The sequence below is a fragment of the Misgurnus anguillicaudatus genome, chromosome 12, assembly GCF_027580225.2.
Source record: "Misgurnus anguillicaudatus chromosome 12, ASM2758022v2, whole genome shotgun sequence".
Classification (NCBI taxonomy): domain Eukaryota; kingdom Metazoa; phylum Chordata; class Actinopteri; order Cypriniformes; family Cobitidae; genus Misgurnus; species Misgurnus anguillicaudatus.
Window position 1 is genome coordinate 38,091,550 of NC_073348.2, and position 61,330 is coordinate 38,152,879.

Below are 61,330 nucleotides of genomic sequence, written 5' to 3' on the forward strand. Positions count from 1 at the left end.
AAGGTATATCAAAACTCAAAGCAGTAATGTACTTCGTATTGTATATTGCACCATTTAGCTTATCGCATTGTTCTTCAATTTTTTACAAAACTATGTAAATAATAGGGAAGTCAAAAGATTAGTCGCGATTAATTGCATACAAAATAAACTTTTTTTTATGTGTGCACTCTGTGTAATTATTATGTGTATAATATATACTTGCATGTATAATTTTAAGAACCTTTTTATTTATGTATATCTATTTTTTATTTATGCATAATATAAAATATCAAAATATAAATAAATTAATAAAAAAAAATATTTAGATATTTTATATTATATATATAAGAAAAAATAGATATACATAAATACATTTTTTCTTAAAATTATGCATGCAAGTTTGTATTTATATATACACATAATAACTACTCACACAAATATATTATGCAAACACAAACCTTTATTTTGTATGCAATTAATCGCGATTAATCTGTTGACAGCCCTAGTAAATAAATAACAATTGCATTTTAAGCACTGATTTATTTATTTTTCCAAATAGTGTGGATGCTACTAAAGAGTCTGATCGTTTGGGAAGACTTATCAACCACAGTAAAAACGGCAACTGTCAGACCAAACTCCATGACATTAATGGAATACCTCACCTTATCCTCGTGGCCTCCAGAGATATCCAGGAAGGAGAGGAACTCCTTTACGATTATGGTGACAGAAGTAAAGCCTCAATAGAAGCTCACCCCTGGCTAAAACATTAATGGATTTCGGAGGAGGGAAAAACACCTTGTTTCTTAACTAGACCGTTTTTAATGTAATTATTGCCTTAGTAAACAGAGAATGTTATGGGGTAGGATGTTTGTGGGTTTGTTACACAGCGACTCGCAACGCATCAAACACGTTAGATTGCGGTACATATTCAACGTCTCTTTTAAGATATTTATCCTGCTCGATGACATGCTAGTTTCCAGGACATTTCTTTTTGTATATTTTATATATTGGTAGATCAGTGCTTCCAAAGCATGCAGTTATAGTCCAACTTTCTGCATTTTTATAAAGAGTTTTCTTAATCTAATGTGTGGTAGTTAGAGGCTTAGCAATAATTATTTATAATGCCCAAACGTTTATGTTTGAAGCAGAAAGCCAGTGACGCTAAAAGGAGCAAAATTTTAAAGGGTTCAGAAAACTGGAACGTAAAACCAAATTTTGATATTATTTGAAATGTTACCGTTGTACTATGCTGTGTGTTATGTAATAAACCTGAACAAAGCTGTGTCTGTTACACAACATCCAACTGGGTGTTGATGACCAAAAGCTCCAACCGAGAGTATCTCAATTAATTTGTCTGAGATGGTAGATGCATTGTTTGAATAAATGATTTTATGCAAGTGCTTCTGTTGTGGTTATACATGTCAATCTTTGAATATGGCAGACTATTCTGTGTGAAATGTGTTTTATTGCCAATAATGACAAGTATCTTTATTTTCTTTATCTTTTTTATTGATAGACCTACTAATCTAGATATATCTATATAGAGTATTGTGAGTAGAATGTTAATTTATGTATTTAAGGATTAATATACAAGCTGACAAAAATTTATTTTAAAGGTAATTTTAGGATAAAAGAGAATACACAAAATATGTTTTATAGTAGTAATAACTTTGAATGAAATTATTTTTTATTATTATTTCCACAGTTATTGGTTAATTGTTTAATTAAAGAAGAGATACGCAACAGGCTTGTTTGATATCATGCGGCGCTGAAAGATCTGACAGGCGGATGACGTCAAAGTACCGCGAGACGTATTCGAGAAATCATATAAAAAAGTCTAATTTCGACTCGCTCTCGCGGTACTCTGACGCCATCTGATCCACCTGTCAGTTCTTTCGGCGCTGCATGAAGTCGAACGCACCAAAAAGCTTGGGGAGGGAAATCTAATTCTGTACTTATGTAAATTGTATATACATAAATGCTAATTTTCTAACTGTAAACCTTTATTTTGTATTTTTACAAGAGATAAATCAGTATTTATTTTCTCTTAACAAGAAATCACTCAGAACATGTACAATTTGCAGGATTTATAATCTTTTCAATGCTTTTAATTTGTGATTTTATTTAATCAATGGCCTCTATTTATTATTCTGTACTTTTTGTTTTGTTTGATTTGAGCCATGATAATTCTATTTTTGTTTTTTTTCCCCTTAGTTTTTTTTCTTATGATGATACATATAATTGTTGTTATGTTTTGGTTGTAATAATACAACTAAATGTAAAAAAGACAAAAAACTTGGCGACTGGCGAGGAAAGCCTAGTGACGTCATTTCCGCTGGCACGGGCCGAATAACACACGACCAGTGTTTCCGCACGGAGCGTTTCAGACGCTGCGCAGGCAAGGTTTGTTTTGATTCTTTTATATTAAGTTTTTGAAATTATAAACAGTAAAATGCTTTTGTTATCATTGTAAATATTCTTAAATTCAATAAGACTTAAAACTAATAAATTAGTTAAACGTTATCTTGTGAACGCTTTATATTCTCACATGTGAATATTATCAGATTGTTTGGTACGCATGCATTTTAAAACCTCGTCAACTGTAGTAATAAAAAGCGTGACTCGACGCTGTTTGAACACTTGTATTTGTTTTATTACAGTGGATCCATTGCAATATGGTTTGTTTTCTATTATTAGCTATTTCCATTCATAATAGTCATCATGAGAAGTATACATTAAAGTATATAGTATCATACTTTTCGACCCTATTGTAAAATGAAATTGTGCAATGAACTTTGATAGATTTTTCTTTAATGTAATCTAGTTTTTGTAATCTAATAATGACTCAATTCTCCTCCATCAGATGATGAACGAGTGGAGTCCTGTGGCGAGGGTTTATGATGCCCTCAAAGCAGGCAGTATAGATGGGACAGATGTTGAACCCCATGACAAAGCTGTCTGGAGGGCCATGTTGGCCCGCTACAAGCCTAACAAGGGTGTTACCGGTGACCCTCATCTCACACTATTCGTCTCTCGCCTGAATCCACAGACATCCGAGGAAAAGCTCCAGGAAGTCTTCTCAAAGTTTGGAGACATCCGCAGGGTACGTCTGGTCCGAGACATCGTGACGGGTTTCTCCAAACGCTATGCTTTCGTAGAGTACAAGGAGGAACGTTCGGTGAAGAGAGCTTGGAGAGACGCCAACAAGCTGGTTGTGGATCAGTACGAGGTCTTTGTGGACTTCGAACAGGAGCGCACGCTGCAGGGATGGATCCCTCGACGACTCGGAGGGGGTCAAGGCGGCAAGAAGGAATCCGGTCAGCTGAGATTCGGAGGCAGGGACAGACCTTTTAGGAAGCCCATTCATTTGACTTCCATGACGCCTCAGAACAGATCAGCGGATCGGTGGGAAGGGGCCAGCGGGAGAGAGGAGAGGCAGAGGGATGCTGCCCAGGAACAGGACAGGGAACATGGACGGTGGCGGGACAGGAAAAATGAGTGGAACGATCGGAACGATAGAGGCAACTACAAAGAGAAAAGAGATTACAGACATCACAGGGACAGAAGCAGAGAGAGAGATTCCTACAGAAAGGAAGACAGACGACACAGAGACTCACACAGAGATTATGACTAAACCTGAACACGCTTTTATAACTTCATATGCATTCAAGAACTTTAGTTTGTATTTTGTTTCACAGTTTGTAACCTCTGTTCTGGGTTGAATTCAGATTACAGGAGTAGTTCATCCACGAGTGAAAGCTTTTTTTCCACTCTCATGGCATGCCTGTTATTTCTTTTAGCTGTGCAACAAAGTTTAAGGGATCTTCACACAACTTTTTTTTACAAAAACTAGTTCCCACAGACCACATCTGAGCCGCTCTGATAAAAATAAAACCCTTTTATGATGCGTTTATGACATTATCACAGTAAACTATTAAAAAAGGAAAGTTCACCTAAAAATTAAAATGACCATATTACTCTCACCCTCAAGCCATCCTAGATCTATTTGATTATCTTTTTTCAGACCAACACAATTGGAGTTATATTAGAAAATGTCCTGGCTGTATTTAAAACTTAAATAACTAGTTATTGATGCCCATTCATGAGAGACTGCCTTTCCAGCGTAGGACGTAGCGTACGAGACGTAGTGACGAGAAGTGCAGAGCGCCAATCAGGAAATAGAAATCTAAAATGGGGATTTAAAAGACAATGTAGGAGAATTTCAATATTAGACAAGAGGATATTGTTGTTTTTTTGCCTGCGCTTCTGCGTTTGTCACAATGCCACTACGTCTTGTACGATACGTCCAATGTCTCAAACTGGAAACGCACTCTCGTGAATGGCCGTCAGTCGTTGCCAGAAGCTAGTCATTTTAGTTTGTAAAGTTTTAAATATTGATTTTGTTACACTTAGACTTCTGTGAAAGATGGATGGACTTTTTGGGCTTCAAATCAAAAGCACCATTTACCAAATTATGCAGCTTGGAACCGCCAGGAAATTTTTTAATATAACTCAGATTGTGTTTGTCTGAAAAAAAAAGATAATCATATACATTGATGATGGCTTGACAGTAAGTAAATCATGGGATAATTGTCATTTTTTGGTGAACTATCCCTTTAAGGGTTTTTGTTCCACAGAAAATAAAATGTGTCCAATCCAAGTTACCTTTAAAATTTCAATAAATGTTTAATATAACATTTGTAAAGAATGACGTCTCATATGATCATTCAATTTCAAGGACTTGGCAATCCATGGTATAAAATATTTTAATACAGAATGAGATGAGTTAATGTGCATAATCCTTCAAAACAATCCATTCAATCCAGTTAAGATGTTTTTCTAACAGTAAAATAGTTCTGGCTGTGTGATTCTTAGTTAACTTTCTGAAGTTTGTCTTTATTTTTAAATGGTGTACTCATCGAAATACAAGCTCAACAATTGAAATAAGGACCACAGGCGTGAGTTTCTAGCTTACAAAGCTGCCTTAAAAACACACAGTTCTTCACACACAGTCAGCATTTTCATGCGCTGCTGAAAGGATCTATTATTGCTAATGAAAGCACCATTCAAGCAATGCATAACAGCTGGTGAATGACACGTCCTTCGCAGTAAACTATGGATTATTAATACAGTTCTGCATAAATTCAATGCAGACACAATGCAAATTAACTTTGTTTCTTGATTTCATTGTTCGAAGTAAAGTTCTGGCTTCAATACAAGTTAAGCAGATGTTGCTGTTGATGTCCTCATCGTTGCGTTTTTCAAACAGAAAGTTGAATTATGTGTTCTTATTAAACAGTTTACTTCTGAAACAATCCTTGAAATACTTTGTGTGCCAAAAATAAGTGCAATTTCAAGTTCTAAACATAATATTGCCGCCTTCTCCTTTATAAAATGGCTGGTTTGGGCATAATTATTAAAAATTAAAAACTGACTTTCAGCCACAAACGTCATTCACGTTCTCTATCCATTATTTCATTTATAATTCAATTTATATTCAAAATAGGTATTTATCTAATCTAATGAAGGCATCTTTAAACTTCACAACAGTCTGAAATCGATTTTCGCATCCTCTACTTACAGTAACTCAGTAAAAATAAAACATCTAACAAAATAGGCACATAAGCTCCCTTAAAGTATCTTTGGGTGTCTACAAGAGTCAAGATGGATCAATAACTTCTCTTCCGTCTCATTGGCTGACAAATGTGCTGTGAAGGTTGACCGTCGAAGGAAGTGTAACTGTGGCACATGATGCAGGTTAGACGTGAAGCGTGTGTGTTTGTTACATGTGCTGTAATGCTTCTTGGGCCTGTTCTGTGTAAACGTCTTCTTTCCCGGCCCACGAGCCGAAGCCGCCGTCCACCTGACCCGCCCTCCTCTGCAATCCTCCTCTGCTTTTATCCCGCGAGAAGAAGCTAAACCTGAATGCAAGACAGGATATTGTTTTCATTGTTTTTGCATGCTTGTGCGATTAATAAACTAAACTAAATGATCTACAATCAGCAGTTACTATAGTAAAGCCATACATAATAAACTACAAGAGTTTAGATGCAAAACCCTCTAAGTGCATCTGACATGCTATTTTTGTCAAATATGTTCCCTTATGTTTAGGTTCAGTGATTCCACTTTAATGAAAAGGTTATTAGTCAGTAATTAAAATGTCTTATTTTCACAAATATCACTTTAGTACTTTCATTGGTATTTAATATATTTAACAGTCTTTTGCTTCAAAACCCTCTAAGTGCATAGGTCAACATCCTACTGAATCGATAAACCTCCTGAAAGACTTAAAGGAACACTATGTAAGAAATGTATATCAATTAATAATAAAATGGCCCTGATATGTCACTAGACATTAAGAAATCATTTTCAGTTGGAGCTGATGGTGTAGTGGACGGTGTTCCGACACATGGTGCAGATGCACTTCTGGCGACCCAAGTTCGAATCCCGGCTCAAGGTCCTTTGCCAATCCCATACCCCTCTCTTCACCCTATACTTTCCTGTCGTCTTCTTAATTACTGTCTATCTAATAAAGGCAAAAATGGCACAAAAAAAACCGTAATAAATCATTTTCATTTCAAAAACTTATATCACTGACAACAGTGGTCTGGCCAGGATATTGTCATTTAAAAAGTGGAGTTACAGCCCTCAACTGATGTTTATGTTGTCATTTTGTGTATAGACCACCAGTTTTGTGATTGCAATACCAGTTTTGGCCACAATCCTACATACTGTTCCTTTAAGCATTCGGCTCATATCATTATCTCTTTTGTTGACGGAGGTTGAAGTTAGTGGCTTTTGCATCTAAGCACTTTATTTGTTTCATATGCTTTCTGTTGTAGTTATTGTTAGACTTTGTACACAGTATAGCAAACAACAATTATATACCCATTTTAATCTTATTATGTAAAGTTTCTGTAATATACAGTATGGTACAAAAGTTTTAGGCCACAATGCCACTTATATAATCTCAAATCTCTTTATTATAATGCAGTTAGATTTTCTGTTTTGTATAATAAAGAGAGTGAAAAGCATTAACTACAAGCTAATAAGAAATACCACAAAATGTTTTACCCCAAATCAAAAGATACGAATGAACAAAGAAAACGAAGAAAGACTTTTTGGATTTTTGGATCAAACACAACTGTTCGTTTTGCTTGCCAAGTGTTTGTCATTTCACTCTTTCTTAACACATTTCAGGTCATATAAGGGGGTCGTTCACATTTCACGTCGTCTGTGTGCGCAACTTCAAATAGGGAGCGACTTGGTCGCAACAATAGTTTAATGCCTTCCAGAAAATGTTCTTCTTAAAATATATAAAGATACAATATATCACAACAGACACTTTACTTTCAAAGAAAAAAAATTGTCATCCCATCTTGATTTGTTGTCTTTTATCACCTCTCAAATATTGGTAGGTTTTGTGGCAGGGAAAGGGTTAACTCAGCCAAAATAAGATTTAATATTAGGGCTGTCACAATTATTAAATAATCGTCTCATCGCAATCGTTTGACATCATCGTGATGATTTCAGATCACCGCAATGATTGCACATCTCTCTAAAAAACACAAGGGGGAGCTGCATCGCCTGTATATATGAGACAGTATCAGATTACTTTTAAATATGTGTTATGTGTATTAAAACTTACTGCCAGATAAAGTTTACAAAAGATTTAATTTAAATAATCACAACAATGTGTGAAAATTATTTCATGAACAAACAAAAAATGTATGAGAATTAAATGTCAAAGCAATAAAACAGGCAATAAATCGTCACAATTGTCGCAACTTATTAGACAAATAACCGTCAGCCAAAATTCTTATTTCTGTTAATGCACTCAAGTGTCCATACTTAATTATATCAAAATAAGTACATACTTTAAAGGCTCAGTAGGCGAATTGAGACGCATGGACTGTATAATTCTGCATCAATTCAATATGGAGGAAAATCTAAGCTTAGCTGTACAAGAATATCCAGAGCTGTACTATTATTTTGAGACAAAAAGAAAAAATAATGCATAGAGACGCATTATTGAATCTATTGAAGAGTGCGGCTTATGGTTGCTTAGCAACGGCAGACGCTACAGGAGCGCAATTTAGAAAGATGGAGGACATCGGTTTAGACGCGAAATGTAAACAACCCCTAAAAGCATTCTTCATCTATAAATCACTCATGTAGTCAAACGTGTTATGACACAATGTTATAAATAATCTGTTATCATACAGCACAAGCGTTAGAGTGAGTAAGTGTTTGATTCTGACTGGCTGATTCGAACAAGTCTCCAGTTGATTGGTCACACAGATAGCCCCACAATCAGCCAATCAGAATGAGCGTTTTACGATCAGTGGCTTAAAAGAGGAAGGTGAGATGTGGGGTCATGCAGCTCTATGACATGCGAGGTGTTAAAACAGCAAAGTTCACGGTGAACCACCAAAAGGTCGTACAAGGGAAATAAGTCGTCTGATTGGCTGTAAAGTGGGGTCATCTGGAATCAACCCAGCCGCCACCATCGGCATAATGGCTGTGAAGATCCTGTTACAAAGAGACACGGATACGGATGAGGAAAGAAGACAGAGGAACCAAGGAATATTCAATTACCTCCCGCTACCAGAAACAAACACATGATCTGGTCTGTCCTGTTTGCTGGTTTTAGATCAGAGCACTTCTCAGCGCGTCAAAATGAGATAGCAGCTTAAACCAGTTAAGACCAACAAGACTGGATTTGTCAGGTTTAATATGGTGATTGCTTATTGCAGTTGCATTTGGTCTCAATTGTACAGAATTAATGATGGTCATGCTTTGAGATTTTAGTAACACAAGAGAATAAGAGAATATGGAAGGCAACACATGTCATGTTGTGTCATTAAAAGATTATTCCACTTTCATAAAAAATCCTGATAATTTACTCACCCCCCTGTCATCCAAGATGTTTATATCTGTCTTTGCTCAGTTTTTTGAGGAAAACATTCCAAGATTTTTCTCCATATAGTGAACTGTAGAGGCAGAAGGGTCTTATCTACACTCTAAAAACAAACGGTGCTATATAGCACCAAAAGTGGTTCTTTGCTCGTAATCATAGAAGAACCGTTTTTAGTGCCATATAGCACCGGTGAAGCACCAGTGAAGCACCTGTGTAGAACCATATAGGGGCCATATAGCACCAAATATGGTTCTACATAGCACCATTTGGTTCTACACCGGTGCTTCACCGGCGCCCCACCAGTGCCACACGGCACCAAAAACGGCTCTTCCATGGTCACGAGCAAAGAACCACCTTTGGTGCCACATAGCACCGCTTGTTTTTAGAGTGTACCGAAACGATTGTCATTTTCAAAATAAATAAATAAATAAAATAAATATACACATACACTTTTAAACCACAAATTTTTCTTGCGCTAGGTGTGTGACGTGCCAGCGCGACCTTACGTATTACGTCATCACGTCGAAAGGTCACGTTACATGTGAAACACTTCCGGTTCATTTTAAACAATAAACTGACACAAAGACATTAATTCGTATTCTTCCACATGGGTGATTCTCACGAAACCATTGAAACACCACGGCACTGATTTTAGCTTTAAAATGTGTAATATAGTAACATTAAAAAGCATCATAATTAACACAATACTGTGTTCTACCTTGCACAATGTGTGATTTCAACATAAGAATTTATAATTGTAAATTTTATCTCATTTTCTGCTGAACATCTCATTACCGCAATGTGTCCGACTGTGTTTGAACATGCGTTATGTTGTAATTTAATCAAATTAACACAAAATATTAAGAAAAAAAATAAATGGATGTCTTGTTAGACTACTTTAGATGACAGAAAAAATATTTACTGTATATTCATGTATAATAATAATGAAGAAAAATTAGGAAAATGATGTGTCCATGCCTGATCCTCCGCAACACTTTTTGAGAACAGTTTAAGCACACATACAGAATTTTAATAAAGTTTGATTTTGAGTGACCAAGCACATGGACCAGTTACTTCAAGATGGCTACCAGGTAAGATCATTTTTTTACAGTTAATTTGAAATATTGTTTTGTCAGAATGCTTACACGACATTTGATTATCATTACCGCAACAATGCTTTTTAAATGTTAATTTTAATAATAGAAGCATAATTCTTTGATTTTAAATGCATGTGCAGAATCTCCAAATTATGTTCTTTCAGGTTTGTCATGTCATTTTGAAAATATGTCAGTGTTGATGTTTTCTGACTGTTGCGGTAATGAGATTTTTTAGGACTAATTTTTTAAATTATGTTACAAAAAGTGTTAAATGATAAGTAAAAGTTTTTAAATTAATGTTCCCATTTACTCCAGACTTTGTTTTTCAATGTCTGGTGGGAAAAAAAGTAAATTTAAGCAATTTTTACATTTTCATGCTTGACATTTTTAAAACCAAGTTTTCGAGAGAATCACCCACATACAACAACGTTACAACTCTCCTCTTTCTTCACACTTGTAAACACTTGAGCGGTAGTTTCACATATCATACTTTATATATGAGGTCACTCTGGCGCACCAGACGGCCAGTGCAAGACGAGAAGTTGTGGTTTAAAAGTCCTTTTTTTGTGAAAATACCAATCATTTCGCTAAATAAAACCCTAAATCCTTGGTTGGGATTGTTTAAAGCCCTTTGAAGCTTCATTGAAACTGTAAACTGTCCACTAAAGTCCACTATATGGAGAAAAATAATGGAATGTTCTCTTCAAAAAAACTTGATGTTTTCTCGACTGAACAAAGAAAGACATAAACATCTTGGATGACATGGGTCAAATTATGAAGTGTTCCTTTAAAGGTGTAGTTCGCCAAAAAATTTAATTTATTCCATAATTTACTCACCTTAAGCGTGACTTATATTATTAAATCATATCCTGGCCCTTCCTAGCCTTTACATGAACTCTCATGAACGCAAGTAAAAAACAAAAACAGTGCCCTACTAAAAGAAAACAAATGTGTATGTGTATTTCCCCCCATATTTCCATTTAAAAATATTTTAGTGGGTTTGGGAAGACCCGGTCTAAACACTACACATGATGTAAGACCCTTACCCCCTGTTTCACAGGCAAGGCTTAAAGGAAAAGTTTGGTATTTTACACTTAAAGCCCTGCTTTCAGATTGTTCACGATGAAACAGAACGGTCCTGACCGAAACCCGGACATATGATGCTGCCCCGAGAATTTTCCTCTATAATGGCTGCATAGGTGCACAGGAACAATCCTTCCTAAAATGCATTAAACTTTCGTTTACAAAGACGTGAAACTCACCGAGTGGTCAGGGGTGTTCACTGATATGCTCACACAAAAATGGCTGCAAAAGACGCATTCCAACAGGTTTTATCGTAGTTTTTGTCCAACTCTATTGACTTGTATTAGATGTGCTGTGAGGTACAGTATTACTCCACGCCGGGAACCTTGTTTGTATTCTTGCAATTGGCAAAGGCGGATTATCGCCACCAACTGGGCTGGAGTGTCTATTTTTCAAGCTCTCAGCGGAAGAATATACGGGTGTGAGGCATTTGGGAAAATAGGTCCACAAGTTTACAACGAATGCTAAAACAGCTGTTGGAAAGCATCTTTTGACGAGATTTTTGTGTGAGCATATCAGTGAACACCCCTGACCACTCGCTGAGTTTCACGTCTTTGTAAATGAAAGTTTAATGCATTTTAGGAAGGATTGTTCCAGTGCACCTATGAAGCCATTGTAGAGGTGGGAGGTGAGACAAGAAACAACCCGAAAATTCTCGGTCCAGCATCATATGTCCAAATTTCAGTCAAAATCGTTCTATTTCATAATAAACAATCTGAAAACAGAGCTTTAAGTGTAAAATCCCGAACTTGTCCTTTAAGGTTAGTCCTAGACTAAAACACACGTCTGTGGTGTCTCAACTGAAAATAACTTGCACTGACAGATCTTAAAATATGCAAGCATCATTAATTTATCTAAAGATACATACCAGTAACATCTTTTTCATGTTTATAAAAAAACTCATTTCCCGCCAGACATTTTTTGAAAAGTTGCCCGCCAGCATTTTTTTTTGTGATTTTCACAAAAGTTTCACAAAATGCCTTCCAGGAAAATTTTCTTTTAAAAATATATAAACATACAAATATATCAAATTAAAAAAACAGACCCTCTGCTTTCAAACAAACAAACAAAACGGGAAAAAAAGATTAATCCTATCTATATATTTTTTCTCTGCTTATAAAGTCTTTAATATGGGTTTTTGTCTTTAAAAATATATATTTTTAGCAAAAAGCTGAAATAATTGCATTTTTTGTGAAGGAATTTTGTTAGAGATCAGATTCAGAACGATTATCAAAACATACATAGAGTTTAAAATTTGTAAATAACTTTTTGGTCTCAGTTTTTTCATGAATTGGGTAAGTGGATAATCACGGTATTGCAGATTAACATAAAAGTTCATCAGAAACACCTTTTTTATGCAAATGTTTTCTCTTAATTGATGAGATCACTTGTCAGTGGCGGGGAAAGAGTTAATTTAACTAAGGCCTAGACCTGGCTTAAGCTAAGCTTTGTCTGTGAAACCAGGCTTTAGTCTGTTCCCAAACCAAATATACTGCCTAGTCAACATTTTTAGTCATATTTTTAGAGTTACTGGGCACACATCCAATATAAAACCATATCCAAACAGCAGGCAGTAAAATCTGCTTCCTTAAGTTCATAACAAACATCATAGTTTCATTCCAACTGAAATGAAAATAATGTGCAAAACAGCCAGATTGTAAATGCTTGAAAGAATGTAATTTGTTAGGACAGTGAACTAGACTTTATGAGATAGAGTAATGAAGACTCAGATGAGGTTTTAATGGCAGATTTCTCCCCTCAGTAGGTATTATGTGTTTGTGTGTGTGTGTGTAAATGTTTGTTTATTACTGCAGTATACGTACAGTCGTTTAATGCCAGACTCGGGCTGAATGCTGGAGCGAGAGCTCGGCCGAAGAGTCAGTGATGGGTCTGGCATGGGCGGACCCGATTCCTCTTCCTGTTCTTCACTATAAATCAGATCAGAATATGAATAACACTTAAATAAAAATGTTTTATACTAATGTAGGTACACTTGATTGAAGTGATTTTTCATGACATAAGAGACAGATTTACTAAAAAGGGCAAATTACGGTAAGAGCACAATTCCAAAAAAGAGTGAAAATTTACTGACAAGGCGCACGTTAAAGGGCACATGCGCAACATCTCATTTCCATAATGACTAATGCAATTTAAGAAATGCATTTTGAGTGCTAAATATTGGCAGTAAAGTGCCAAGTGCAAACTTATGTAAGATGACATTTCACAAGACTTTTGAAGAAGTCAAATAAATCTTTGGTGTCCCCTGAGTACAAATGTGAAGTTTTAGCTCAAAATATCAATTAGATAATTTATTATAGCATGATAAAATTGACACTTTGTAGGTGTGTGCAAAAAAATTGCCGTTTTGGGGTGTGTCCTTTAAAATGCAAATGAGATGATCTCTGCACTAAATGGCAGTGCCGTGGTTGGATAGTGCCGATTAAGGGGCGGTATTATCCCCTTCTGACATCGCAAAGGGAGCCAAATATCAATGTCCTATTTTTTTACATGTTTGCAGAGAATGGTTTACCAAAACTAAGTTACTGGGTTGTCATTTTTCACATTTTCACAATTTCTCAAAAACATGGAGAAATTCAGATTTTCATGATATGACCCCTTTAAATACTCTCATCTCACAACTTTTGTGTCTGAAAGGAAAACAAATGCATATGCAATAAGGTCAGTCGCAAAAACAACTCTGTCCACACATTTTTTACTGCGTGCTTTAAGTAAATCCTGGCTCAAGCTGTAAGCAAACTAGCCTAAAATATATAAATTAATTACAAAAGCACAAAATGAAGCTAGCAGACCTTTTGTAATACGCCATTTCTTCTTGCAGCATAAAGACTTTAGCTTTCAACTCATTTCTCTCATGCAGGACGTCCCGCAGCTCCTGTAGGGTGAATCGTGGCCGATTCGGATCTTTTGCATCGATCGTGGAGGCGTCGTCATCACATATCGCCTCCTGGTGGATGGGAGGAACATTAGTCAGTAACACTTCCGATAAAATTACACAATAAAATACATCAGGCTTGTGTGCGACAAAGACACAAAAACAACTCAAACATTATTTCAGTCTAAAAAGATTAACATGACATTTAATTGACATTACATGGCTCGTTGGAATACTTGATTCTGATTGGCCCGTTGCAACATTTGCACGTTTGTTACTAATGACACACGGTAAACCGGATGCTGCAAATCATTTTGACAGGTACAGTTTAATATTATACAAAAATTAAATATAAATACGTTTTTTCTATAAATATTACAAATGATTAAACCAAATAGCGTGTTTGTGACATTAGAACACGTCTTAAAACCAAAATAAACGGGGTTTCCTTGCGGAAGGTCTGCATTTGTTAAAAATGAGCTAATAAAATATTTCAAATCAATATTTAATGTTCCTTACCTTAAATGAGATACATAGCCGTGTAAAAAGTGGGATAATGTACAGCCTGTACATTATCCCTTACATAAAACCACCCACAACAAACACATATTTAGATGTACTTAAAAATCAAAGGATCATCAAACCAAACCATTTCATGGGGTCTATCAAACATTCACTTTAGCAATGTGAGGGCCATAATGTTTTAGTTATAGTGACTACAGTAAATATTTATAATGCTTGATGGTTTACAGTGTTTACAGCGTGTCTGAATCTCTTTATTACCATCTAAGATCATACAAAAGTTAACATTTAATTTAAATCACAAGGTTAGCATTACACTACAAACTGAATTAACAGTTAAGTTAATGAAACCATGCAAAACTGCACACTGGCCTGCGAAAGACATATCCTAAATGATGCATCTGACTTATATGTGTGGACCATTATATAGGCACAGATTCATCATTTCCTAAACAAGCACAGAGACGTGCAGATGCAGATACGGGTCACAATATTAGTTTACATTCCATGCTATCATTAGAAGCTTCCCCTGAAGGGTTACCCAAAGAAACATGGCATCTTCATCATCATCATCATCATCTTCACTTTCATCTGTTGGGGGCTGTCGGGCCCCTGTGACAGGGGTGATATTGATGGGACCTTCCTCCATCTCCATACCCCCAGCGAGGAGCTCAGAAGCTAAATCCTGAGCCCAGACGGGAGCCACTTTACTCGACTGCAGTTACAAAGATGTGAACCAAAGCTGGACCAAATCTTACTTCATCTCATCTCATTATATTTTTATATCAATCACTGTACACAACACAACTGACTTTTATAGTCTGGTGTCCTCATGTTCGTTTTCTCTATGACTCACAGACACCAACATGTGAACAATCTTGGAGTATCAGATCACATTTACTTCCCATATTCATTCAGAAAAAATAAAAATGACCTCACTGGATTCATATCCATCCACCAGCTCCTGAACAGCTTGAGATTTTCTAAATCAAACAACATGGATTTATATTCAGGTACCTGTGCAGGTGACGGTGGTGCTACAGGTTCTTCAGTCTCGGCGTTTGTCTTTCCGTGTTCCTTGAGTCGCTCTTTAAGACGTCCCACCTCCTGTCGAAGGTTACCCAGTTCCTGCTGTCGTGCCTGAGCAGACGCCTCCAGCTCCACCTTCTGCTCGATCAGACCTTTACCCTGAGCCTCCACCACTGTGATCTTATGCCGCAGGTCGTGGTTGATCTTCATCAATCGGTTCAACTGCTGCTGGAGCTGAAGGACGTCAAAGATATGAATGTCAGACACACGCATTTTTTTTATGAGATTTTCTGTAAAGACTGCACAAGATGATGCATGAGGTCTTCAGCTGTGAAGGATTTTACCAAAAGAAATATTTCTTCTCACCAACAACATAATCAGAGAGAATTTACTGTTGTGTCTTACTGCTTCAACGTCTTCATTCCTCAGCGTCAGCTCACGATCTTTAGCGCGGATCTCATCTCTCTGTTTATCTACAACTTCCTTCAGCTTCTTCATCACTTGCCGCTCCCTCTCGGTCATGCCTGTCATCATTAACCAGAAATACAGTGACATTAGGGCTGGGCGATATTCAGATCTCAGTAATTTTGGGATGAATGATGCAAAAGAAATGCATAATAAATATCTCTGTATTTTCTGCAGAGTGCAATAAATGTTGGCATGCAAGTCAAAGCCTTATGAGAGATTTCAAGATTACTTTTATTAAAGAAGCATTTGATAAACATTTTATTTAAAGGGTTTTACTCCCTTTTTGAAAATATACAGCTGCTCAACATGCAAGCTGGTTGGAAAGCTTACGTCTGACCCAAGTGTACATTTCCTATAGAGCTTCTGTTGCAAAGGACATACCGATATGGACGATAATGAGAATAATATTTTTCCCAATGGGATACAGAATTATATATTGCCAAAACGCGATAGAACTGTGCGGTATAAGTCACATATTCAAATATTAGCCATGTTAAATGGGACATATGAGACTTTTAAGATGTAAAATAAATCTTTGGTGTCCCCAGAGTACATATGTGAATCTTAAAAAACTATATAGATAATTTATCATAGCATGTTTTAAATGCAAATGAGCTGATAAAATGCAAACACTGATCACCATAATGGTGATTTGTTGAAATTGAAACTCAATTGTGCTGTCAATGATTTTTTCTCGCTCTCTTTTTTTTGCACTGAATGACAGTGCTGTGGCTGGATAGTGCAGATTAAGGGGCGATATTATTTTTATAAGATCCCCTTTTGACATCACAAGGGGAGCCAAATTTTAAATACTGATCACCATAATGGTGGTTGGTTAAAATTAAAAATCAATTTTGCTGTCAATTATTTTCTTTCTCTTTCTCTGCACTAAATGGCAGTGTCGTGGTTGGATAGTGCAGATTAAGGGGTGGTATTATTGTAATAAGATCCCCTTTTGACATCACAAGGGGAGCCAAATTTCAAATACTGATCATCACCATAATTGTGGTTTATTAAAATTGAAATTCAATTGTGCTGTCCATTATTTTCCTCTCTCTCTCTTTCTCAAATGGCAGGGCCGTGGTTGGATAGTGCAGATTAAGGGGCGGTATTATTCTAATAAGATCCCCTTTTGACATCACAAGGGGAGCCAAATTTTAAATACTGATCACCATAATGGTGGTTGGTTAAAATTGAAAATCAATTTTGCTGTCAATTATTTTCTTTCTCTTTCTCTGCACTAAATGGCAGTGTCGTGGTTGGATAGTGCAGATTAAGGGGTGGTATTATTGTAATAAGATCCCCTTTTGACATCACAAGGGGAGACAAATTTCAAACACTGATCATCACCATAATTGTGGTTTGCTAAAATTGAAATTCAATTGTGCTGTCAATTATTTTCCTCTCTCTCTCTTTCTCAAATGGCAGGGCTGTGGTTGGATAGTGCAGATTAAGGGGCGGTATTATTCTAATAAAATCCCTTTTTGACATCACAAGGGGAGCTACATTTCAAATACTGATCACCATAATGGTGGTTTGTTAAAATTGAAATTCAATTGTGCTGTCGATTATTTTCTTTCTCTCTATTTCTCTGCACTAAATGGCAGTGTCGTGATTGGATAATGCAGATTAAGGTGCGAAATTATTATAATAAGATCACCTTGTGACATCACAAGGGGAGCCTAATTTCAAAGACCTATTTTTTCACATGCTTGCAGAGAATGGTTTACCAAAACTAAATTACTGGGTTAATCTTTTTCACATTTTCTAGGTTGAAAGAAGCACTGGGGACCCAATTATAGCACTTAAAGATGGGAAAAGTCAGATTTTCATGTTATTTCCCGTAAAACAAATTAAAAACAGATTGCACTAAGTTTGTTTAGTGTGGGAGGATGTAAGTAAGGACACTCATATGAAGTATGACAGACAGCAAAATAACTGCCCATGTTACTGCTCCTAAAATAGATATAGTTTCGTGCAGAGCGTCTGGAGCACAACCAATGACACACTTAACATTCGTCACTGACCTAAAAATATAATGATAGGCATAACACGTCGCCTGTCTTAATGGAATATAAATGTGGCTTTAAATACAACTCCAGCTCTTTTAGGACAAAATATACTAGTCTACATTTGAAGTGGAACAAAAACGTTCATCAAAGTTGTCCTAAGACAAGAACGGATATTGGGTGGGTGATTCTCACGAAAACATGGTTTTAAAAATGTCAAGCATGAAAATGTAAAAATTGCTTAAATTTACTTTTTTTCCCACCAGACATTGAAAAACAAAGTCTGGAGTAAATGGGAACATTAATTTAAAAACTTTTACTTATCATTTAACACTTTTTGTAACATAATTTAAAAAATTAGTCCTAAAAAATCTCATTACCGCAAACATCAACACTGACATATGTTGATATGCTGATATATGACAAACCTGAAAGAACATAATTTGGAGATTCTGCACATGCATTTAAAATCAAAGTATTATGCTTCTATTAATTAAATTAACATTTAATAAGCATCTGTCGCGGTAATGATAATCAAAATGTCGTGTAAGCATTCTGACAAGACAATATTTCAAATTAACTGTAAAAAAATGATCTTACCTGGTAGCCATCTTTGAAGTAACTGGTCCATGTGCTTGGTCACTCAAAATCAAACTTTATTAAAATTCTGTATGTGTGCTTAAACTGTTCTCAAAAAGTGTTGCGGAGGATGAGAACATCAGGCATGGACACATCATTTTCCTAATTTTTCTTCATTATTATTATACATAAATATTCAGTAAATATTTTTTTCTGTCATCTAAAGTAGTCTAGCAAAACATCCATTTATTTTTTTTTCTTAATATTTTTGTGTTAATTTGATTAAATTACAACATAACGCATGTTCAAACACAGCCAGACACATTGCGGTAATGAGAATTTCAGCAGAAAATGAGATAAAATTTCCAATTATAAATTCTTATTTTGAAATCACACATTGTGCAAGGTAGAACACAGTATTGTGTTAATTCTGATGCTTTTTAATGTTACTATATTACACATTTTAAAGCTAAAATCATTAGTGCCGTGGTGTTTCAATGGTTTGTGAGAATCACCCGGGTATTGGTTTTAAGACAGTTATTAGGAAAGGCTTTGATCCACTTCAAATGTTGACTAGTGTATATTCCATTTACAAAGGAAATAAAGTGTGCAAACTGTATACAGGACGGATAAGTGATGGAATGGCAGGAATATTTCATGTTTTAAAGATTTTACTCAGCATTGACAGCTGCTTTGGAGTGTTTATGTAAACATCTGATAGTGAATTGGACTCGTCCAGCAGATCCAGAGAGGACTGAGGATGAACTGTTCTGGTTAGCTACGGCCCGTGCACGTGAGCACGAGCGTGCCAGAGGAACTGTAGGGTCTCTGTGTCACCCAGGCTGTGTTTCTAATGCAGTTATACACCGGACCCATCTTTAGTCAAATACAGAAGAGACGCTTTGTGCGGTGCCGTTCAATGTTTGCGCTGAAAGAATGTGAATTCCTACGAGTGGGATCACGTGTGTTGTCTTTGTACCCGGTGGAGGAATGCTGGGAAATCACAGCTGAAATGCATACTATACATAAAAGGTCAAAAAGTGATGTCATTGGGGCAGTACCCTTTAGAAAGATCCTAACATGTGCTATTTAGATTCAGATGGTACAAATATGAACTCATTAAGTGTTTAATTTTAAAAGGGTATCCCCCCAATGACAGCTAAGGACATTTTTTTTAATGTTTTTCTGACAGTGTATATTACAGTGAATATTACGCACAATACTAGCATACTCAGTGAATGCGTGTTTGTTTACATATTTCCACTGAAAATCAACTATGCATCGTACATAAAGCATCTAAAATGTCGCTGCAAAACCTAAATGCTTTTCTGTAGATGCCCGACACAACGTTTCTTTCTTCGCTACCTTCCTGTTTCTGTATATCCTCATCCGTCATGGGACTCTCTTTGATGGACAGGTTGTTGAGCAGCGCCTTGTTTTCTTCCTGCAGCTGGGCGATCTGAGACAACAAATCCTGCGCTTCACCCCTCCAGACGTCCTCCACCAACTCCAGCTCCTGTTCTCAGACACACAAACACTCATAAATATATGCATGAGTGTGTATTTAACCACAGACATTCACAGGAGTTACATCATAAATGCACAAAGCAGACGCATAATTACAACCACACTAAAGGACAAATCTTTCTGCACCTGCATTTGGCAAAAGTTAAGCTATAAATTTTATCAGTATGCGTGTACTCTCGTGGGTTTGATATATTAATATAGTAATCATTTACACTGCAAAAATTATTTAAGAAAACAAATTCTTAGTATTTTTGTCTTGTTTTCAGTAAAAATATCTAAAAAATTTAATTAAGATGTTTTTTCTTCATGAGCAAAACGAACCAAGAAAATAAGCCTAGTTTTTAGACCAAAAATATCACATTTAAAGGTGCAGTGTGTAATTTTTAGAAGATCAATTAATTCAAAATAATATACAAAACTATATTATCAGGGGTGTACAAAGACCTTTCATAATGAACCGTTATGTTTTTATTTACTTAGAATGAGACATTTTTATCTACATACAAAGAGGGTCCCCTTACATGGAAGCTGCCATTTTGTGCCGCCATTTTTCTACAGAAGCCCTTAACGGACAATTTTTTTTACTAAGTTGTCTCCGACGATGACATGTTTGTCCGGTGGCAACTACCGTAGCGTCTCTATGTGTTTCAAAAGCAAGGGGTGAGCAGTGGACTACGCCGTTGGTTGCAATTCCTAACCTCACCACTAGATACCGCTAAAATTTACACACTGCACCTTTAAGTGATTTCGTGCATAAAACAAGCAAAAAAAATCTGCCAATGGCGTAAGGGAAAAAAATCTTTTCTTAAACACTAAATTCAAGACAAATTCAAGAAACATTTGCTCACCCCATTGGCAGATTTTTTTGCTTGTTTTATGCACAAAATCACTTAAATTTAATATTTTTATTTTTTGTGCTGCCTCACGATTAGTCGCGACTAATCATTTGCAGAATAAAAAAGTTTTTGTTTACATGATATAAGTGGGTGTACTGTACTGTGTATAATAATTATGTATAAATACACAAACACATGTATATAATTAAGAAACATTTGCATGTGGGTCACACAATGGGATTAGGTGGGTCGCGCAAAATCACTTGGTTGTTGTAGTAATGACACAAAACAGTTTGTCCTATTAATGACAATTAATGGCAATGGTTTTGATATCAGGTCTTTTGGGATTGCAATTCAATTTACATTTTACCCTACTAAAAAATCCAGCAAAGACCAGCATAAGCTGGTGAGCTGGTTTTAGCTGGCCTCCCAGCTTAGTTTTGCCGGTGAAGCAAGCTGGTTTTGGTCACTTTTTAAGCTGGTCTAGGTCAACTTAGCTGGTCAGCAGCTTGACCAGCTTTGCCAGGCTGGGAGGACCATCTTAAATCAACTACCAGTTTATGCTGGTCTTAGCTGGATTTTTCAGTAGGGAAAGCATCCTGGTATCCAGGTATTCCCAAACTTCTCCGGCTGGGTATTAATAATTTATTTTCTTATTAAGCCAATACCATGATGATATATTAATATGGCAATTATTCAGTACCATGGTAAATATTAAAGTACCACAGTATTGTCATGTGACTGATATCACGTGGTTCTGTTCTGTAAAGGATCTACCAGCACTGGATATGAACTCAGATATTCATGGCTCGGATCAGACAGGAACTTCCTCACGCGCCGCTTTTTGTTCTTCGCTGGGAAACAATGTAACAACTTGAGCCGCGCGATGTAACATTCCCTCTGACGTCATCGGTCCAGTAACTCAAACATTACACTCACGTGACACTTTATTTAGGCGTTTAATGCCCTGTAACCCGATTTATTTAAAGAGATAGAGAGAAAGAGAACTGTTGTTCAAATAAAATGCCTCAGCTCCTTTTTATGTTTCCTTTCCTTCTCCATTCGGTCGATCCGCTCCACTCGGAGCCGGTCCAGTTCCAGACGCAGTTCCTCGGTCTCGGGACTGATGCTGTTCCGGCTCACCAGAACCTCCAGGATCTCCAGAACCCGGACGACTTTGGGCATGAGCCGGGACAGAGCCTCGCATCCATACTGATCAATAATCCGCTCGAACTCCTGACCCACCACTGCGGCGATGTCATACACATCCATCACGGTCAGATCCGCCACGTTCTTCTCCAGCGCCGAACCGAAATCTTCCATGGTTCGTCCCTCAAGTTCCTTTGCTTGTAAACTTTCCCTTTGTACCTTTCAGTATCAAATCGGATGGGCAGAGATCTTTAAAAACCCGGTAATGTCACTCCGTCAAGGTTAAAAGCCATTTTGGGGATATTTTTAGGCCGAACTGGACCGAAATAAGAGTTGTCCCATTGCGGTTCGGTTTCCCTGCCCTTATGTATTCTTCAGAAGCGCTTCTGATCTACTGCGCATGTCAGGAGCTGTGACAGATGATGGCGCTCTCTGAATCACTGTCATACATCTCTGTTTACTAGTTATCCCAATTTAACTCTGGTGGCTGTAGTTAAAACAAAATAAAATAAAAATGTAAAATAATAATACCCCATTGCAATAATTTGGGCTAGGTTGTGAAACAAACTTTGATGTGTGATTGTTTTGGAAAGTATTTGTCTAACACATTTCCTAAAAACATCTGACCCTGATTTTCTAATGATAATTTACATTTACAGCAAAATACCATTTTTTTTAATTTTACCAAAATATTAAACTATCAGATTTAATTATTAGATTAGATAAGATGTCTTCAACCTTTATGGGAACCTTCATTTTAATCAAGTTTAAACTTTTATTACTTATGAAAGACCAGGAGTGGTGCTTTAAAATAAAATGAGAAATCAATTTAATAATTCAAACAAAAAATTAAAATAAAACACCTTTTAAATTAACAAATTAGTAGATATATTTAAAACTGTTTTCTTAATTCATGTTTTAAAATGTAGTTAAATAGATCACTATTTGTGAATTAAAAAAATATAATTGAAAAATACTTTAAAACACTTTATTTGATTCATGATTTAAAACATAGATAAATAAAACAATTAAATAGTAAATTAATAAATTATTTAATGGCCATTTCAAATAGCATTTTTCTCTCTCTTTTTGCTTTTAAATTTTTGCTAATTGCTTTTTGCTTTTCTTTTTGTCAATCACGTTAGAAAATGCAATTGGACAGTACACACATGGGAGCAACCTTTCAAATCAGTTTTAGGATGAACCCCCTCCAACATGACATTTAGTTAATGCTTTTTTTATTAACCTATAAATGCATTTTGTTGGATGCCTAATTTTGTTTAAAAAAAAAGTATATTAAATTCAAATTTGGAGGACCCTCAGTGATACAACTAGGGATCCATAAGGGGCCCTGGACCCCCAGTGAAAACCCACAGATTAGACTGTTCACAAATTACAGAATTGTGAAGATGCCTGCCCTGAAATTCACTGCATTCACTGCCAAATTAATAAGTAAATAATACAAAGGTTCAGCTGACAAAAACATTAAGAACCCCTCCTCTAGAATAGATGATAACATCATTATGTTTAATCTTTAGGTTTTTTATTCAAATTCACTATCAACAGGACACAGACAAAATTAAAAAGAGGAATACAAAAGCTCCAAATATAGAATTACACTCTTAAAGGAACAGTTCACCCAAAAAGGAAAATTATGTCATCGGTTACTCACCCCCATGCTGTATACGTCTGCATGAGTTTCCCCACTCTGCCAAACACACAAAAAGATGCCTTGACAAATGATGTCAAGCACACAGCTGACGGTACCCATTTGTTTATCTTACTATAATAGTCAATGGGTACCATCAACTGGGTGGCCACCATCATTCATCAAAACATACCCCTGCGTGTTCAACAGAATAAAGAAACTGATACAGGTTTAGAACAACACTAGGATAAGCAAATGACCACAGAACTCTAAACTTTGGGTGAACTATGCCTCTAAAAAATAAAAATAGTATGTATGGTCTCATAAAAAAACTTTTACCAACAGATTATAAAAATATAAGACAGACATGGTTCTTTTTAGAAAATTTGACTGAAAGGTTCTTTGGGGAATCAAAAATTTTTCTTATATAGCATTATTTCCGTATATTCATTTTTAGGAGTGTATGTTGCATATTATCTTCTTCTTCATACATCCAGGGCTCAGCGTTCACCTAAACTGTGGGAGACAACCAAGAAAAAAACATTTAAAATCTAAAACACTGACTCTAGAAATATAAGTCACAGATGAGCAGTTTAAATACTTACAGCATTCTTAAGAATGTTGCCTGATTTGTGAAAGAACGTCCGTTTAGATCCGGGGTTCTTGAGAGGCTCCGGTCCCGCTGGATCAAGTCTTGCTGGTTCTAACCCATGTGGGTTCAGTCTTAGTGCATCCGAGTTGGTCGGATCTGGTCCGTAAGCTTCCAAACTGGGCAGTTCCATTGTGGGCGGGTCAGGAAAGACTGTAGGAAGTGAACTGTCAAAATCATTCACTGCATTCCCTGAATCCATTGGAATTCCTTCAATTTCATAGTGCTTCTTCCGGAGTTCTCCCAACCGGATTCGCTCATTTGCCAGCTCGTTCTCCAACTGTAACACTTTCACCTACAGTAGAAACAAATATGAGTTCAGTTGTTTGGGCAATTTCATGCAAATGTCAACCTTATTATGAAAAGTAAAGTTTTTACCCACTGACATTTCAGATCTCAATATTTGGTGGTTTAAAGTCTCTGTTAAAGATTTAAATGCTTTTTTAAAATTATTTTTCATAGTTATGTCCATAACGTTTGCTTCTTCCTCATAAATGTGCATACAAAAATTTTAATGAAATTAAAATTAAAATACAATTTTAAGAAATATTTAATGTTCTTTGTAGAGCTGTCTCTTCTTCATTTGTTGGGTATCTTTGCTTCTGGTCTATACATTTAATTCCTACAAGGTATGTTGTCTCCCAAAAATGTATTTCCCTTTTTGTCACATCTATAATGCATATATGCACTGCAAAAAATTATTTTCAAGAAAAAAATTCTTAGTATTTTTAAAAATATCTAAAAATTCTTAAATTAAGATGCTCTTTCTTGATGAGCAAAACGACCCAAGAAAATAAGTCTAGTCTTTAGACCAAAAATATCAAATTTAAGTTATTTTGTGCATAAAACAAGCAACAAAATCTGCCAATGGGGTGTTAATAGTGTTTAAGAAAAATTTTCAAGATTTTTTTGCACATTTTTTTGCCTACCCCATTGGCAGACTCATAATGTTGTGAAACTTAACATTAAAAATCATATCCTGACTTTGAATAATGTAAGCAAAACCTTAAACCTTTAAAACCCGTTAATTGGCGCTGTCCCGTGAGCGGGACACCTACGTTTACTTCAATATTTTCTATGTAAATGTTAATCTATCACGAAAAAAAAAATATTGTTGGAAAGGTCTAAGAATGTAGTTTTCATATTTCAAAACCTTTTAGCAGTAATAATAATACAGTAACTGTAATTTATTCATTTGTGACACAAGTAGGCAGCAAACCTCAAAGGAAACCAGCACAAACCTCCGTTTTTTTTACAATTTTATGTATTAAAAATAATACTATATTGCATTTTTATTTATTACAAATAAATTTAAACTGCTTTAAAAAAAATTAATATTTTCACCTCCAGACACTTCCCTAAAAAACGTTGAAGTGTCTTCTTTAAAACAAAAAATTACCAAAATTAAAACCAAAATTAGGCTTCTAGACCAAAAAAAAAAAAAAAAATGACAGAGTTATAACAATTTAAAGGTGTATATCACCTTTTCACCAACCCCTCACTCAAAAAGGGCTGCGCCAGTTAAAGGGTTAATAAGTGTAATGAACGTCAGTAAGAGCTTATGTGAGACTGACCTGAGACTCCATTTCCTCGGTTTTGAGCTTTATAAGAGATATCCCTGAAAAGTCCATGGAGTCTTTGGAAAAAAACAATTAACACTTAAAATGTACAACTTTTTGCAAAATATAAATGTGTGCATGATCAAGACATTCACCCTTTTCTTCAATCTGCATTTGTCCCGCCTTAGTAGACGTCACTACCACAGCGGCCATGTCGTTCACGTGCCGGGAGGCCTGTTGTAAAGTATTAAGCTTCTTGTTTCCTCGATCTGCCTTTACCTGACAAATTAAACATTGATGTTTAGTTGACTTCATTGCTCACACCTATATGGGCGTCATTGACGTTGTTGTACCTTTGAGGCGGCGACGAGCTGTGCCGTACTGGCTGCGATTTCATGAGAGCAGACGATCAGTTCTTCATATTTTCCTCCACCTGTCACAACTTTATCAGCCGAGTCACTGTGTGAAATGATAAATCATAGTTATATGGAGGACAGGTGGATATTTACACTGACAAACACAAATGAAAGCTGCCGACGGACTTACAGCATCTGTGTAGCGCCCCATCCAACAGCCTTTGAGGCGGAGATGAGTCCCTCCGTCCAGCGGGAGTTTTTAGCATAGAAATCTTTGTCGGAGCCGGCGCCCTAAATAGGAGAAGCACAAGACCGAGTGTATGAACAGATTATAAATGATTAATTATATTTTTACTGTGGTAAACCTATTATTAGTAATGAATCTTACCCTTCCACTTTCCACAATGTCTTTCTGTAGGTCAGTGGCGGCTGTCACCAACATGTGTATAGCCTATAGACAATGACATTTAAAAGATAGGAGATCTGTGCATTACATTAACTATATTTAAAGGAATAGTTCACAATAAAATGAAAATCAGCCCATATTTTACTCATTCTCAAGCCAACCTAGACTTATTTTATATCTGGCTCTTTTCAGCTTTATAATGAACTGCAAAAAAAAAATTTTCAAGAAAAAAAATTCTTAGTATTTTTGTCTTGTTTTCAGTAAAAATATCTAAAAATTCTTAAATTAAGATGCTTTTTTTGATGAGCAAAACGACCCAAGAAAATAAGTCTAGTTTTTACACCAAAAATATCAAATTTAAGTGACTTTGTGCATAAAACAAGCAAAAAAAAATCTGCCAATGGGGTAAGCAAAAAAATCTTGAACATTTTTCTTAAACACTAAATTCAAGAAAAAAATCAAGAAAAATGTGAAAAATCAAGAAATGTTTTTCTTGGAAATAATTTTTTTGCAGTGTGGCTAGTGCGTTAAATATGGGCTGATTTTTATTTTGGGGTAAACTACTCCATATGAGGCTAGACTTACCTTCATTAGATCTGAACAGGAGCCAAGGATGCTGATATAAAAACAACACAGAAAATAAGGTCTATGTACATAAACTTTAAATTTGGTTTGTTATTTGCTGATCTAGGAAGAAATCGGAAGTGCTTACCTTTGATTTACTTCCAGTTTTAGTCCAGAACTGTCTTTTCTTGCTTGGCTCAGTATTTCCTGTATTACATGAGAAACACTGAAATCATAGCGAATAACTGCTCTTAACATTTTCACTGAACAGAATGGAAATGAGGTGGACTTTTTGTTGTTTTCACATGAATGTAGCTCTGTGCAGTTTTAAAAATGAAAGGTCTCCAATGTGAATGTTAAGTGGATCTTAGTATCTGGTTCATTAACAACCCCTCAATGACTGAATAGGGTTCCTCAGGTGTCAATAAAAGTTTATTGATTTAACACTAGCTGCGTTTCCATTCCAAGATTTGCATGTTATTTTAGCGTTATTATTTTCTAAATGTCTATAAAAAACTATAGCGAAATGTCGCGTTTCCGTTAACCGATATTATGCGAATTTTGTTCTCTGGCATACATGAGCATACACATATTTTTTGTGATATATGGGAGTTTATGCAAAATTGCCGTGTTACCGTTGGCTGCATTTTCAATTCACTGTTTTAATTTGCGCAATTTCTCATTCTGGATTTAAATTGTGAATTATTGCTATTATGTCTGTTGCTCCCCCTCCCTTTATCTTATTTTAACTATTTATTTTGTATGTCTTTATTATTTTGTTATATATTTGTTATATTTAAAAAAGAAAAAAGTTTTGGTCACAAAAAATATTTGCACAATTTGAAGAATAACGGAAACACAGCTAGAGTTATGCTGCGTTCAAACCAGCCGCGGTAAAGGTGTCAAAACGCAAGTGATTTCAATGTTAAGTCAATGTAAAGATGCGTTGACGCGTGTCTGGAGGTCTCGCGGCACAAATGAGGCGTTTAGCGCAGAGCGGTAGACGCGATTCCGTCTAGTTAGTGCAAATGACGCAAATTGAACCCTGCCGCGGGAAAACTCGCAAGTTGAAAAATCTGAACTTTGGCGGTAACACGTGCCGTATTAACCAATCAGGAGCTTGCTCTAGTAGTGACAAGATTACAGGAAGCGAGCAGAGTCGCAGAAGCCCCTCCCATTACGCGTTGACTAGAATTTCATGCGCGGCTTTCACGCCCGAATGAAGCGAGTACACTCAAAATGTTCAAGCGTTCAACTACGCGCAGTAGACGCGAATTTGACGCCTCAAATGCGTCTGGTGTGAACACAGTTAGTTTCTTATTTCTTTGAAGCATCATAAGCTGGGTTTATTTTAAGCGCATTTTAAAGTATCGCATAAGAAACGAGTGATGGAAATGACAAATTTTGAATAAAAATCCCTAAATTTGCACAAAAGTTTTTACCTTTGCTTAAAGTGGTTTTTGACTTGTGCGAAAAAGAGTTAATCCGAATAAAGGGAGATGGAAATAAATTTGCCGAATAAATTTTGAGGTAGCGAACATTAAATCCACATGACTGATTGTCTAGCTGTATCAGCTGATGTTGTCTTTCCCATATATGGGGGTCGACGTCGTCACAATGCCCTTGCTGCTAGTGCCTTCATCAAACCTCTGCATTCCTTCTTATGTGCACAGCATTCAGTTTAGAAAATTACAAGCTTCACTGCAAGTAAATGTATTACTTGCCAAATCGTAACTAAATGCAGTCCTGTATCCATTTTCTAAGCATGCCTTGATTTATTTACTATTGGTTACCAATACCACAGTCATTCGTTTGAACAACTTGATGGAAACGCACCTAATTTGCATTACTTTTTTTCCTTTTTGCGAATTTTGAAAAGATTTACTTCACGTTTTGATGGAAATCCAGTTATAGATAGTTTGCTATTAACAACGGGAATAAAATATGTCTTCTGAATTTTTCAAAGTTCTCTTATGGTATCAGACCCGAAACCTTTTTTTTGATTGGAGAAAAAAACATGAATCATGGTTTGACTTACATCCATCCTCAGCACAGCCTCTTCGATAGCAGAGGAAGTCGCCGCCATTTCCTTGTCCACCATATCTGCGAGCTCTTCCTTCCGTACATCTGCACCTCTGGGCCGGAGGTCCTGTAAGATTGAGGGAAGTTAAGGTCACGATAACCTAACACACAACAACATCTCTGAGAACATCAGTCATCTGTTGTCCGGCACACCTGGCCTTGGTTGAGGATGCGCTGGACCACGTGTCGGACAGCAGTGGGATCTGCTCTAGGAAGAGTGGCCTTCAACTTGAGTTCCTTAAGGAACTGGAGGCAGTGGGTTGCACAATCCCTGCAGTTATCTGTCAAACCTACGGAAAAATGTCCAGAGAAATGAGCTGAAGTACAACCACGTTTGATGTTACCCCAACAAAACATCTCACAACATCTTAAGTTGGTGTATGGAACATGGTAGCTCGTTTGTTGCTGGTCCAAGGTGGATCAAAACCTTATCAATCTAAGTTCAGCGTGGACCAGCTAATGATTGTAAATGACCAGTTTGGATCAGCTAGAAACCGACTATGCTAAAGCTGGTATTAGCTTTGGTTTCTTTTACCCCCATAACATTTTCTGTTTAGCACTATAGAGGTTATGTTCACTCATCATTTAAGAAATAAAACATTAAACCTTATACCTCAATGGAAATTTAATGTACATAAAATGTATTTTGTCATATAAAAAATGATTACGGCTCTTACGGTCTGCTTGGTCCGTCGGTGCCGAATGGGCAGCGCCCGCTCCATTGACAATAGTGTCAGCGATGAGGTGAGAGAACTGAGTGACCGACCTTAACATAGCACTGGCATCTGAGAGGAGAGAGAGAAATGACATTACGCTGTCTGTACCCTACATTTCCCACCAATAACATATGACACTATTGAGCATCCTCAAACCTTACCATCCATGTTCCTCAAATATCCCGCATGACTCTGCTTCATCTTATCAATAGACGCCAATGTCAATTCAGCCCGATTGATCAAATAATCTGTGGATGGGTGTAAAAACATTAATTATATATACAGAAGATGAACTGAAGTATGAATGAAAGCACAAGTCAAGTCATTGTTGCATTGTTTTAAAGCAGCTTTACGAAGAAAGACAAAGAAAATGAATCACAGAAAATAATGGGGAAATTATTAAATATATTGTAGTAGAATATATGGTATTATTGCAAATTTTATTGTTCAATTAAATGTAATTTTATTTATATAGCACTTTTCACAATTGTGTAATTGTTCCAAAGCAGCTTAACATTAATAAAAACAAGAGAAAACAGAAAAATCACAGTACAGCGGCAAGAAAAAGCCCTTGAGAGAGAGACAGACGAAGCTGATCCTATATAAGATATACTACAAATTTAATACTATAATATTATAAAAAATTATGGGAATTAAAGGTTTTAAATTAAATTAAGTTTTAATTTAAATTAAAATTTGAAGAGTTTCGTTGCAAAACGAGATAACCACCGTTTTTTTAATTGTTCAGAAATCTTGTTTTTTGGTTGTGCATTCCAATTAATTTCAATTCAACTGCAGTTGGTTTGTTTTGATTTAAACCTTCATAACTTAAAAAATACAGCTAAGTAGCGCCATAAAACAAAATAATAACATGATAACATAATAATAAACATGTTTTGACAAAAATGTTAAAAAAATGGATTTATCTCGTTTTGCAACGAAACTCTTCATTTGTAGTAATAGCAAACAACATTGTATGGGTCAAAATTATAAATTTATACCAAAAGTCATTATATAAAATAAAGATCTTGTTTTTTAGTAAATTCCCTACCATAAATATATAATAAAAATATATAAAAGTGGGTCACATATGAAAAATAACAGGCATCATATTAAACTTTACATGGAAACGCCTCTTAAATTTTAAATTATACAATGCAAAAAATGACTTTCTAACTTAGTTTTTTTGTACTGTTTTAAGAACAAATATTTAAAAAATTAGCAAAATTACCTAAGAAAATGAGTCTAGTTTTTAGAGCAAAAATTTCAAATTTAAGTGAATTTGTGTTTAAAACTAGCAAAAAAATCTGCCAATGGGGTAAGAACATTTTTCTTGAAGAATAAAGTTCAAGATTTTTTACCTCTTTGGCAAACATTTTTTGCTTGTTTAAAGCACAAATTCACTTAAATTTGATATTTTTTGTCTAAAAACTTGATATTGATATTTGTACGGAAAACAAAACAACACTGCAAAACATGACTTTCTTACTTAGTATTTTTGTCTTGTTGTCAGTAAAAATATCTAAAAATTCTTAAATTAAAATGTATTTTTTTGATGAGCAAAATGACATAGAAAAATATAAAATTTAAGTGAAATTTGTGATTAAAACAAGCATAAAAAATCTGCCAATGGAACAAGAAAAAATCTTAATTTAAGTGTTTACGAAAAAAGTAAACTTTTTTAAAGAATTTTTTTCTTATTCCATTGGCAGATTTGTTTTGCTTGTTTTAAGCACTAATTTGCTTAGGTTTGATATTTTTGGTCTAAAGACTGGACTTATTTTCCTAGATCATTTTGCTTATCAACAAAAAGCATCTTTATTTAAGAATTTTTAGATATTTTTACTGAAAACAATACAAAAATACTAAGTAAGAAAGTCATTTTTTGCTGTGAAAAATACTTAGAAAGTAGTTTTTGCACCATATAAAAGTAGGAGTTTGACATTGCACATGCTGTTCATGGTATTTTAGCATATTCTTTATGTACAGAAAAGTTGTAGCAACATTCATCATGTGAAGTGCACCAAGGTTATTATAGTTTTGCTTTTTTAAATTAGTTTTTATTTTAGGATCGCTTTCAATTTTGCTTTAAATTTAAGTTTAGTTTTAGTTAGTTTCATGAATGGTTTTGTTAGTTTTAGTTTAGTTTTTATTTTCCAAACACATTTCTATTTAGTTTTTATTTTATTTAGTTTCAGTTATAGTTTTAGTAATTATAGTTTAGCAGCTAACAGCAGCTAGACTGTCTGACATATTTATCAGTTAACTGAGGTTGCTGTCAGCCTCAGCTAATCTCACATGCATAAAGCACCATCTACAAGTAAAGACTCCTTAAAAGTTTGTAAACATTGCAACGTCTCCGGGTGGGCCGGGATTAGTTGGAGCCAAAAAGAGGCGCGGACGCAATGCTGACAAGCTTAAGCTAGGACATTTTAGAAGGGATTTATTAAACATAGATGCAGAAGAAGGTTCGGAACTGTCTGAATATGTAAAGTTACTTACTCTGCGTAACAGCTATTTTTGTAAATTAACGCTGTAACAATTAGTTCTTGTATCTTGTTCTCATTGGAAACATTTTAACCAGGTTTTGGATATTTCCTACATATGAAGTATTTTCGGCTGGTTTGTGGAATTTTGTCAAGGCTTATTGTCTAATGTAACCTATCGCTGGGCTAACTATGATTAGCAATGGGGGTTATTTTAAGAGATCATTCAAAGGATGGCACACACATCTATCGCTGTATGTTTGTTTAACATTTAAGCTAGCTAGTGCACTGACGGTTGACTTATCATCACCTATAAAACAGAAACTTTCTGATTTGTACTAGATAAGACCAACACAGATGCATAGATTAATTTACCTGAAATGAAGTGTGCACTGCAAACACGAGCATTATTTGCGATCGTCTCCGTCCATTCAACCACAATTGTCCTTTTTATTTCTGTGAAGGAATGTCTGCCGGGACCCGGTTAAACTTTTGCTCTGAACCAAAAGTGCTGGTCCTTCTATTTTGGTTGCCAAAAACACAACAAGACGACATTTTAAAGTCAAAACCTCAACTTTAAGCGCTCCTGTTATGAGTTCTTCCTTATGTTTTGCCTCCAGCTAGAGCGGTGACGTCACAGTGACGTCGGCGATTAAGGGGTCTATTATAAAGCCTGTTCAGATTTTCCGCCATGGGATGAGAGCTTATTAATTACGAAAACGAATATTTATTTTTGATAATTATTATTTTATTTCAGTTAGTTTTTCAATAACATTTTCTCGTTTCGTTTAGTTTTAGTTTTTCATTTCTTATGAATTTTTAATTTTATTTCAGTTAACGAAAATGTTTTTTAGCTGATAGTTTTAGTCTTAGTTTCAGTTTTCGTTTACAAAAATAACCTTGAAGTGCACGCAGCACCACCCACCTACAAAACCGAAATAGTGACGTCTTTAAGACAGTCGGACAATTCCAAGAAAAAAAACTACATTAACAAAATGTACAAAATGTTAAGCTAAGCCAATGTAAGCAGTCTCCCAGGAATCAAAGCTCAACTAAAGATCAGTGATGGGTCGTTCGTGAACGAGCGGCTCTAAGAGCTGATTCTTTGTAGCGAACGAGCAGAGCCGAATCTTCAGACGCATGCAGGGGAGCCGGCTCTTCTAAGGGAGCCGAGCCAGAAGAGCCGAATCTATGAAAAGAGCCGGACTGCCATCACTAAAATGTAGAGCCAGCGCTTGAGCCGAAAGAGCCGAATCAATGGAAAGAGTCGGACTGCCCATCACTACTAAAGATGCAAGTAATAACAGACCTGGCGTGCTGATGCAGCGCACGTGCAGCGGATCGTCCACTTTGGCCACGGCGTCCAATACGATTCCCTCTGCTTCCACCACAGCGCACTGCAACATGCTGAACTGCTCGTCCTGCAACCTCTGCTGTAAAACTCCTGAGTCCTGACTCAACTATAAAGACAAAAATACACAGAATATGACTCAAACAACAGGAACGCCATATGCACCATCTAAATTCACATACTGTGCATACTATATAATATGCATTTTCAATCTAGTGGCCATAGTAATAGACAATGGTTTCTGACCTTTGCCTGCATTTGGCTGTGTAGCGTCGCCATCTCTCTTTGACCTCTCTCTCTCTCCTGAAGAAGTGTGGCCTGGTGGAGCTGTGCGGCCTGACGTAGGGTTGTGATTTCAGCTTCTTGTTCCTTCACCGAACGCAGAAGAACATCTTTCTCCGCCTGCAGACCCACCAACACGCTACTCAGCTGATCTCCTGTCTAAAAATAAAGCATAACATACAGTTTAAAATCATAATCATCTGCTTACGTAAATAATTATGTGAGTAATTGTGTAGTGAAACAGAGATACTCACAATCCCTTTACTCTGAGCTCGCAACATCTCCACTCGCGTCTCCTCAAGCTCTCGTCTCAGCTTCTCCATCTCCATCTGCTGCTCTTGTTCTCGGCATACCTGAGCAGATGCACAAAACAAACGTGAAACTTTTATTCAGGTGCTGTACGACTTTGCAGAGGACCTCTAATTCTGTAGTTTATATAGCTCAGTGATAGAGCATTGTGTTAGGTCATTGTTTCAATCCCAGGGAAGAAATGTGATTTTTAGCTCAACTGAAAACTTTGCTTTTGCATGATGCTGCACACAGCTGCAAGGTTTCCAAAATGACCAGCGCATCTTCATATAACTGAGATTGTGACATCACAGGAAGTTACACTGACCTTTTCCTGTAGTTGGTTTTGCAGCGCTGTTATCTCTCTTTGATGTTTCTCTCTCTCCTGCTCCATGGAGGTTTGGAGGAGCTGGATGGCCTGACGCAGGTTAGCGATTTCAGCCTCCTGTTCTTTAATTTTACGCATCAGAGCCTCTTTCTCAGCCTGCAGACCTACTAACACGCTGCTCAGCTGATCTCCTGCCTATAACATACACAGAACAGAGGAACCCAAAGTTAATATTACACAGGTAAGCATCGTTTCTCTAGATTTTAATCTCCTTTTATGTAAAATAACTAGGGATGCACGGATACAAAATATCTGTGCCAATACAGATATTCGATTACTTAGAATGACATCTACCGATACTGATAGATATAGTTTTGATTTTTACTCCTTGTTTATCAATTGATACATTGTTTATCCTGAATAAAAATATATACTTATTTTTGAATGCCAATTAATTGTGGCCATATTACAGCCGTGGAAAAAATTCGACCACTCCAGATTTGAATTTAATCATCATTTCTAGATGTATTGTGACCATTTTAGTCCAGTGTGTCTTGAATTTCAACAAAAGCAAACTTTGGGAGTGAAAAAAGTCACCCAACAGCAAATGTAAAAGACTGAGAGCATGACAATACCCATGAAAGATGGGACTAAAAATGATCATAAAAAATAAGGAATTTTTCAAATGTCAAAACATTTATATTTTTTTGTTGAGAAATACATTTGAACTAGTGTTCTCTCCAGTATTGAAGACACTGCATCTTATTTTGTTATTTTGACCATGTTTTCCCCATTTAAACTTTCAATAAATAAAAGCAAATAAAAACATTATTTTTTATTAAGAATTTGGCAGAAATGTTGTTGGTAGTTCACAGAATGAAACAAAAATTATCATTTTACTCAAACACATATATCTATAAATAGTAAATCCAGTAAACTTTTTTTCGTGGCTGTATATGCACAATAATGCAAGTCCCCCTGAAATCAAAATTGAAGTTTTTGGCTTTTAGTATGAATAGTTTAGCCCTGACAAAATTCCTTACAAGATGTAAACAATGTTTTTTTTCTTAATTTATTTTCTTAAATTTAAATTCTTAAATTAAAATGCATTTTCATAATAAGCGAAATGAGCTAAGAAAACACGTCTAGTTTTTAGATAAAAAATATACAATTTAAGTGAATTTGTGCTTAAAACAAGCAAAAAAGATCTGCCAATGGGGTAAGAACGTTTTTCTTAATTTTTTATTGAATTACACTGCAAAAAATTATTTAAGATTTTTTTTTAAGTATTTTTGTCTTGTTTTAAGTAAAAATATCAAAAAATTCTTAAATTTAGATGATTTTTCTTGATGAGCAAAACGACCCAAGAAAATAAGTCTAATTTTTAGACCAAAAATATCAAATTTAAGTGATTTTATGCATAAAACAAGCAAAAAATATGCCAATTTTTCTTGAATTAATTGTTTGAGAAAAACGTTCAAGATTTTTTTTCTTACCCCATTGGCAGATTTTTTCGCTTGTTTTATGCACAAAATCACTTAAATTTGATATTTTTGGTCTAAAAACTAGACTTATTTTCTTGGGTCGTCCTGCTTTACAAGAAAAAGCATCTTAATTTAAGAATTTTTTAATAATTTTACTGAAAACAAGACAAAAATACTAAGTTTTTTTTCTTAAAAATCATTTTTTGCAGTGTAATTCAAGCTAAATTTTCTCACCCAATTGGCAGATAATTTTGCTTGTTTTAAGCACAAATTCACTTAAAGGTGTAGCGGAAGATTTTCTCGAATTTTAGAAAAGAACCACCTTCTCCACTTTTAAAAAAAATGCAATTGTGCAACACTCCTGATTGACAACTAGGAGGACCAATAGTCTTGATGATCCACCCGAAAAAAGAAAATCCTCCGCAATACCTTTAAATTATATATTTTTGGTCTAAAAACTAGACTTATTTTCATTTTGCTTATCAAGGAAAAGCATCCTAATTTAAGAATTTTTAGATATTTTTACTGAAAACAAGACAAAAATACTAAGAATTGTTCTTGAAAATCATTGTTTGCAGTGCCGCGGACTGAATAAGGCGTATTCCAGACTGTGAGATAACCTAAATGCTATTGGCTATTTGAAAAAGGTAAGGAGGAGCCACTCAATATGTCAGAAATTCTGGTTTAAATGTGAAATTTGTCGATGCATCAAACAAAGCTGTGCATTTCAAGCCACTTCAATGGGTCTTTAATATTTCAAGCAAGCATTTTGCTTTGTGATGGTTGTTTTTGTGTGTTAAATATATGGACATCTATTGTCATTCGTTGGACAGACAGACTGTTACCTTCTCCTTGCTCTGCAAAGCATTATGGACCTGGGACATTTCAGCTCTTTCGGTCTGTAACTGAAGTTTCAGACGTTCAATCTCTGCTTTCTGTGCCTCCAGCTGACTCTAAAAAAAACAAATGCAAATGTATTTTAGTTAGTGATACATCAGTCAAGACGGCATAATGGCGTTTGTGATGATAACTGTGCCCGTTAGGCTGACTGTAGAGAAATACAGTAGTGCATGAACTTTCACAAATCAATTGTGATTATGTGTGACCTTAGTGCCGCTTTCTTGTTTCAGCTGTTCGATCTCGGCTGCCATTTGCTGTCGGGCGGTCATGAGCTCTTCTTGAGTCTTCTGAGTGGTGCTCAGCTGCTTCAGCGTCTCTGCGTTCTGCAATAAAGTAAAACACAAATGATCCCATCATTGTTGTAATTAACGTCTGTCACGGTTAGTATGAATAGGAACGTTTTTTCACCTTCCGCATAAGGTCAGCGTGTCTGCTGACCAGCTCAGCATGTTTCTCCTTCAGTCTGGTGAAATTCATTTGAGCGGTCTGAGCTCTGTCTACAAAACATGAGACATCAAAACACAAGACTGGTCATACAGCACTTCATAGGCATGCCATGTTTCAGGGTTTAAAGGTCACTCACTGCCCGCATCATCGACCGTGGCCTGAATGCTGGCTGCGACTGCGGTCTGTGTCCTGAGGGCGTCCATCTCCATGCGCAGACGCTCGTTCTCCACCAGGGCCATCTGTTTGTGCGTGCGCTGGTCTTCTAGTTCGGCCTCCAGTTTATTCACCTGTGTCTTGAGGTGGACCACGGCACGCTGGGCCTGCAGGAACACACGGCCAGGATTAAACACACGGACCGGGACCAAACATTTTTGTGTGGACAGATATGAACACAAACACAAAACTCACCTCCGCCTTCATCAACTCAAGTTCCGGTTTCACCACTTCAAGCTCTTTTCTGAGCGTGTCGGCTTCTGTCTCCCTATAAATGATATGAAAAGAAAAAGAAATATACGTCAAACCTTTGAGAATAGATCATGTAGATTTCATGTTTGCAATGTTTGCAAATGTTTCATTTCTGCAAACTTAAGAAAAGGTTATTGCTTAGACATTGCTTTTTCATAGTTTGGGAATTGGGATACTTGGGTTGAGAATCAAAAATCAATTCCAAGTCTGGAATCAGATCTTTATTATAAAATGAAAATCTCAACTCCTCCTGCATGCAGATTTTAAGATAGCCAAGGTCTTTTATTAACGTCATCTGTAAACACCTGACCTGCGACAATTTAATAAAAATAAAAAAAATATTTCACGTAGTTTGAATCAAGTTTTAATGCAAAAAATTTGTTTATACGACAGTAACTAAAGTTTAACTATATGGTATTTGTAGTAAAACCACAAGAATTACAAATGTACAAAAGGCTCACAATAGTTTAACCATGGTATTTGTAATAACATTATGGTAATACAAATATTAATCAATCAGATTGGTTACTACACTTTTACTGTAATAAAAGGGAGTATTTACCTGTAATTTTCTTGCAAAAAAACCCCATTGCTCATAAACATATTATTTTGCATAACATTCAGCAACAAGAAGGCTAAATGTGCATATGGGACCCTGGACCACACGGGTTTACTTGTAGCAATAGCCAACAATACATTGTATGGGTCAAAATAATTGTTTTTTATGCAAAAATTAGCATATCAAGTAAAAATTATGCTCCATGAAGATATTTTGAAAATTTCCTACTGTAAATATTTATTAAAAAGTATTTATCATTAGTAATATGTGTTGCTAAGGACTTCATTTGGACAACTTTAAATATTCAATATTTAGATTTTTTGCACACTCATATTCCAAATTTTGGACTGTATAACATTTTGAAGCTAAAGTATAAATCTACATTTTCTAAAAGTTTACCCTTAACTAACTATTGACTTCTTTTGTAACACATTGGAATCGAAACTGGAAAAAAAGAATCTGAATCGATAGACGATAAGCAGAATCGGAATTAATAAAATTAAAAAGATTCCTAACCATACGGGAGACTTAAGTTTTCAGGTAAATTTAAAGTGAAACAATATTTTTATATTGTTAAATATTGTGTTACAATTATTGTGTAAAAATGTTAATTATATCCATCCTAAAATTGCAGGAGACATTTCTTTCCAAATTTTAATGAAAACATTTGTATAAATTTGTTTGTATCACATCTTTAAAATGCAGACTTGGCAAATCTAAACACTAAAGAGAAGACAAATGTGAAATATTAAAGACATCTTATTTTTATTTTTTTAATCAAATATTGTGTGTTACCTTAGCTCTGGTATATCACTTGTAGGTTCATACTGGTTGTAACCGTACTGCTGTAGAAACAACAAATAAAATGTTAAAGGTGACATAGAATGGTTGAACGGAGTATTTATCCTTGTTCTGTGATGTGACATGTAGACAAAATTTTGTTTGTTTGGGTAGTTTCCTAAAAACCTCTCTCAGATAGCTCTATTAGGGTGGGGGATTTTAAACAAGTGGTTTTGCACCTATTTGGCTCCCCCTACTGGCTTAACTTGCAATCTCATTACTGATTGGCTGACTTTGCTGCCACTCAAAAAATTTAGCCAATTATTTTAAAGTGGATGGGCAGTTAGATGCCTGTGATGTCATAAGCATCAGTTTTTCAGATTGGGCTGTTTTCTGGCTGACATTTTTAAAAGAGGAATTTCTATGAGACTGAGATGTTTAGCATGTTTAGCACTTTTTGTATGTTAGTGAATGCAGGTAGACTACAATTATTCAACAAAGACAATGTAAAAATGGTTTTTCATTCTCTGTCCCCTTTAAGAATGTATCAGCTAATGATATGAAGATTCTACTGCTACAGATTTCATAAGCTTGATTTACCATTTGGTACGACGGTCCTACATTAAAATCCAGCTGGGTTTCCGTATCATCATCATAAGTCGTTCTCTGATTCTGAACCACCACCGGCTTCACGTGATCTGAATAAGCGGCCGCTCGAAGGAAATTCGGAGGCTCCTACAAGCACACACAACATTCATGAGTCTTTAACAAAAAACTGTGCGAGTATTTCTGAACTTTTATAATAATTTTAAATTCCAATAAGTGTCAAATCTTACACTGGGAAGATCTGGGATTTGAATGATAGATTTGAAGAATTCCATGCCTCTCGCTCGCTCAAAAAACTGTGTCAGACTATAGAGGACAAACATTCAACAACATGACCGCATCCATATTTACACTACAAACTACAAATAAACGGAATATTGTTTAGAGAATAACACAAAAACAATTATAACATTAGCTATTGTTTTATGGATCATAACAATAAAATATTCATTTCATTTCATTATCTGACAATCCCTACAATATCACCTATTAAACTGATCCCGAAATCGTTCCCTGTGTCCCAGAAGAGCGTCCACTGGTATTCCTGTCACATATACAACACAACAGTTGTTGAATTCAACAAAAAGTGTTTGATTTATTGACCAGTAAAGACAGCAGAACGGAAAGAGAGCGACTCACGGCTGTGTAGCTTAAACAGGAGTTTGACCAGGAAGTGATAAAGTGGACCGCAGTCCTGAATGACGGGAACCAGCGGTGCCAGACGACATTGACCCACTGTCGTGGTGGAGCTGGTGGAATTAGACTCCATCTGACGAAAGACTGGTATACAAAAAGCCAATAACACTTCAAAAAATGCTGGGGTTTTTTTCAACCAGCGCTGGGTCAAAAAGGGACAAACCCAACTGTGCTGTGTGGTTTCAACTTAAAATTGAGAGTTCTTATATAAACTTTCTGAGTTTTGTCTCTTTTTGACCGAAAAATTGCACCATATGAAACAGCTTGTTTCCCAGAAAGGGTTTAGATTAATCCAGGACTAGACCTTAGTTATAATAGGACATTTAAGTAGTTTTTACAAACAAACCTAACAAGTTACATTACAGGTGTGCATCTTGAGACAAAACAAAACCAATGATATATGTTAAGGTATGTCAATGCAATGTTTATTTAAAATAATCCATCTTAAACATGCGTTTTAGTCTGGGACTAGAATAAGCCCTATCTGGGAAACCGTTCCATATGATTTAAATGTAGACTATTTTTATTTCTTAAAATATAGTTTTTGAAGAAAAGACTTTAAAAACAAACACATTTTGGTTAAGGTTAAGTCTTGAATGTCAAGCTTACCCGTCTCTTGCAATTGTAGTCCGGCCTCCATGTAGTCAAGAACCTCACCCGTCGTGTCAAATCTGCATATATAAAATGTTATAAATTATAAATCCTAAACGTTTATAGTGTAACATAAAAGCATTAAAGATCGAGGCACTTACACTGTATTGATATCAATGGCGATGGCTTTATCTAAAACTTCTTCTGGAGCTTCAAGGTTTGGTGGGATTTCCAGATGCTGTAAGGAAACAGATTGATTAAAAAAACAAATCGGTCATCTTTTTAAAGGTGTATGCCGAATAAACATGTTGATAAATGTTTACTGACCTTTAAATGGAAGTCGATCTTAATGCACAGCAGTTTGGCATACAGTGCAACTATATGTCCATATCTATCATGCAGATTCCCCTAAACAACAAAAATCATGAAATACAACTTCAATTCATGCCATACACTCCTTAACATTAAGTGCTGAATACAGAATAACTATCATCAAATTACACACTTACCCATAATATTCCCATTTGTCTGATGCTTGTGGTTTGACCTTTGCTGTCCCGCAGTGTCTAAAAAAAACAGTAAAACTTTAAAGTTTGTACAAATCTGAAAAAAATATCTTTAATATTGATGTAAATAAACTGAAAAAAACTGAAATGTAATATCAAAGGTTGGACTCACGTTGGGGTGGCCGTCTCGAAGCAGTTTATGAACCATGTGGCAGAATTTCCAGCTGAGGATGGCATTACTGGACAACGGCAGACTGATCGCGTGAGACCAAAATGTGACGGCACCGCCTTCCTTATGTGTCCCTAAAATGATCTCTGGACAAATGTTAAGGACAACTATCTGAAGGTTTTAATCCACTGAATCTGTACCTTTACTGAAAAAAAATTATTCATTCAATTTACATTTTTTTTAAGGTAAGTGGTCACAATCAATTTATTTAAGCTACATTTAAACAAAACAATAAAAAAAACATTTGTTTAAATGTAGCTTAAATAAATTGATTGCGACCACTTACTTTAAAAAATTGAGTTAATTGAATGAATCATATTTTTCAGTGTTCTTGAGAAAGGGCACAAAGGTAAAAATTCATAATCTTTTGCAAGTATTGAACTTTTAGGTTCTCAAGCAGATTTTTAACTTGCAGATAACACAACACTATATCATAATGTCAAATGCAAACATGTTCATGAAGCATTAAGGTCATGTATAGGATACGGCGTCCATATTTCTCTTTGATGGGGGCCTCTGCGGTGGTAATGGACTTACTGATGCATTGAAGCTGTAAAATGAGTGAACAAACAAATAAACAGCAGAACACCATTATTGTGTTGCATAAAAACAAATATTTAATTTTATGCACAAAATAACAAAAGGTATTATTAAATGCAAAAATAATCTGAGCTATATTTAGTAATGATCAAAATAATTGTGTTGCTTTGTTGATCATGTTTCTTAGGTCCAGTGTTGGGTATAACTATACTAGTCAACATTTGAAGTGGATCAAAAAAGTTTATCAAAGTTGTCCTAAGACAAGAATGGGTATTAGGGATTGGTTTTATGTAAACGTTTTTGAAGGGTTTTGATCCACTTTGAATGTTGACTAGTGTAGTTACTAAGTAATAAGTTACTGTAATTACTTTTTCCTTAAAAAAGTAAAGTAAGGGATTACTCATATTTGTCCAGTTATTTAATTACATTTACTGATATTATTGAACTAAATACTGTGCATTGACTAGATCAATTATATAGGCCTATAATACAATAGCGGATTTAACATTAAAATTGGTATTTTATGTATCTTTCTTACTATAAATACTTTAAGTGAATTAACAAAAGTAATGGTAACACTTTAGTGTTCCAATTCTCACTATGAAACTGTTGTTTATTTGCATTAATGTTACTGAGATGTTGGCTGTTTATTAATAATAAAAAAACACATTCTGCAAAACCTTATTCCACATCCTTAATCATACCCAATTCCAACCAATAGTTAAACTTACAACTACTTTACTAAGTATTAATAAGCAGTAATTAGGAGTATTTAGGCAAACGTACACTCTAAAAATGGCTAGGTTATTTTTGACCCATAATGGGTAAATATTGGACAGAACTGGGTTGTTTTAACCCAACTTTTGGGTTAATATACCTCATGGTTGCATAAGAACAACCCAACATTAGGTCATTTTTAACCCAACATGTGTTCTGTCCAATATTTACCAATTATGGGTAAAAAAATAACCCAGCCATTGTAGTTAATAGTGTAGTTAATACTTAGTAAATAGTAAGAATTGGACGTTAAAAAGCGTGACCAGAAAAATTTATGTACTTTTATATAATTTATACGAGCCGTTTCAAGCCTATCCTTTACTAAATAGGATTTAGAAAGTAATTATTAATAATAAAATACTTTTTGGAAAGAGTAATTTGTAGAGATATCTAATTACATGATTGAAGATGTAATTAGTAACTAGTAATTCATTACTTACACCATACTGCTTAGGTCTAAGTTTAGGGTCTCTTACTCATTCTTTATTAATATTTTGTCAATATTTTAACATTTTGTAAACTCATCAGACCTGTGAAATAACTCAAATGTAATTATGGGAGTTATTGACAAAATTATATTGTCCAATCACGCATTAAATAAACGTAATATAATTAATTTTAATGAAAAAAGTTATAAAAGTAGTTTCCCCTTTCAGAGAGAGAGAGAGAGAGAGAGAGAGAGAGAGAGAGAGAGAGAGAGAGAGAGAGAGCGAGAGAGAGATCAGGTTGACATTACCATGGTAAGTCACTGAAAAGGCTTTCAGAAAAAATATCATTTAACAAAAAGCGTGCTATGAAACCTGTTATTAAATGCTATTAACCACAAAATGACAATGTTAAGGAGATAATGTATAGTTAGTAAAACGTGAAGCCACGCAGTATAATAATGATACATGACGTCATTTTGCAAAAACTTAAGACAAAACACCTTTTCTATACACTACTATTATAAGTAAATATTACGTGAAAATTATAATACATACTGAGGGAAAAGTAACGCGTGTTGGATATTTAAATAGCTGACTGATGTTGAAACTCACCTGTAGTTTGACGAATTGCTCTTTTTCCGCAGCTAAAGCTTTTTCACTTTTGTCCGTCTGTTTCTCGCTTTTCTTCGATTCACTTTTCTTTGATTCACTTTTCTTTGAAGCCATGATAAACTTCTTCTACTGAACAAATCAAATGTTGAAATGATCCTTCAGTAGAGCGAGTCACACACACACGTGACGTCAGAGCTACACGCGCGCTCGCGCACAGACACAGGTCATTTTCTTCAGTCCGGTGCATGCAACCAAAACAACACTGTAATAAAATATATTTTGTTCACTCCAGTTTTGTTCATGTCTTTTTTTATTGTGTGCACACTCACATAAAACATTTTATCCATTTCAAGTTTAAATGTTTTCATTTTTGTATTTTAATATAAAAATCAGCATTAAAAATTAGACTGTAAAATGATTTACATAATCGTTTAGAAGTAGAGGTTAATGCCATTATTGTTCTTTAATAGTCGTGAGATTATGGAAATGTGCTGAGTTTCAATGTCTTTAGAAATGGCTAATGACTCCTTGTGTTTAATAAAGAAAGTCCTTATTGTGAGAACAAGACTCACGAGATTTCAGGTGTAAGACAATGATCTAGAGACACATCACGCTTCGTTGTCTTTCAAACCAGACAGGTTGGATGACAGTGAAACTCGAATGACTAAATACAACCAGCAACTTTTCACCATCTCGTAAGACAGGTTTAACACTTGAAGAACGTAGTTTATAAATACTGTCCAATGAGAGGTAGTGCTTTTTGAATGCTCATCATAATAATTTCATCAATAAGTCTTTAAAATAGTAAAAAACAATACTTTGTTAGCTTTGCAAAACTCATATTTGGTTTTCAAGTTTTATTTTATATGCAGTAATAGATGAAGGCCGTTCACAGGAATCTCCAGTTCTCTGAGGCTCTCAAAACTCCAAATCCTTGTTTCCTTGACTGTTTTTGAAGTCACTCTTCTTTAGAAATGAAAATAAAATAATTTAAATGCAAGTTAAAATTGGAGCATCATTTGCATAATCAGTGACATCACCTCTTTTAAGGGACATACCCTGCTTGTTTTGCTGCTTTCTTGACTATGGGTGGAGGACTGGGAGTGGTTGTGGTGACTGCCGTTGCCATTGCTAGTTTGGAGTTGACAGACAGCATCACTGTTTGTGGGGCTTTGAGCCGGGCTGGCAGGTTTTCCGGAAGTGCATTCCAAAGTTGCCACCATTTCCCGAGACTCAGCCAGCAAACGCTGTAAGCGACTCGTGGATGAGTTGTACCCCTCCTGCATGACACGAAAATATACATGCAATAAAGCCAGAGGTGGATACAAAGAAAAACATTACAGAAGTCCTGCATTCTAAATCAATGCACACCAAAAAAAACAACACATTTATGCAAAGTATGTGCTGTGAAATGGTGGGCTACCTCATTGCCGCTGAACTCAATGCTTAATGCAGAATCGTGTAAACGACCGGAGCTCCGCCCACTTCCAGGTGAGGGACAATCCAGGTGAAGACAGCTCAGATCTGCCGTACTGGTTAGTGAAGTAAAAGTTATGATTATTTATAAAGGAAACAATATAAATTTCATTGCTTTTGTATATGGGTGATTAAATAAATGCAGGTACATTTGTTGTCCAAAGTCATATTATTATTATTATTATATAGAGGATATTATACATTATTATAGCCAACTTTTTATCCTACACAAATAAAAAAAAGTACTATCCTCCTTCACTTTTTAATATCTATATGAAAGCATCTGCTTAAAGGTGCAGTGTGTAATTTTTAGGATCTCTTGAAAGAAATGCAAAATAATATACAAAACTATATTAGTGGTGTATAAAGACCTTTTTATAAACCTTACAATGAGACATTTTTGTCTACATACACGGAGGGTCCCCTTATATGGAGGTCGCTATTTTGTGCCACCATGTTTCTACAGAAGCCCTTAATGGACAAACTTTTTTACTAAGTTGTCTCCGACGATGAAATGTTTGTCCGGTGGTGGCTATCGTAGTTTCTTTATGCGTTTTAGAAGCAAGGGTTGGGCAGTGGGCTGAGCCACTGGTTGCAATTTGCAACTTCACCACTAGATGCCGCTAAAATTTACACACTGCACCTTTAATGTTAATGTAACGTTATCTAATGAGAAGTCTAAACATCAATCACTCAATCTCCTGTGTGTTTTATTTTAGATAAAGATGCACGTCTTTATCATATTAATTAAATGTCATATTAATAAATGTCTTTGTTATCGCATCCAATACTTTAATGTTACTCCAGCGGACACAAAGCAATGGCTTCCTCCAGCGACAGCAAAACCTCCCAAATCGAAAATGCAAAGGCAAACAGAATATTACCGGTAATAAATATGATCATGGATTTCTTTTCTAGCTTTTTTTGACTTGGTGACAAACTGCTCAAAAAAATTCTGTGAACTAGCGATGTGCTGCGAAAAGCCCTTATAGACGGTTTCATCAGACGCACATGATACACGTCTGATCCGAACTTTACTTCCGGTTTCGTTTTTTATGGTCTGACTAGTTGCTAAACTGATCTCTTGAACAAATTCCTCGTCGAAAATAACAAATGTTTTGGTTTCCTAGGTAATCTATGTGTTGTTTTTTTCCTTGTTATATAAATAAACTACGTTTAAAGTACTTTATTATTAGCGGAGTTTACTGGAAGTTACGTGCGGACCGCGACAGCCGCTTGTTTGTTGTTACTGCTGAAACTGTCTATATGGAGCTAGTTTGGGCATGTTTTATGCCAATTGCCAAACTTGTGCATGCGGCCGCTCATGTAGAACACTCCAAATTCACTTACGTGAAAAGTGGGCATATAAATATGAAAAACACAGAAAAGAAAAAGAAGTATAAAAATTTTTTTTATAAATATCCTATAAATATTTATTTTCACTTTCTGTGTACCAAATCTGTGCAGATCCACGCAAGTCTACTTAAACTATCTTAACTAACTAACTTACAAAGCTAAAAAATATCATACCAGGGGAATTTTGGATCGACATCCATGTCAACAAGACACAAAGGAGTTCCCATATCTGGATGATAGTCAATGACAGCCATAAAATCCATGCCAGCCCCAGCGTCAGAATAAACAGCCTGATGAGTTCGACTCTCTGGTGGGTTAGCAGAGTTATCACAGCACAGAGCTGTCGAGGCGCTGTGGGGCGAACACTGAACATCAGTTTCTTTAGATGGGTTGTCATGAAACTGTTGGTCACTGATGGCGCCTGTAGTAGTGCGCACACTGTCCGAGTCATCTTCACCTACAGCTGACTGTCCTTTGACCTCTGGGTCTTTAAAGCTCTGAGTGGTGCCGTCAAACTCACGCTCGTCGTAAGTTTGCGTTTCTGCTTCAACTTGAGGATGTTGCGTTAAATCTGAAGAAATATTTCTGCCTGTGCTGTGACTCAGACTGGATATCAACCCTGTGTCTATTTCTGTGTCCTGCTGATCACTGAATATCATCACCTGACTGGCTCCTATACCAGAATCATCCCTAAAAACACAACAACATCCATAACTGAGGTAAAAAAAAAATTAAGGGCTGATAAAGCAAAGCAGTAACAGAAACATTTAGATGCAAAACCCTCTAAGTGCATCTCACATTGACAGAGGGAATGGACCAGGGAATGTGTTTTAAAACACTACCTCTCAGGTGATCTTTGACCTTTATGTCGTGACCTTTGACCCTCATGATGTCGTAGCGTCTCCCTGGCACTCTCCAAGTTCAACTTGAGCAGCTGTAGATCATTCTGCTGGTTTTCACACACCTGTCACAAACACAAATAAGAGCTTTTAGTTAACAGCATGTCATAACCAGAAGGCTCAGTTTCACATTGTCATTTGTTTGGCCAAACTAAACAGGGTTCCCGCACCTGAGTTACCTTCAAATTCAAGGACCTTTCAAGGACTTTCCAGGTCCAATACGCTCAAATTTAAGGACTTAATGTGGGGACACATTTCAAGTGAGAGCAAGGTTACATCGTGTTACCTTTTAAGATACATTGTTACAGTTCCCTTTTGAGTTCATGTGTCAAACACAACTATGCAAAAAAACATTTTGGTATGAATCAACATTGGCATACAGAAGATATAAGCATTTAAAGCAAACAGTTTAGCACACGTGTGCTTAAAAAGTCTAGAATTTTTATGATATTATCCTACACTACACAAGGAATAACATGGATTTTTCCCAGAAAACTTCTTGCATAAAATAGATTCAAGCACTTTCAATGACCTGCATGACAAAATGACATATCACGTACTAACCAGATCATATTTTATGTGTAATAAACAGTTGTGTAGTGCAGTGGTTCTCAAACTTTTTCAGCGTGCGGCCCCCTTTGTGTATGGTGCATTCCTTCGCGGCCCCCAAAGAAAATTTATGACAAAAAACAGTTCTAAAACTTCACATTTTAATCAAACAAAACATTAAATTATACAAAGTAGTGCTGCCTTATTTTTTTAGGTTTAATTTCACAGAATTCATGATAAATTAATTTATTTTATAAAATGTCATAAAACTGGGGCCCCCAGGACCCCAGTTTGAGAACCACTGGTGTAGTGCACAATTGTAGGGCAACGTGATTTTGCTGTGTGTTGTGTAAACAGTGATCATAAACTAAATAAAATTGAAATCAACAAAATTATGACTATTTATTTTCTTAATATACATGGTGCTTACAGTGACGACAGAAAAGTTCAAAATGTTACACCGTGTTAAGTTTGGTGTTATTGTAGTCCTTGAAAATTTATCTTGACTAATCCAACACAACTGGTTTATTTGACTTCACTTTTTTAAATAAACAATCAGAAGTATGAACTAAACTGACAAAGACACTTAATAATACAAGTGTACACTTAGAATTGTTCATACTTAAAGGCAACAAGAGGCCAACAAAAGATTACAGTCTGTTTACTTAAAAAAAAGTTAAAACAGTCATAGAAAAAGAATGCAGGAAGTCTGTATAAGGAATGCTGAAAAACCAGACAGCTGCTTAGGAAGGAAACACGGTAAGGACTTACTTAGAAATTAATATCAACTGTCATTGGACAGTTTAAATGAGGGAAATTTAAAGGACAGATACCTGCCGCAGACAGAGCAGCTCCGATTCGGCTCGAGCTTGTTTTGATCGTGAGATTTCAAGTAATTCGTCCCTCCAGCTTTTATCCTCATCTGTGCAAGACAAAATTTTATTATTTACATAAATTAAAAAACTTAATGGGCCCTATTTTAACGATCTAAGCGCATTGTCTAAAGCGCACAGCGCAACGTCTAAATGGGCGTGTCCGAATCCACTTTTGCTAATTTAAGGACGGGAAAAATGTTTTTTGCGCCGAGCGCATGGTCGAAAAGGGTAGGTCCTATTGTAATGGGAGTATTTTGGGCGTAACGTGCAGTAAACCAATGAGAGTCACAGCTCTCATTCCCTTTAAAAGCACGTTGCGCTGGCGCTATGTCTAATCCCTATTTAGATGACGGACTTTGTAAACTGAAAAACTAAGCGGAGGAAGAAGATCCCCAGTTTAAGATTAATGTTAAATAATTGTGTTGTTTTTCACTTGTATTGAAATTGTTATTTTTTTATTAAAACCTTTAAAACCCGTTTTCTTTTAGTCATGGAAGTAAAAAGCAGGCTTGTAATTGCTTTAAATGTATGGCTATCCACTATCATCAAAAAATAATTTACAAGTATGTAAGAAAATGTTTGTACTCTGAAAATACTTTATTTGTAACAAACAGGAGATAAAGAATTTACAAACGGCTCTCCTCACGTTTCAGCACTTTGGACAGCGTTTTTTTTAGCAAAAAGTTTTTTAAGCATTACTTACAAATGTTTCTCATCTCGTCATATCCACAGGTACATCATATACAATAAATCCGTGAGGTAGCATTAAAAAACAACATTTAAAAACAGACGCATTTGTTCAAAGCAAAGCATTTATTTACTTATCAGGCTGCAGGTAAAGCAGCTCTTTGCGCCTTCTAACGTCTCATAATCAGTCCTCATTTATAAATATGTCCAAGAGACTCAATAATAATCTCTTAAATTCAATCCTTTAATCTTTCATATTTAAAAGCATTTTTGTGCTGCTGCGCATTTATGTACTTTGTGATAAGCAAACCCGCGTTGTCCTCCCGTTTATAGGCGCATATTACTAATGCGCTCTTTAAATAACATAAAACATATTGCGCCATTGACTTTAGACTAGGTTTTTGTTGGTCAATGGCGTAGTCTATTTTAGTTGCCTCAAAATAGCAACGCGCCAACAATGCGCCTGAACACACCTCGTTTTTCAGACCAAAACGCCCATGGGCGCAAATGCATTTGCTATTTAAACAACGCGGCGCTAAACGTGAAAATTAGGGTGGAAACTAGCGAAAGACACTTGCGTCGCGCATTGCGCTGCATTGCGCCGGGTGTAAGATAGAGCCCATTATATTTACTAATATCACACAGTGCAGGAATCACTGCTGATTATCAAAACTGTCATGTTTCAATAGATTAGTGCCATTCAATAAACATTACAGAAATAATTAAATCAACAAAACAATCAAATTAAATGTCTAAACATTATGGAAAATAAGCATCAATAAGTAATTAATGTAAATGCAATAAATATTTGATCGCAGGGTAATAACACATCTTATTTTACTATTATTTAACACATCTGATATTACTATCACTCAAACTGTGTGAAATGTTTAACGTTAGAAGTTAAATGAACAACTCATTTTAAATCACATTTTTTTTAAATTAATGTTTTTAATTACATTTAATTACATAAATGATAAAGGGTTTAATTAAACACAAATACTTATTTATTATGAGGCAGCTGATTTTTTGATAATTAATGTATTAACCCCTTCAGAACCTGCGTCCACTGGAATGGGCATCACATGTTTTGAGGTTCAAACCAATAAAAATTATGTTTAACCAATCAAAATAAGGCACACTGATTAAACACCTAAAAAACATGGCAGGATTTTTGCAATCCTATAAGATCTTATCACATCATTTATATGATATATGAGTGCATTGCTTTCTATTAATGCAATGTTCACCATTTTATACAAAATTTTTCTTAATCATTTGAGACATAAATGAAGTCAAATGGGTCCCATAAGATAATGTGATCAACACTACATAAAACATCCAGAAGTGACTTACTCAGAAGCTGAAGTTCGACGGCAGTGAGCTCTTTTTTTAGCAGCTGATTCTCCTGTTTCATTCGGATGAGATCTTCTCTCTGTGCGTTATTCTCAAAGGTCTTCTCCCGAAGTTCAGCTGTAAAAAAGAAATGCATCTAATATGAACCAGTATAGCTTTACATGACACATAAGAGGACTCCCAGAAAACTTTGATTCATTATGTTACAGCAAACTTGAAATCGTGAACTAATCCTGTCTCAGCTTTCAGTTGTGTGTTTTCATGTCTGCTCTCTCTGAAACTGTGTTTTTGCTCCTCGATTTCTCGCAGGGCTTTGCTTTCGCGCATTCGCAATTCCCCCAGGGATTTCTCTAGCTCACAAAGGCGACCAGACAGCTCTAAAATGTGATTGGTTGCCTCAATCACATCTTTATCCTAAAAACATATATATAAACACAAAAGAAGTATGTCCTCAGATAACTAACTTTTCTATAATTGCAACAAAAATTTATCAAATGACCACATTTATATAGCGAAGTGAATATTTGTGTTACCTTCAGCTTGAGCATTGAACTGAGCTCCTCCTCTCGCACCTGCAGCTGTCCTACTTGTGATGACAACATCATGATGGTGGAGTTCAGACTCTGGTTCTTCTCCTACAAATAATAGCATGCGGTTTAATAAACAAACTCTGATGCTTTCAAATAAACGCTCAGTAGAAAGATGATTTTGCCTCCAGGTCTTGTTGGTGTCTGCTGGTGTTCAGTTGTGTCTGGCTCATCTCATGTAGCTGCTGTTGGGCGCTGTTGAGTTCTCTATAGATGTCTTTTTCTCTCGCCTCCACCACCTTTGTTCGTTTGCTAAGAGCTCTGATCACATCATTACGCTTCTGCAGCTCATCTGCGGATGCACGAGCGATAAAACACATCTAATTAGTCTCACATTCATCATGTTTAATACTGGATAAGAGAAGAAACAGGAACTTCAATAATATCTATAAACATAATGTATACATTTTTTTTTAAAGTTGATGTCTGTCTAGCTGATAACATAGACTTTGAACATAATCGCTTCGATTAAACCAAACATTTTTATCATCATAGTTATAGATACAGGAACATTACTCTTACCCTCCAGCCTGGCACATCTCTGCTCCAGTATCAGGACTCTCTGACGGTCCTGTTCCCAGGATAAAAGCTGCCTGTGATGGGCTGCAGCCATGGCATTGAGTTCGGTTTCCCGGTCCTTCAGTTCTGCTATCAGACATTGCAGCTCGAATCTCTGCTTTTGGATGGTGGAGATCTCCAATCCGTTAGCTGGTGTCTAACACAAAACCAAAAATGAGTCCATAATCAGGTCAGACATTTACCAGATAAGTCAAGATGTGGTGTTATACATCAGTATCGATGTTGTGTGTAATGTTTTGCATGTTAGATTCACGTTTTTCTTAAATACGAGCCATTTGTAGGTGAAAACAACAAACAATATATTTAATCCTTATACCACGGGTCTGTTGAATGCTTTATAGTGATTGGCTGAGAAGTGTCCAATTGGTGTTGATTATTTTTTAGTAAACCGCACACCTAACCTGTTAAATGTCTTAAAAATAGGCACCAGAGCAATGTTTGTGATAACCGTGGTATAAGAGAAATAATTGACTCCGGTCCTTTGAATTATTTGAAAATAATGCACACCCGCATTAACCACCTTGGGTGTGTATTATTTTCTTAGAATTCAATGGCCCGTCCTCATTACGTATTCCTTACTTATTCTACTTTTTATTACACTAAAACAGTGAAACAGTGATTCAGATTTGGGATCTTACCTGATAATCTTGTGGTAATGAGTAAAAGGACATTGGTTTGGAGAGGTTTGTAGAAGTAAGACCTGCAGGTCTTGATCTGCTTTCATCTTTGAGTTTGTCTCGGGAAACATCTGGGGTTTCTTCAGTACCAAAAAGATTCTGGAAGGTTAAAAAAATCATAAATCCCATTATTCATATTGTCAGTAAGTGTGTACTGCAGGATTCTCAATGGTTATACTGAACAATAAATATATAGACAGATATACTCCGTATGTATATACTCCGATATATGGAGTATGATGTATAGGTATGTTATGTAATATATAATATGCAAAAACACAAAGTAATACACTTTTACAGATCACAAGAAGCCAGCATTCGTTCTGTCAAGAGCATCCAACTAGTATAAAAATAAACAATTCAAAAACAAACAACCAACCTTTTTGACAGGAGTACTGTGCCAGGGTTCAACTGAATAACCTGAAAAAGTCATTTATGAAAATAATTATTGGTAAATAAATATTTTGAACCTGACACTCTTTAACTATTGGTTGATTCATCACCTCTTGATATTGAAAGATGTCCACGTGTTTCTGAATTCATTTTCTCCTTTTCTCCATCCATCACATAACACACTTGAAAAAATCTAAAAATACTGCTTGACTGACACTTTTAGGCTAAACTTCACATTACTAGTTTTACTTTATATAAACAAAACAGCGTCTGCAGCATCGAGGTAGATGATATCTCTCCTGTCTGGATGTTTGTTGTTGTTGTGAAACGCTCATGACACTCGTTTAGTTTTAAAATGTAAGTATAAATTTAAGTATAAACAAAAGCAAATGTACACATATAACTTATGCACTTAAAATAAAACTCACGCAATATTTGTGCAGTAAGTGCAAATACAAAACAGTATTAAACATGTGAATACAGAGATTCCGTGAACATTTTGCGAGTAATAATTTTCTGAATTTTGAAACTGCGTGTTGTGTTGAGAGCCGAGCGGGCGGTCCACTATAATGCCTGCGTTAAATTCATTCGTCAAAAACGTAATTCACACATACACGTTAACTTAAATCAACACTTTTATTTGGTTAAAAATACATTTATACCTACCGAAATTATTAATCACATATAAAGAAATATATTTTATTATGAAGAACGTAAATAAACAGGCACAAACCCGAACAGCCGTTATTGCTTCTCCTAGTCAGGCGTTGTCAGGACCCAAATGAGACAGTGAAGGTGTGCTGAGCAACAGTGAAACTCTTTCAAACAATAAACAGCATCTTCACGAGTTTATGTAATAATGATCAAGTTGTTAGTAAAAGGCAAATTATTGTGAGATATTATCGACGGGGTATGTATGAGTTTAAACGCCTGACTGCTTTAACGGAGCTGTGATTAGCACTGCTGGCTAATGAATGGTGTGGATGGATGATTATTGAGCGGAGGCTGCATGCTTCAAATCCAGTAAACATTCAAAACTAGAATAAACCCGATTTGATGATGTATTAGGAAAATCATTAGAAACAGAAATCTTCATTGCATTTGTTGTTTAGACTAGTCCATTGGCTGGTTTGAATAAACTACCACTAGTGTATTGCTGGCAATGAATAGTCATTTTGTATGTGTTATGCACTGAAACGCATTTTAATGGAATTTATAAGTCAAAATAACATTATTTGAGACTGTGATCAACTTGTATAATGTATTTGAGGATTTGATAAATATGACAGGGTTGACTTGACTATGGCAGGGGTCTCTGCTGTCACATGGGCCTGCATACAGTTTGTTTGCCTTGCACAGCTTTGGTCATGTCATGAACTGGGTCATTGTTTTCTGAATCTGACAGATTGTGATGCTTGAGCCAATTTGATCTTTTCAGTCAGAACACTTTTATTTTTTTACCTTTTTTATTATTATACCTTTTGGTTTTTGAATGCTATAGCCTGGTTTATGTAATTTATAGGGATGTTTTTTTTTTAATAATTAAAATTGCATATAATCTTGCTAAAGTCTTATGTGTGTTCTTGTATAGATTCACGTAAAATGGCTACTACTGAGAATGCAGAATTGGGTTCACCAGACATTAAAGTGGATCGGTCCAACCCAGATGCAAAGTATCCACTGAAGGTGCTTTACTGTGGAGGTAAGAAAATCTGTCGAGTTGTTTCATGCTTGACAAATAGCTTAAATATTAAAATAATTACTGTTAGACATGTCTTGGAATGCACCATTTGCTTTTTTATGAACAGTACCTTGTATTTTGCAGTTTGCCTATTTGAACGTTTGGTTGTATCCATAATTTAGTGTCTGTAGCTTAATTGGTGGACCAATGCATTAATTTAGCGTTGCACAGGTTGTGGGTTTGAGTCTTAAAGAATTAGTCTATTTTCTTAAAAACAAAAAATCCAGATTATTTACTCACCACCATGTCATCCAAAATGTTGATGTCTTTCTTTGTTCAGTCGAGAAGTAATTATGTTTTTTTTGAGGAAAACATTGCAGGATTTTTCTCATTTTAATGGACCCCAACCCGTAACAGTTTTAATGCAGTTTAAAATTGCAGTTTTAAAGGACTCTAAACGATCCCAAACGAGGCATTTATCTAGCGAAATTATTGTCATTTTTGACAAGAAAAATAAAAATATGCAAAAATATGCACAATAAAAATAAAAATATGCACTTTTAAACCATAACTTCTCGTCTATCTCACGTAATTGCGTAATGCCGTGGAAAGGTCACGTGTTACATATATGAAACACACATTTGCTGACAATTTGCAAAATGTTTGGAGATAGACGAGAAGTTATGGTTTAAAAGTGCATATTTTTTATTTTTTCTAATACATAAGACCAGAGATGCAATTTTAAACTGCATTAGAACTGTTACGTGTTGGAGTCCATTAAAGTCCATTAAATGAGAAAAATCCTGGAATGTTTTCCTCAAAAAACATAATTTCTTCTCGACTTAACAAAGAAAAACATCAACATTTTGGATGACATGGTGGTGAGTAAATTATCTGGATTTTTTTTTAAAGAAAATGGACTAATCCTTTAAGAAACATTACAGCACATGCAAAGTATACATTTCATTAGCATGCATAAGTCACTTTGGTTTAAAGTGCTTGCCAAATGCATAAATATCTATCAAATTTTCTTTTTCAGTGTGCTCCCTGCCAGTGGAGGTAGGTACATTACATTTCATATTAAAATGCTTTGATTACATTTTCTATATGGTATAGTTTCATTGTACTTTTTGATAACTTGCTGAATTCATGAAATGTTTCTACATTGTTCTGCTAGTATTGTGAGTACATGCCTGAGCCAGCCAAATGCAAACAGTGGCTTGAGAAAAACTTTCCCGCAGTGTTTGCTAAACTGACTCTTGGTAAGTACATTTCTTCCATAAGCACTTTTTGAATAGAAACATGCTAGTTTTTTATACAGTACAGTACAGTCATGAATGTGCTTTAAAACTCTTAATATGGATGCCGTGAAGACATGCAGAGCGCCTTTGTGATATTTATTATCTGAAATAATAGACAAAAAGAAAACTTTATGCACATGCATCATTGTTTTTGCTACACTGTTTTTGCTGTTGTATAGGTACAGCACCCAGGCAAGAAACAGGAGGAGGAGGAGGAGTAGTAGGAGGTGGTGCCAGTGAGGTGCCTCATGTCGGAGAGGAAGAGGAGAAGAAGAAGCAGAAAAGAGGTAACGTCTTGACAATCCAACCTTGACTCATTTATTTAAAAAGATTGTAACCCGATATGAAAATGATGTCATCATTTACACACCCTCATGTTGTTCTTAATCTGTGTCAGTTTTTTAATTGGTTGAACACAAAAGATTTCATTTTAATAAATGATGGTAAGCACACAGTTGATGGTACCCATTGAATTCTATCGTAGGAAAAACTGTGTGCTTACCAACATTGATTAAAATATCTTCTGTTGTGCTGATATCTGGATGTCTGGCTGTGAAATAGTTAATAAAATGTCATATTATTCAAATCGTCACAGGAGGAAGAGGTCAAATCAAACAGAAAAAGAAGACTGTTCCTCAGAAAGTCACGATAGCAAAAATCCCAAGAGCTAAAAAGAAATACGTCACAAGGGTGTGTGGTCTGGCCACTTTCGGTAAGGCTGTGAATGTAAATATGCGATTGTCCCAATAAGACATTTGTATTTTCAGCATTTATTAATGGTTTTGTGGTCTTTTAGACATCGAGCTTAAAGAGGCTCAGAGGTTCTTTGCTCAGAAATTCTCCTGCGGTGCCTCAGTTACAGCAGACGATGAAATCATCATTCAGGGAGACTTTACAGACGACATCATCGATGTCATTCAGGAGAAGTGGCCTGAGGTAAACCAAACTCCAAAAACATACAAGTTAGGCAAATTGGAGATGCCAAATTGTCCCTTCCCCATCCAGTGTCTGGATTAACTTGTCTAAATAAAAAAACTTGTGTATGAATTAACCAGTTTTCGCCATGAATATAGCCTTAAATGCTGAAATGATGTAAAGAATAAAGAAAGAACTGATTTTTGAAGGCATTTGTGCACCAAACAAAACATTTGTGAATGTTAAAACATTTACGTTAACTTATGATTGCATTTATGGGAATGTACACTAGGCCCGTATTTAATAAGTAGCTGAAACTTGGCTTAAATATACAGAAACAGTTAATAGAAATTTCCATGTGAATTCACAAATGTTCTCGTACTCCACAGGTGGATGACGATAGCATTGATGATCTTGGAGAGGTCAAAAAGTGAAGCCCAATATGCACTTTTACTGAAATGGATGCGACGTGACACAGCGAAACCGGCCAAATGTACACATTGACATAAAGCCCTTTTATATCTATTTTATTTACTGTATAGAATTTCCGTGGACTTCATTGGGGTATTTCAGTTCTAGATAGCCGCTTTGTCTTTTGGTTGCCAAAGGTCTAAGATGATGTGACTTAAAACATTTCACACATGCAAACAATAGATTAATAAATTTCAGTCTCACTCGCTTTTTTGTGTATTGTTTCTTTTATTGCCACTTTCAATGTAACATTGTGACTTAGCTTAGTACAGAAGGATAATGCAAGTATATGCACATGTTGGCTACTCGCATAAAATTAGCATAAATAAAAAGTGACAAAATCAATATGTTTTCTTGTAAAAATCAGATTTTTTTCACATTGAAATAATGAGCATTGTGGATAATAATGCAAAAAAATAAGAATGATACCAAAACCTCTTCATACTGTAGTTTTTTTTTGAGAGGGGAATTGAAACAAAACTTGCAAACTCATGCTTGACAAAAAACAAAGTTGTATTAATTATATTGTTGGCTTTTCCATTGTTCGCATATATTCCCAAGTGTAAAAGTGTATCTTCTGGCCTGTACTAGTTTTAATGGTGTTTTTGGGTGTCCCAAGATAGCGAGAGATGAGATTATTAAATACATAGAAGGCCCAAATTCCTCCTGAGACCCTTTACTCACCACCACACCTGGGTTTTATTATCGATGTGCATGCTAACAACTCCACTATTTGCATGTGAACAAACATCTTTAGGAAGCAGCCTCGGGGGAATCGTTGTAATATACCGCACCAATGTGAAATGGAGAAAAGATCTTAGTCTTGTCTGGTTGTACGGCGCCATCACAACCATGAACAATTCCTCAATGTGCTGCACTTACGATACACCCACGTTGGATCAAGTTTTACCTCCGATTATGTTTACGGAGTTCATTTTGGGCCTTGTTGGGAACTTTCTCGCCCTCATGATGTTCTTCTGCAACAGGGACACCTGGAAACCCAATTCTATTTATCTAGCCCACCTGGCTTTGGCGGACGCGCTCGTCCTTTTTTGCCTTCCTTTTAGGGCTGACTACTACCGCAGAGGCAAGGACTGGGTGTACGGAGACGCTTTCTGTCGTATTTTGCTGTTTCTCTTGGCCGCCAACAGGGCTGCTGGCATATTCTTCCTTACTGCTGTCGCCGTGGACCGTTATCTGAAGATCGTCCACCCTCTCAACAGCATCAATCGAATGGGTCTGCGTTACGCCTCGTGGGTCTCTATTGCCCTGTGGGGTCTTATCATAGCCATGAGCGTCTACCTGTTAATGGACCCACATTTTTATTTTCAGGGCAACAGCACCCAGTGTGAAAGTTTCAATGTCTGCTTTGGGAATAATGTACGATTCAACTGGCACAATGCATTTTACGTTATTCAATTCTTTGTGCCAACGTGCATCGTTTCCTACTGCACAACCTGCATTACGTGGCAGTTGAAGAATAAGACATTGGACAGACGGGGTAAAATCAAGAGGGCCGTCCAGTTTATTTTAGCAGTGGCTTTGGTTTTCATCATATGTTTCTTTCCCAGCAACATTGCACGTATTGCCATGTTCATCCTGAAGCTCTGGTATAGCGAATGCCAAGATTTCCGTGAAGTGAACGAGGCTTTTAAAACCTCTGTCTGCTTCACGTACTTCAACAGCGTTCTCAATCCCATAGTTTACTACTTTTCCAGCCCTGCACACAGTGAAACTTTCAAGAAATTATATTTGAAACTTCAAGGAAAGACGACAGAAGACGACGAGGATGAGATGAACAATAATAGTCCTCTTACAATATCATCTACTGCCTCTTTGAAAACTTAACCAGTGAACACCACCTTATTTGTGAACACCACCTTACATGGTAAAGAATACTTTGCTGCCTTAAAAGTATTTGTTGAATCGACTTGGATTGACTAGTCATTTCAACTTACTATTATTTATCTTGACTAGAGATGAGTTGTTATAAGTACAGGTGAGTTTAAGTTGACATTTCTCAACTATATTTTATAAGTTGTGACAACTCATCTCTGTTGACATAACTTGTAAATCTGAGTTGATTTAACAAAAAAATGTAAGGCAGCAAAGTATTTTTACAGTGTAGTAAAAAAAAGTTAAATAACAGCAACAGAATTCTGAAAATAAAGCATCATTTTCTGTATATAGCAAGGTTTTTATTTAAAGTGATTTTAATCATTAATTCCATGTTTTTTGTCCATTTCATATTACTGCTATTTAATGCTCTACTGTATAAATACTGTCAGTGTATTGTGTTGACTTTGCAATGCAGTAAATACATTAATCTCATATAGACCATCACTAAATTTTATTCTTATTTATTTAACTTCATTCTCATACTTATTTCATTTCTATTATATTGGTACATGTTCTAATATGCACAGTTGGAGCTGATCTGCGGAAAAAAAGTACACTGCCTTCGCTTTACATGTATGTGTATGAGTAAATAAAAGACTGAAGGTAAATGTGTCGTACCATGTTTTATTTTTTTATATTTGTAATTTCATATACATTTTTAAATTTAGGATTAATGACTGGGAATGTCCAAGATGGTAAAAAATATATTTTTTCTTTAAAATGCAATCTTTGCATTTCACAATTTTTTTGTCTTTTTGAGAAAAACCAACATTGAGCCACAGTCATGAGGGACTCCAGGATTTCTTTTAGGATTTTCTTGTCACATAAGTTTTTCCAAGTATAAATGCTATTTTAACAAAAACGCTCCACTTATAATAAACAACAATTAAATATTACAACAAACTCCAATTAGAAAATTAAAATAAAAGTACCACAGAGCAATGCATTTATGCTATTATATATATTTCTGAATAACTTACTACATGCCAAAGTGCATTTGGTATAAATTAATCATCATCATCTTATTAGTAGTAGTGGACCTGACAAACATTTGCAAAGTTATTAAAAATATACTGGTTTTGTTTCAAAGTATTGACATTTTTAATTCCATACACAAATTTCTTTTCTCACAATGGACAAATTTGCCTCTTGCCCCACATTTTGTGTTGAAACAAACCTGCATAGGTTAAATTACAACCCAAA

The 61,330-nt window shown here is 35.6% G+C and overlaps 7 protein-coding genes and 1 long non-coding RNA gene across 12 annotated transcripts in view; 5 read left to right on the forward strand and 3 right to left on the reverse strand.

Annotated features, from left to right (window-relative positions):
- The window catches only part of kmt5aa (lysine methyltransferase 5Aa), a 4,365-nt gene extending 2,985 nt beyond the window's left edge, over positions 1-1,380 (forward strand). The window contains exon 7 of the mRNA XM_055207629.2: positions 539-1,380. Coding sequence (XP_055063604.1) covers positions 539-749 — 211 coding nt within the window. The 3' untranslated portion in view covers positions 750-1,380. The remainder of the gene's footprint in view (positions 1-538) is intronic.
- Positions 1,381-2,232: 852 nt separating this feature from the next.
- Positions 2,233-5,384, forward strand: snrnp35 (small nuclear ribonucleoprotein 35 (U11/U12)). 2 transcript variants are annotated; one of them, XM_055207918.2, is made up of 2 exons: positions 2,233-2,382; positions 2,843-5,384. In XM_055207918.2, the coding sequence occupies exon 2, from the start codon at positions 2,843-2,845 to the stop codon at positions 3,611-3,613; it is 771 nt and encodes a 256-aa protein (XP_055063893.2). In that variant the 5' UTR covers positions 2,233-2,382; the 3' UTR covers positions 3,614-5,384. The 2 variants fall into 2 exon arrangements, with proteins under 2 accessions (XP_055063893.2, XP_055063894.2); XM_055207919.2 differs by lacking the exon at positions 2,233-2,382 and adding an exon at positions 2,532-2,551.
- A 373-nt stretch (positions 5,385-5,757) lies between these two features.
- Positions 5,758-22,497, reverse strand: rilpl1 (Rab interacting lysosomal protein-like 1). The gene is made up of 9 exons (XM_073874545.1): positions 21,972-22,497; positions 19,945-20,089; positions 15,929-16,047; positions 15,512-15,757; positions 15,036-15,209; positions 13,890-14,044; positions 12,903-13,007; positions 8,424-8,511; positions 5,758-5,900 (listed from the first exon to the last, which is right to left on the reverse strand). Exons 1-9 carry the CDS (start codon positions 22,263-22,265, stop codon positions 5,895-5,897), a joined length of 1,332 nt encoding a protein of 443 aa, XP_073730646.1. The 5' UTR covers positions 22,266-22,497; the 3' UTR covers positions 5,758-5,894.
- Positions 22,498-24,038: 1,541 nt separating this feature from the next.
- Positions 24,039-44,714, reverse strand: LOC129446929 (huntingtin-interacting protein 1-related protein). The gene is made up of 34 exons (XM_073874547.1): positions 44,427-44,714; positions 42,556-42,619; positions 42,013-42,155; positions 41,844-41,900; positions 41,662-41,742; positions 41,496-41,572; positions 41,353-41,414; positions 40,687-40,827; positions 40,534-40,591; positions 40,278-40,353; positions 40,042-40,176; positions 39,457-39,506; positions 38,046-38,118; positions 37,774-37,957; positions 37,599-37,687; positions 37,397-37,513; positions 37,136-37,243; positions 34,807-35,001; positions 34,445-34,543; positions 34,155-34,349; positions 33,867-34,017; positions 30,233-30,319; positions 30,033-30,140; positions 29,509-29,645; positions 29,312-29,422; positions 27,422-27,480; positions 27,295-27,325; positions 26,692-26,754; positions 26,494-26,594; positions 26,301-26,406; positions 26,103-26,226; positions 25,963-26,024; positions 24,345-24,683; positions 24,039-24,255 (listed from the first exon to the last, which is right to left on the reverse strand). Exons 1-34 carry the CDS (start codon positions 44,538-44,540, stop codon positions 24,247-24,249), a joined length of 3,606 nt encoding a protein of 1,201 aa, XP_073730648.1. The 5' UTR covers positions 44,541-44,714; the 3' UTR covers positions 24,039-24,246.
- Positions 34,917-37,544, forward strand: LOC129446930 (uncharacterized). Its single transcript, XR_008645306.2, has 3 exons — positions 34,917-35,047; positions 36,869-36,937; positions 37,421-37,544. It is a non-coding gene; the product is annotated as an uncharacterized lncRNA (long non-coding RNA).
- Positions 44,715-44,864: 150 nt separating the features above from the next.
- ccdc62 (coiled-coil domain containing 62) lies at positions 44,865-54,421 on the reverse strand. 3 transcript variants are annotated; one of them, XM_073874548.1, is made up of 14 exons: positions 53,971-54,421; positions 53,847-53,887; positions 53,429-53,566; positions 52,734-52,926; positions 52,337-52,503; positions 52,158-52,259; positions 51,863-52,038; positions 51,625-51,737; positions 49,540-49,628; positions 48,101-48,222; positions 47,433-47,948; positions 45,850-45,958; positions 45,485-45,706; positions 45,245-45,392 (listed from the first exon to the last, which is right to left on the reverse strand). In XM_073874548.1, exons 1-14 carry the CDS (start codon positions 54,029-54,031, stop codon positions 45,345-45,347), a joined length of 2,097 nt encoding a protein of 698 aa, XP_073730649.1. In that variant the 5' UTR covers positions 54,032-54,421; the 3' UTR covers positions 45,245-45,344. The 3 variants fall into 3 exon arrangements, with proteins under 3 accessions (XP_073730651.1, XP_073730649.1, XP_073730650.1); XM_073874549.1 differs by having other exon boundaries at positions 47,433-47,609; positions 53,971-54,419; XM_073874550.1 differs by lacking the exon at positions 47,433-47,948 and having other exon boundaries at positions 44,865-45,392; positions 53,971-54,418.
- A 113-nt stretch (positions 54,422-54,534) lies between these two features.
- Positions 54,535-58,436, forward strand: denr (density-regulated protein). 2 transcript variants are annotated; one of them, XM_055207623.2, is made up of 8 exons: positions 54,535-54,655; positions 55,452-55,562; positions 56,581-56,600; positions 56,719-56,803; positions 57,022-57,129; positions 57,438-57,554; positions 57,639-57,778; positions 58,147-58,436. In XM_055207623.2, exons 2-8 carry the CDS (start codon positions 55,463-55,465, stop codon positions 58,189-58,191), a joined length of 615 nt encoding a protein of 204 aa, XP_055063598.1. In that variant the 5' UTR covers positions 54,535-54,655; positions 55,452-55,462; the 3' UTR covers positions 58,192-58,436. The 2 variants fall into 2 exon arrangements, with proteins under 2 accessions (XP_055063598.1, XP_055063597.1); XM_055207622.2 differs by having other exon boundaries at positions 54,607-54,770.
- Positions 58,437-58,570: 134 nt separating this feature from the next.
- On the forward strand, positions 58,571-60,739 carry LOC129446499 (hydroxycarboxylic acid receptor 1-like). Its single transcript, XM_055207621.2, has one exon. The coding sequence runs from the start codon at positions 58,937-58,939 to the stop codon at positions 60,074-60,076; it is 1,140 nt and encodes a 379-aa protein (XP_055063596.2). The 5' UTR covers positions 58,571-58,936; the 3' UTR covers positions 60,077-60,739.
- The last annotated feature ends 591 nt before the right edge of the window (positions 60,740-61,330 follow it).

Excerpts from the sequence above, each read along its gene's own strand:
- snrnp35 (XM_055207918.2), top strand. The coding sequence starts at position 2,843 with ATGATGAACGAGTGGAGTCCTGTGGCGAGGGTTTATGATGCCCTCAAA.
- rilpl1 (XM_073874545.1), bottom strand. The coding sequence starts at position 22,265 with ATGGAAGATTTCGGTTCGGCGCTGGAGAAGAACGTGGCGGATCTGACC. Across the intron at positions 15,758-15,928 it reads GGAATGAAGACGTTGAAGCA|CTCCAGCAGCAGTTGAACCG; the intron begins GTAAGACACAAC and ends GACGTCCTTCAG. Across the intron at positions 14,045-15,035 it reads AAGATGCCATGTTTCTTTGG|GAGGCGATATGTGATGACGA; the intron begins GTAACCCTTCAG and ends CCCATCCACCAG.
- ccdc62 (XM_073874548.1), bottom strand. The coding sequence starts at position 54,031 with ATGGATGGAGAAAAGGAGAAAATGAATTCAGAAACACGTGGACATCTT. Across the intron at positions 52,260-52,336 it reads GACACCAACAAGACCTGGAG|GAGAAGAACCAGAGTCTGAA; the intron begins GCAAAATCATCT and ends TATTATTTGTAG. Across the intron at positions 49,629-51,624 it reads CGTCGAACTTCAGCTTCTGA|ATGAGGATAAAAGCTGGAGG; the intron begins GTAAGTCACTTC and ends TGTCTTGCACAG.
- denr (XM_055207623.2), top strand. The coding sequence starts at position 55,463 with ATGGCTACTACTGAGAATGCAGAATTGGGTTCACCAGACATTAAAGTG. Across the intron at positions 56,601-56,718 it reads TGTGCTCCCTGCCAGTGGAG|TATTGTGAGTACATGCCTGA; the intron begins GTAGGTACATTA and ends TTGTTCTGCTAG. Across the intron at positions 57,130-57,437 it reads GAAGAAGAAGCAGAAAAGAG|GAGGAAGAGGTCAAATCAAA; the intron begins GTAACGTCTTGA and ends AAATCGTCACAG.
- LOC129446499 (XM_055207621.2), top strand. The coding sequence starts at position 58,937 with ATGTGCATGCTAACAACTCCACTATTTGCATGTGAACAAACATCTTTA.
- LOC129446929 (XM_073874547.1), bottom strand. The coding sequence starts at position 44,540 with ATGGCTTCAAAGAAAAGTGAATCAAAGAAAAGTGAATCGAAGAAAAGC. Across the intron at positions 40,354-40,533 it reads TTTCGGGATCAGTTTAATAG|TCTGACACAGTTTTTTGAGC; the intron begins GTGATATTGTAG and ends TGTCCTCTATAG. Across the intron at positions 37,244-37,396 it reads AACAAGAAAGCGGCACTAAG|AGTCAGCTGGAGGCACAGAA; the intron begins GTCACACATAAT and ends TGTTTTTTTTAG.